Here is a 72089-nt window from a genome sequence, read left to right on the forward strand (position 1 = left end):
AAGAAGAAATAAAAAGAGGAGAAGAAGATATTAATAGAGGAGAAGATTGAAGAAAAAAATAAGAAATAAAAAGAGGAGAAGAAGAAAGGAATAGAGGAGAAGATCGAAGAAAAAAAGAAGAAGAAAAAGAGGAGAAGAAGAAAGGAATAGAGGAGAAGAAGAAAAAATAGATATTCTATTTTTTCTTCTTCTCCTCTATTCCTTTCTTCTTCTCCTCTTCTTTTTCTTCTTTTTTCCTCTTCTTTTTTATTTCTCCTCTTCTTCTCCTTTCTTCCTCTTCTTATTTTCATTTTTCCTCTCCTTCTTTTTCTTCTTCTTCCTTTCCTAGCTAGATATATAAAACTTTTCTAAAAATGTAACTTTTGCATATATAAAACTTTTCCATGGATCATCATTTCTCATATATATCCATCTATAGCCACATACATATATAAATGGAAAAAAAATGCTATGAACAAAAATACATATATACTTGGTAAATATTCTATGAACATCGTTTCTCATATATATCAATGCATACATCCATGGATCATCATTGCTCATATATCCATAGTCATATATAAAAACTTTCTGTATATGAACAAAAAGACATTTTTTGACATATTTAGCACATTCTAAATTTTCCTAACTCTTTTACAACCACAAAAATTACTCCAACTTCATGACAGTGCCCACACTCCATTTCACCAAAAACCTTCTGATCCATAGTTCAAAATTTTCAAATTTCATTCAAATGAAATTTGAACCAGATTCAAATTCCTTGCTGAAAACCTATTCTAAACCAATCCAAAAATTCTGAAATTTTGCCATCACCTTTGTCTTGCATCAGTACCTCACCACAAAAAATATCATAAATTCTAAAAATGCCCAAAGCCATCTAGCATTTGATCAAACACCCTCTATATGCACTATTCATATCTGTAAAAAATTCAGAAATTTCAGAAAATTGGACGGCGTCTTGCTGCTGCTCCACTCCTTCTCCTCTCCTCTCCTTCTCCTCTCCTTCTGCTCTTCAATGCGTCGGGGCCGGCGGCGACCATGGAGCAGGGGCAGAGAGCAAGGGGCACTCGGGCGCAAGAGCGGCGCTCGATCGGGACCATGGGAAAGGGGGGCTCACTTCGAGGGGGGCGGCGACGGCAGGAGTCCGGCGACGAGGATGGCGGGCTCGGGGCCGCATGCGATGACGGGGACGGTGGTCTCGGGACGGCAGGAGGCGACAGGGACGAGGAGGGGTGGGCTCGGGGAGCCACGCGGTGACGGGGACGACGAGGACGGCGGGCTCAGGGATGCCGGCGACGAGGACGGCGCGGGCTCAGGGAGGCGACGGCATTGGCGGCGGCGTAGACGGCGAGGTGGAGCAGCCTGACGGTGGGGGGGAGGCAACTGGCGATGAAAACTGAAACTTTTCACAAGTGTTTGTTATATAGTCCAAGCATTAGTCTCGGTTGGTGCCACCAACCGGGACCAATGCCCCCTTTAGTCCCGGTTGGTGCTACCAACCGGGACCAAAGGCCTCTTTTCAGCAGCCCAAAGGGCGGGAAGCGGCGGTCTTTGGTCCCGGTTGGTGGCACCAACCGGGACTAAAGGGGGGGCATTGGTCCCGGTTGGTGCCACGAACCGGGACCAAAGGGTGGCATTGGTCCCGGTTCGTGCCACCAACCGGGACCAATGGCCTTGCACAACGGCGTGGTGGTGGGAGTTTAGTCCCACCTCGCTAGCTGAGAGAGAGCCGCACCTGTTTATAAGGTGCGGTGCGCCTGAGCTGTCGAGCTCCTCTCTAAAGCAGGCTTACGGGCCTAACTTCTCTGTACATGCCTGTGGGCCTACTGGGCCTTCTGCGGGCCTGAATCCTGGCCCATGGATGGGTTTCTAGTCGTATTCAGGCCGTGGTGGCCCAGTAGGTGGCATAATTTTTATTTTTTGCCTGTTTTATTGTTTTCTTTTTTGCTTTATTTATTTTGTTTTGTTTCTACTTACAACAAAAAACTTATTTATTTATTTTATTTCGTTTCTAATTACTTATTTATTTTACTTTATGATAATTCTTTTTGCTATTAAAGTTTCTAACAAAAAAAGTTCTTTATGAAAATTATTTTTGCTTTCAATGATTTTGAACAGAAAATACTTCGATAATTTTAGTTGCATCAATTTTATATAATTTTAGTTTCAATAATACTAGAGGTTGCTTATAATGTTTTGAACAGAAAATACTTTGATAATTTTAGTTTCATAAATTTTATTTATGTTATTAAAGTTTATTTATTTTGTTTCTACTTATATATTTTATTAAAGTTTATATTATTTTGTTTCTAATTACTTATTTATTTTATTTGTTATTTTTCATGCACCATTTTTCATGCATTTACTGATTATTTTGAGCTATAAGACCCTAAAATTGAAAAGCATTTCAAATGAACTCTGAAAAGGTTGAAAGTTGGCATGGTATCATCATTTCATCCACATAGCATGTGCAAGAAAGTTGAGAGGGTTACGGCAAAAACTGGATGCACTTCGTGTACAAAACGGACAATCTCTTTCGAAGTATCAGGATTTCATACGGAAACTCGTCTGTTACAAAGGGATTTCATTTTTTTTAAACTTATTTGAACTCCTGACTTTTTGTGTGTTCAAAATGCACCATTCAAAGCCACATCATCAATTTTCATTATTTTTCATGCATTTACTAATTATTTTGATCTATAAGACCCTAAAATTGAAAAGCATTTCAAATGAACTCTGAAAAGGTTGAAAGTTGGCATGGTATCATCATTTCATCCACATAGCATGTGCAAGAAAGCTGAGAGGGTTACGGCAAAAACTAGATGCACTTCGTGTACAAAACGGACAATGGTATCATACTCGTCTATTACAAAGTTGGCATGGTATCATCATAATAGTTGCGGGAGAAAGTCTTCACTTTTTCTTCGCTTGTGTCATTTGCTTATTGCGCCGTAACCATGGATAATCTTCACCGTTTATCAGGATGCTTGGGTCAGACTTGACTTTCAAGGGAGGAATTTCATGAAACTTTTCATAATCTTCAGACATGTCTGTCTTGCCCTCCACTCCCACAATGTCCCTTTTTCCTGAAAGAACTATGTGGCACTTTGGCTCATCGTATGATGTATTCGCTTCCTTATCTTTTCTTTTTCTCTGTCTAGTAGACATGTCCTTTACATAGATAACCTGTGCCACATCATTGGCTAGGACAAACGGTTTGTCAGTGTACCCAAGATTGTTCAAATCCACTGTTGTCATTCCATACTGTGGGTCTACCTGTACCCCGCCTCCTGACAAATTGACCCATTTGCACTTAAACAAAGGGACCTTAAAATCATGTCCGTAGTCAAGTTCCCATATGTCCATTATGTAACCATAATATGTGTCATTTCCCCTCTCGGTTGCTGCATCAAAGCGGACACCGCTGTTTTGGTTGGTGCTCTTTTGATCTTGGGCAATCGTGTAAAATGTATTCCCATTTATCTCGTATCCTTTGTAAGTCAATACAGTCGAAGATGGTCCCTTGGACAACGAGTACAACTCATCACAAACAGTGGTGTCACCTCTGAGACGTGTTTCCAACCAACTGCTGAAAGTCCTGATGAGTTCACATGTAATCCAGTCGTCACACTGCTCCGGGTGTTTGGAGCGCAGACTGTTCTTGTGTTCATCAACATACGGGGTCACCAAGGTAGAGTTCTGTAGAACTGTGTAGTGTGCTTGAGACCAAGAATGCCCGTCCCTGCATATTATTGAGTCCGCTCCTAGCGTGCCTTTTCCAGTCAGTCTCTCCTCATACCGCAATTTAGGGAGACCTATCTTCTTAAGGCCAGGAATAAAGTCAACACAAAACCCAATGACATCCTCTGTTTTATGGCCCATGGAGATGCTTCCTTCTGGCCTAGCGCGGTTACGGACATATTTCTTTAGGACTCCTATGAACCTCTCAAAGGGGAACATATTGTGTAGAAATACGGGCCCCAGAATGACAATCTCGTCGACTAGATGAACTAGGACGTGCGTCATGATATTTAAGAAGGATGGTGGGAACACCAGCTCGAAACTGACAAGACATTGCGCCACATCACTCCTTAGCCTTGGTATGATTTCTGGATCGATCGCCTTTTGAGAGATTGCATTGAGGAATGCACATAGCTTCACAATGGCTAATCGGACGTTTTCTGGTAGAAGCCCCCTCAATGCAACCGGAAGCAGTTGCGTCATAATCACGTGGCAGTCATGAGACTTTAGGTTCTGGAACTTTTTCTCTGGCATATTTATTATTCCCTTTATATTCGACGAGAAGCCAGTCGGGACCTTCATACTGAGCAGGCATTCAAAGAAGATTTCTTTCTCTTCTTTCGTAAGAGCGTAGCTGGCAGGACTTTCATACTGCTTCGGAGGCATGTCGTCTTTTTCGTGCAAACGTTGCAGGTCCTCCCGTGCCTCAGGTGTATCTTTTGTCTTCCCATACACGCCCAAGAAGCCTAGCAGGTTCTCGCAAAGGTTCTTCGTCACGTGCATCACGTCGATTGAAGAGCGGACCTCTAGGTCTTTCCAGTAGGGTAGGTCCCAAAATATAGATTTCTTCTTCCACATGGGTGTGTGTCCCTCAGCGTCATTCGGAACAGCTAGTCCGCCGGGACCCTTTCCAAAGATTACGTGTAAATCATTGACCATAGCAAGTACGTGATCACCGGTACGCCTGGCGGGCTTCTTCCGGTGATCTGCCTTGCCTTTGAAATGCTTGCCTTTCTTTCGACATTGATGGTTGGTCGGAAGAAATCGACGATGGCCCAGGTACACATTCTTCCTGCATTCGTCCAGGTATATACTTTCAGTGTCATCTAAACAGTGCGTGCATGTGTGGTATCCCTTGTTTGTCTGTCCTGAAAGGTTACTGAGAGCGGGCCAATCGTTGATGGTTACAAACAGCAACGCGTGCAGGTTAAATTCCTCCTGTTTGTGCTCATCCCACGTACGTACACCGTTTCCATTCCACGGCTGTAAAAGTTCTTCAACTAATGGCCTTAGGTACACATCAATGTCGTTGCCGGGTTGCTTAGGGCCTTGGATGAGAACTGGCATCATAATGAACTTCCGCTTCATGCACATCCAAGGAGGAAGGTTATACATACATAGAGTCACGGGCCAGGTGCTGTGATTGCTGCTCTGCTCCCGGAAAGGATTAATGCCATCCGTGCTTAAACCAAACCATACGTTCCTTGGGTCAGCTGCAAACTCAGCCCAGTACTTTCTCTCGATTTTTCTCCACTGCGACCCGTCAGCGGGTGCTCTCAACTTCCCGTCTTTCTTAGGGTCCTCACTGTGCCATCGCATCAACTTGGCATGCTCTTCGTTTCTGAACAGACGTTTCAACCGTGGTATTATAGGAGCATACCACATCACCTTCGCAGGAACCCTCTTCCTGGGGGGCTCGTCGTCAACATCACCAGGGTCATCTCGTCTGATCTTATACCGCAATGCACCGCATACCGGGCATGCATTTAGATCCTTGTACGCACCGCGGTAGAGGATCCAGTCATTAGGGCATGCATGTATCTTCTGCACCTCCAATCCTAGAGGGCATACGACCTTCTTTGTTGCGTATGTACTGTCGGGCAATTCGTTATCCTTTGGAAGCTTCTTCTTCAATATTTTCAATAGCTTCTCAAATCCTTTGTCAGGCACAACATTCTTTGCCTTCCACCGCAGCAATTCCAGTACGGTACCGAGCTTTGTGTTGCCATCTTCGCAACTAGGGCACAACCCTTTTTTGTGATCCTCTAACATGCGATCGAACTTTAGCTTCTCCTTTTGACTTTCGCATTGCGTCCTTGCATCGACAATGACCCGGCGGAGATCATCATCATCGAGCACTGGTTCCTCTTGATCTTCAGCTGCTTCCCCCGTTGCAGCATCATTGGGCACATCGTCTGGTTCCTCTTGATCTTCAGCAGCTTCCCCATTGCAGCATCACCGTATTCAGGGGCACATAGTTGTCATCGTCCTCTTCTTCGCCGTCTTCCATCATAACCCCTATTTCTCCGTGCCTCGTCCAAACATTATAGTGTGGCATGAAACCCTTGTAAAGCAGGTGGGTGTGAAGGATTTTCCGGTCAGAGTAAGACTTCGTATTCCCACATGTAGGGCATGGACAACACATAAAACCATTCTGCTTGTTTGCCTCAGCCACTTCGAGAAAATCATGCACGCCCTTAATGTACTCGGAGGTGTGTCTGTCACCGTACATCCATTGCCGGTTCATCTACGTGCATTATATATAATTAAGTGTGTCAAACACCATTACAGAACATCATGAATAGATAATTAAGTGATCAAATTAATAGAAGTTCATCATCACATTAAAACCAAAGTACATACATAGTTCTCATCTAACAACATATAGCTCTCCAGAGCATCTAATTAATTAAACCATACATTGAAACTATGTAAAACATTTCAATGCGAAAACAAATGCGATCATAATCGCAACCAAGGTAACAATTGATCCAACGGCATAATGATACCAAGCCTCGGTATGAATGGCATATTTTCTAATCTTTCTAATCTTCAAGCGCATTGCATCCATCTTGATCTTGTGATCATCGACGACATCCGCAACATGCAACTCCAATATCATCTTCTCCTCCTCAATTTTTTTATTTTTTCCTTCAAGAAATTGTTTTCTTCTTCAACTAAATTTAACCTCTCGACAATATGGTCGGTTGGAATTTCCGGTTCACATACCTCCTAGATAAATAAAATCTATGTCACGTTGGTCGGCATAATTTTCATAAACAATTAATGAACCAATAGTTATAAAGATAATATATACCACATCCGAATCATAGACAGGACGAGGGCCGACAGGGGCGGATACCAAAACCATCGCACTATATAATAAGAAGGAATAATAAAAGTAACAAAATTAGACAAGTATCTATCTAAAGTAAGAATTTTTTTTCTTTCAGAAAGAAGATAAGAACAAGAGGCTCACCACGGTGGTGCTGGCGACGAGATCGGCGCGGGCGATCGACGGCGGTGAAGACGGGGACGGGACGTGACGGACCGCTAAACCTAGACAAATCTCGGGGAAAATGGAGCTCGGAGGTCGAGTTTCGAGAGGAGAAAGATTAGCTAGTGTGGCTCAGACATTTCATCGAACACCTCATGTGTATAGGAGGTGAGCTAGAGCACCCAAATGCCCTCCCCTCGATGGCCAGAAAAAATAGAGCACTGTGGAGTGCTCTGCTGCGGCGATGGGGTATATATAGGCAGCTCATTTGTCCCGGTTCGTGGCTAGAACCGGTACTAAATCCGGGCCTTCTGTCCCGGTTCATGCCAAGAACCGGGACCAATGGTTGTGGGCCAGGAGCGAGGCCCATTAGTCCCGGTTCGTGCCTCGAACCGGGACAAATGGTTCCATACGAACCGGGACCAATGCCCACGAGGCCCCGGCCGGCCCCCTGGGCTCACGAACCGGGACGAATGCCCCCATGGGTCCCGGTTCGTGACTGAACCGGGACTAATGGGCTTGCCATGCCCGAACGAAAGCCCTGTTTTCTACTAGTGCACACACTCGTGTGCAGTGGCACTATGATCGGTCGCTCACGATAGTACATACTCCGTACCATAGTAATGTCAGGCACCGCCGGGGCGCGCAGGTGACGGGCTCGCCGTTTGCGTTGCGCCATGAGCAGGACTTTGATTGAGAGGGCGACGTGCATGCATTAGCATGGTTTGACAGCGTGAGCGTGAGTGTTTGCATGCGTACATGCTACTTGCCTCTATGGACGGTGTGCGCTAATGTGTGCATCACATATAATATAATGATCAAAGTGAGCTATCAACACAAGTTCGATGACCGCCAATGCATTTTACTCGGTAATAAATGACCAGGATTGAAGGGGAATCCAAATTTCCTTCGTCTTCTGTCCTTGAGCTCTTGACAAACCAATGCACTATACGGTTGTCCGGCCACTCCACCCCAGAGCTCTCACCAAGCGTCGTGCATGCCACCGCGCCGCACACTAACCGGTAAGGAAGTGATGGCATCCTGCCGCGCCGAGTTCCTCGCCACCGACGACCGCACACAAAATGGTAGGGAAGCGATGGCATCCCGCTGTGTCGAGTTCATCGCCGCTCGCGACCTCACACCTACGTGGGCGGAATTTGAAGCTGCCAAGGCTGAATGGGTGGTAGAGCAAGAGGCGGCCAAAGCCTCACAGAGGGAGCAGAGAAGTCAGAAAGCACTCAAGAAAAGAGAGGCCCGCCGCCGCAAGAAAGAAGAGGACGCACGCGCTGCTGCGGAGAGGTCGGCGGAGATCCAAGCACGGTGGGGTGTCGCCGACAAAGCCAGGAAGGAGAACGATGGCGTCTGGCAAGCATGTGAGAAGTAGTAGTACTAGTAGTTAGTGTGTGTGTCTGTTTCTGAGTACGAGCATGTACCAGTACTACTATTTACTACTGTAGTTTTTTGAGCAAATTACCAGTACATTAGCCTAGACTCAATGGAAAAATTCCTATCCTATGCATCAAATGGCATCTCTTTCTCTATAGGAATTGAGATGCATGTCATCTCACTTCCTATGATTTTCATATTCCTATAAAATTCCTATCCTATGAACGAAAGGAGGCCTCTGCTGGAGTAACTACTATAGCTAGCAGTACTGCTAGTACAGTAGTTTTCTTCAAGAAGCGGAATTCAACAAAGTAATGATGGTTCCTTCGTCCGAGCAACTTCACAGTGGGAAAGGTTGGGCCTGTGATTTGATGGCTCATTAGTCATTATTACTGCGGTGCGACGACCGGGGTGACTCTCCCTTGGAGTTCTGCGTGCATGGCAAGTGGACCAGGATAGTCGACGTCCCACATGTTGGCAAACGGAAGTATTCTTTCCGATATCGAGGAGCAAGGAAACCGCGTGGTATAGTATCACTGCTGATTTATATATTTTTTTGATGAATGCTAGCATTTCAACTCTTACGACGAAGGAGTGCCAAACACGGCACGTGCTGGATGTCCCACACGTCAGCGAAAGGAGTGGGACATGAACAGCATGGTAGAGCGTCTCCACTTCTTCCACTTCTGGGTCGGAGACCACACGTAGTAGTACTAGTGGTATGAACGATACAAAGTGCGGCCCGGAGAGAAAGACACATCTAGTTGGAAGGTCTCGGGGCATACACGTAAACAATATAAAACCTAATATGTGCCTCCAATTAATATAGTAGTAGTAGAATACTTAGGCATGTACTCCATAACATCCCCGTGCATTGCACATACAACATTTAGTGGTACGTAGTAAGAGACAAATGCCTATATGACACGCATGTTCATACTATTTGTGCCTTTCTACTTCACTTACTGTGCTACATTACTCAGGTTCGTACGTCCACTCCTGGGTACATGTTCGTCTCGTAGTTCCAGTCCCACGTGTTCTTCATAGATGGAATAATCCATATCATCGCAGTTAGTGTGGCTCCCCACGATGGAGACTCATCCAAACTATGGCCAGCGTCGACGTGGAGTAGTCGCGTGCACCAGGAAGCGGCGCTCTCTCGGCCGTCGCGCTGCTTCAAAGCCGGTGCCAATGAGAGGTCGCCTCCGCTCTAGCTGGGCATTAATACGGCACTGACGCTCCAGGGCGACGCTAACCATTTCACGCGGGAAGTGCGCGCTGGCAAGGGAGTATTGGTTTTGAACCGTTTCAGGTGTAGTACTGGTAGTTTGCAAAACTACTCAATTATTGCACTCAGTTTCCTAAGAAATTGTGGTAAAAAACATTACTCCACAGCCCGCTTCCCTTCTCCTTCCTCTTCCACCGCCCGCGCACGTCCGCGGGAAGCGACCGGTCAACCCTTATATAGGAGTGCTAGCACAAAAAGATGCATGCATGACCACTAAAATTTCCAGATTAAAGCGCCGCTCCGGTGGGAGTATGGCGTATGTAGTTACCTTCGGCCGGGCCATGGCTACCGGGCGATGGCGACCAGAGAAGAGGCGGTGGGAGGGGAATGAATGCAGCTACTGTTTGGGTTCACCGTACGGCTTAAATAAATGTGCACCATCATGTGTACCCACGGGTGCACAAATTGTAACATACGTGTCTGCTTAAGTGGGCTTCACGTAACTGCTGTGTGTGAGAGATTCTGAGAGACAGAGTGCGTGTGTGCGACTCTACTCTTCGGACATGTACTCAACCTTTTGCATCGGGATATAAGTATAATGGTATTACACTTTAGCTAGTGATTTACGTGGCCATGTTAACGTGGTTGTGTAAAAAATGTCACTTCCTGCTCGTGATTTGCGTTATATAATTACAAGCAACATGCTCATGCATTGCACGGAACATCAATATGCATTTTTTTACAAAACACCTGTTGTGATTGACCCATGCAGGAGTAATCCCATGTGTAAAAACTAATGATATCTCGAGAATTTTATCGGAAAACTGGTATCTCGAGAATTTCATCGAAAAAATGAAAGATGATAGATAAGGTGAGGAGGAGTGGAGCATGGTGGCGACTGGTGGTCGGACTGGGCGGAGGCATGGGGATGGACGGCGCTGGCAGGCGGCAGCGGCCACCATGCTAGATTGTTCCAGAGACTTCCTTTTTTTAATTGCTCAGCAATGAGGTTGTGGGAGATAAGGATGTGGAGAGAGGTGCGGGTATCTTTTGTAAAATTATCATAGTTTGCTTTCTATGCGTCAGATATAGATCGGGCGGTCTATATTACAAGATGGCAGGCACACCATCATCACCAACTCGGTTTTTTATAAGAGTAGAGATGATAAGTTTGCTAACTACTAAAGTAAAGTGGAATTTTTCCATGTTATACAAGTAAATTAAGGTGATTGTTTATCATACGGGTAAGGTTGGACGAAGGGTGGTAGGACAAATGCTCCGCCTAGAGCATGTGTGTGTGAGATGGAGTCTTAGTGTGTGCGTGTGTGTCTAGGGGGGCTGCGTGCGTGCGTGTGTGTGTGTGTGATGAAGTCTTAGTGTGTGGGGGGTGGGTGGGTGGGTACATGCGTGTGTGGGGGTGGGGGTGCGTGTGTGTGTGTGTGACGCGGGGTCCTCGGTGGCGGATGTAATTTAAGTGTGTGTGGCTTCATCATAGAGAGGTGATGTGTATGGCAGAGGCCACTAACGATGGGTGCGAGAGAGAAAAGGCCCGTAGAGAGGGAAGAGAAGGTGTGTGCACGTGAGAGGAGTCGACATCGAGAGAACGTGTTTGTTCGAGAGATACCGAGGAAGACTACTATATATTGATGGTACATGTAGGCGGGAATTAAACGAAGGGATGGTCTTATTAGTTTCGGGGATATAGGAGAAGAGTGAGAGGGGGGTAGCTAGAAGGAGATTGTTAAGTGTGAGTGTGTGTTTTACCCATCCAGACGGAAGTTATGTGCGCACAAGAAGAGAACGATTCGATGTGGCGTTAGGGTTGAGGGTAATTAACTACGTATGGAGACATAGAGACCTTGAACATGCATGTGCGAGAGGTATACATGTATACGTGGATGTGTGTGTGCGCGCGCGCATGATCGAGATAAAAAAAGAAGACATAAGTCATAAGATCAACGACATGGGAGAGACAGATCGGTATGACAATATGCATGCATGTGAGAGTGCAGGGAAGAAGGCCCGACAATTGAGCATGTGTTTTTGTCTTTAAGAGATAGTGGCGTGGGCTGGAGCATGCATCTATGGCGAGCAGAGGGAGTGAGACACAACGCTTGTGCAGAAGAGATCAACCTATAAATGCATGTATGGAGAGACATATATAGTGTGGGTGATAGGAAGCAAGAGTGCGTGCGAGAAAGAAATGTTGACGGAGAAACTACAGATAGATACAGATATGGAAATGCTAGCTAGAGGGACATCGGCTAGTTTGAGTGTTGGAGATGACCACCGGGTGGTTCAGAGGGTGAAGTTATGTGTGTGGGAGAGAAAGATTAAAGGAGGGCACTTGATTGCATGTAGAGAGAAACATACATAGTGTGCGTGATAGGAAGCAAGAGTGAGGGCAAGAAAGAAGGTTGATGGAGAAACAGATAAATAGAAAGATAAAGATGCTAGCTAGTGTGCGATAGAGATAGGAGTTGAGTGGATCAGAAGGCTGAGTTATGTGTGTGGGTGTGAGAGAGATGGAGAAAGGGTGCATGTGACTCACATACAAACAAATATCAGAGAGAAATGAGATCCCGAGAGATGGAGTTTTGTGTCTGCGAGAGAGAAAGAAATTTCACAACGAGAGTGATAGCTAGAGAGACATATGAGGGAACGCAAGATATCTCTAGGGAGAGAGAGTGTGTGTGAGCGACATACAAGAGAATGGTGGAGAGATATGAGACCCTGGGAGACAGTGTTTGTGTTTGTGTGTGAGAAAGAGATATTTAGGAGGAAGAGTCGTAGCTTCTCATACCTAAGGAGCAAAAGACATCTCTGTGTGAGAGGGTGTGTGCAAGTGGCACACAGGGAAATAGTAGAGAGAAATGAGACCCCGGGAGACGAAGTTTGTGTTTGTGTGAGAGAAAGAGATTTCACATGGAGAATCATAGTTAGAGACACATAGCAGGGAGCGAGATATACTTAGAGAGAGATAGGGTGATGGAGGTCGAGGGAGAGAGTACCATCAGTGTGTTACGAAGATAAAAGATCATTGTCAACATACAGGTAGCACGAGAGATACCTGAGAGACGATGAACGCATATAGGTCTAGAGAGATACTCCTATATAAGCATGAGTGATAGCTATATGAGACAAATATCTGGATTAAAGGGGATTCAAATATTTAAACTGGAGATCACGACATCGATAATATCATAACGCAAATTGGTGTATCAAACATGCATATTCATTTGAATTTGGGGACGCGTGTAATGTTATATAGTTTATCAATATTAGTGATCCATAGATTGTTTAATTAAAGACAATGCATGGTTTATATGCAATTAATGTCTAAACGGGATTACACTATATGTTGCGTGTGTGAAACACATTATACATGTTTGATAAGTAAAAAAATAAAAAACCGCATGAAACACACATTAATTGGAGACAGTTAGCGAGGAATGCATACATTGGATTTCAACATAAAGTGGTTTCAAATATTTCAAAATCCAAATTAAGATCGATACAGCCTTATGAATCTGAGATCATGCCATTTGTAAACCATATTTATGTATAAAGGGTGTTGTGCTTTTGGAATTATATATAAAAATGATGTATATTGAATTTTATTCCAATCGAAAATGGATCCTGCCCGAACAAAAATAGAATACAAACTGGATTCGAATTGAGTTGGCACGGTAAACGTGCACTCTTGCTCTGCAAAAATTTGAATGAAGCGGGGAAAGTCGCAGTAACCGCCCTAAACCAAAATCTGTGAGATGGAAATTACTGCCTATCCCTGCCACGCAAAGCCTATCGGCTCGATTTCTATAGGTTTCGATAGGGGTAGGTTTGTAATTTCACTCAAACATGACATAACCGCCTCTCACCCGGATTCATACACGGTGGGCACGAAAACATAGTGTCTCCTCGGCCGAAATCGACTCCCTCCCCGATTCATACACGGTGGGCGCCAAAAACAAACTCTCGTCAGCAAATATTTGGTGTATGCGAGATTACCGTCCTATCCCCAACCGACTAATATTGTTGTGATGTAGAAAATTTTAAACGGGGGCTAAGTTTGTAAATTTCCTCGCATTTGAGACAAGCGTGCCCTGAAGACATGGTTCCTCCCTTCCTCTCTCCCTCCATTTCCCCATTCGTACTCCGTGGGTGCCAAAACACCCTCGCCACCCCAGCCTCCTCCGTCCGCCACCCCATCCACCGCCGTCCTCCTCCACCATGCCAGAGCTGATACCCCGACACCGTCGGCCATTACAAGAGATCGACCTCTCTCATCCACGGCTTCTGACCGGGATCCTTGCATCCCATCCTCTCGCTTCATCCCCGCCATCGTCCACCTTGCCGGCGCCTCTCCCACGACCGTCTAGTCCATCGCGCCCCGCCGCCACCGTCTACCCTCCTAGATCTGCTTCCACGCTGCCGACAGCCATCGCTACCGCAGCACCGTCAAATTCTCAGTAGATGCATACACGGCGTCGCACCAGAGGCGGTACTCTTTCGTATCTTCTCAACTTATTTATCGCAGCAAGAAAATAGATCGCCACTGCTTTACTCTGATTTCTTGTCCATCACTTACTTGTTAGTTGAAAGCAAACATTGGTTGTGAAGTTGCCTTTGTCTGGTTTGCACCTTTAGATCCGCCATGGCACGCTCAACACTATACTCGCAATGCTTATGGTTTTCCCCTTTTATATTCCACACTAGTTAAATGATAGTAGACTAAATTTCAAAATTGGGTAAGTCGATTTTTAAGAGCTCTTCGGAGTTCGTCGGTGCGAAGGAAGGGGCTCGGGTGGGGACGGTGGTTGTGGGGGCGTTGGTGGGGCCTCGCCGAACGAAGATAACTCGATGCGGGTGGGGGCAGGGGTGGGGGGTGGGGTGGCGGAGGAACACAGGCGGTGGGGGCCGCTGGTTCGGCCGGCGGCCCATGCGTTGTTCTGTATGGGAAGCACAGTATGTTCCTTGTCAGGAAGGGGAGCAGGGACATCTACAGTCGACACCTCTATTGGGCTGGTTCTGCTAAATGATTTCGCCCCCCCCCCCCAATGCTTAGTCCGAATTGGACTAGGGGGAGGGGCGGTGCCCCCTCCTTCCTTCTCTTCTCTTTTCCCTTTCCTTCTCTCCTACTCCTACTACTTGGAAGGGCTCCTAGTTCTACTAGGAAAGGGGGAATCCTACTCCCGGTGGGAGTAGGACTCCCCTAGGGCGCGCCATAGAGAGGGCTGGCCCTCCCCCTCCTCCACTCCTTTATATACGGGGAAGGGGCACCCCTTGGAGACACAACAATTGATCATTGATCTCTTAGCCATGTGTGGTGCCCCCTTCCACCATATTCCACCTCGGTAATATCGTAGCGGCGCTTAGGCAAAGCCCTGCGTCGGTAGCATCATCAGCACCGTCATCACGCCGTCGTGCTGACGGAACTCTCCCGCAAAGCTCTGCTGGATCGGAGTTCGTGGGACGTCATCGAGCTGAACGTGTGCTGAACTCGGAGGTGCCGTGCGTTCGGTACTTGGATCGGTCGGATCGTGAAGACGTACGACTACATCAACCGCGTTGTCATAACGCTTCCGCTTTTGGTCTGCGAGGGTACGTGGACAACACTCTCCGCTCTCGTTGCTATGCATCACCATGATCCTGTGTGTGTAGGAATTTTTTTGAAATTACTACGTTGCCCAACAGTGGCATCCGAGCCTGGTTTTATGCGTAGATGTTATATGCACGAGTAGAACACAAGTGAGTTGTGGGCGATACAAGTCATACTGCTTACCAGCATGTCATACTCTGGTTCGGCGGTATTGTTGGATGAAGCGGCCCGGACCGACATTACGCGTACGCTTACGCGAGATTGGTTCTACCTACGTGCTTTGCACACAAGTGGCTGGCGGGTGTTAGTTTCTCCAACTTTAGTTGAACTGAGTGTGGCTACGCCCGGTCCTTGAGAAGGTTAAAACAGCTCTAACTTGATGAACTATCGTTATGGTTTTGATGCGTAGGTAAGAACGGTTCTTGTTCAGCCCGTAGCAGCCACGTAAAACTTGCAACAACAAAGTAGAGGACGTCTAACTTGTTTTTGCAGGGCATGTTGTAATGTGATATGGTCAAGGCATGATGCTATATTTTATTGTATGAGATGATCATGTTTTGTAACCGAGTTATCGGCAACTGGCAGGAGCCATATGGTTGTCGCTTTATTGTATGCAATGCAATCGCCCTGTAATTGCTTTACTTTATCACTAAGCGGTAGCGATAGTCGTAGAAGCAATAGTTGGCGAGATGACAACGATGCTACGATGGAGATCAAGGTGTCGCGCCGGTGACGATGGTGATCATGACGGTGATTCGAAGATGGAGATCACAAGCACAAGATGATGATGGCCATATCATATCACTTATATTGATTGCATGTGATATTTATCTTTTATGCATCTTATTTTGCTTTGATTGACGGTAGCATTATAAGATGATCTCTCACTAAATTTCAAGATAAAAGTGTTCTCCCTGAGTATGCACCGTTGCCAAAGTTCGTCGTGCCCAGACACCACGTGATGGTTATGGTGTACCCCTATTATCTACACTACGATCTGCCTACTGGCTCTGCGCTCTCGTTATCATGGTTTGGCAATAAAATTTCTATACGGTATATTATGAACCTATCATCTGCCAACTATCTTACATCTGGGCCCCCAACAGAGAGCCTATTTTTTGTGTAGTTGTGCCAGATTATATTAATCTACTCACCATATTACAGCACACATGGGCTCTCTCATCAGAATCCAGTGATAGCACACAAGGGTTTACAGGGAGCCTCTATTATATTACAATATCCTCTGCATTACAAAGATAATCTCACTACTATTTGTGTTTTCATGCTTTACAGATATTGTACGTAATCACAATGAATATAAGAATGCGCACATCAGAAGAATATTGCAGAACAGTTCAATGGGTAACAAACTTGGCATCAAGGGATTGAGGTCCATTGTGGATACAATGAAACCCACATGCTCCCGACCTATAGATTCGTATTCAGAATATGATCCTAATGACTATTCATAGCTCAAGGAGCCAAAGGCAGATGGCCTATCCTGTTCACCCAATAAGGTGCATGTTCTAATTTGGCAAGGTTTTATTGGTTGCACATATCTTGCATAAGGTGTCTTGCATTTCTTTTGCTTCGTTGCACCGCCATCTGTTTAGTTTACTCATGATATATGTGAAGATTCCATGCCCATCCATTATCAACACCTATTCCATTTGTCGTCTACCATGTTTTTCCATTCAAATGCTGTTCTTGTGTTTCAGACATCCAAAAGGAAGAGGGTGATTGAAGAACCTGAAGGAGTACAAGCAAAGTCCTTGAAAAAGGTGGTGCTACCGGAGAAATCACATAGCACCCGACGTATATTGGCGATAGAACCAGTGCCGCAAAACCTAGGATATCGCAACTATGCTGGTCGTTGCTTTGCTCTTGTGAGTACCTATTGTCCTATCGATGTCCTTACATTCATACCTGGTGGATTATGTGACATCATTGTGCATTATAGCTTGCTTATCCACTGTTCGCTCCAAATTACCAGATCTATATTAATGCTTAAATTAATGTAGAATAAACCCAATGCCTACGAAGAAATTTAGTTCTGCATTGTTCTTGTAAGTATCTGTTGTCCTTATATTTGTCAGCTAGTTCTTCATGTACACTTTGCAGCTTATTTTCCATTGTCCTCCATTTTTCTACACATCAGATCTACATTTACTCTTGACAAAATATTGAATAAAACCAATGTTACTGAAGAAGTTTAGCTCCGCATTGCTCTTGTCAGTCCTTCTGCCTGTATGCTGTATTTACATTTGTACTCTGCATCTTAAGTTAAATAATCACCATTTGTTCCTATATTTTCACATCTATATTTACTCTTAACAAAATGTAGAATAAAGGCAATACTTTTGAAGAAGAGTGTGAGGTAAACTTCTTGAATTGCCCACCCCCCATCAATATGGACAAGGCCTTTATAGAACCTGTCTTCTCTACTAATGTAAATTTGTTCTCCTCGAGCCTTCAAACTTTGTTGTTTATATTTGGATAGCTATGAGTGCAAATGTTGTTTATTTTTGTTGTCTGCATCAAATTGCTTGTTCAAAGTTTATAAAGTAGAAGTACATAAACATAAGTTTGTCGTTCGCAATTTCAGTCTTTAGTTGTACAATCTAGTTCCTTATTCGTACCATGTAAATTAAACTAAACATAGCAAGTTATCTTCTTTAGCACGATGTGTATGCTTGTGTTCTTGATCTGTAATCCAGTGGTGTGGTGAGACTACCAACAACAGCACAATGTCATATCCTGCTATGTCTCAATTATGAACACCGCCATATTATATTAATGTTATTTAAATTGTGTCTCTTTATTTACCAATCTGAAATGGTATAAATTGACAGTACACTCACCATTAATACTTATACGTTGTTTAGAACTACATCTATGCTTGTGTTCTTGATCTGTAATCCAGTGGTCTGGTGAAGATGGCCGCTCCTGCACAATGCCATTTCCTGCCGTCTTAACTATTGAAGGAAATATGCCCTAGAGGCAATAATAAAGTTATTATTTATTTCCTTATTCATGATAAATGTTTATTATTCATGCTAGAATTGTATTAACCGGAAACATAATACATGTGTGAATACATAGACAAACATAGTGTCACTAGTATGCCTCTACTTGACTAGCTCGTTAATCAAAGATGGTTAAGTTTCCTAACCATAGACATGAGTTGTCATTTGATTAACGGGATCACATCATTAGGAGAATGATGTGATTGACTTGACCCATTCCGTTAGCTTAGCACTTGATCATTTAGTATGTTGCTATTGCTTTCTTCATGACTTATACATGTTCCTATGACTATGAGATTATGCAACTCCCGTTTACCGGAGGAACACTTTGTGTGCTACCAAACGTCACAACGTAACTGGGTGATTATAAATGTGCTCTACAGTTGTCGCCGAAGGTACTTGTTGAGTTGGCGTATTTCGAGATTAGGATTTGTCACTCCGATCGTCGGAGAGGTATCTCTGGGCCCACTCGGTAATACACATCACTATAAGCCTTGCAAGCATTGTAACTAATGAGTTAGTTGCAGGATAATGTATTACGGGACGAGTAAAGAGACTTGCCGGTAACGAGATTGAACTAGGTATTGAGATACCGACGATCGAATCTCGGGCAAGTAACATACAGATGACAAAGGGAACAACATATGTTGTTATGCAATTTGACCGATAAAGATCTTCGTAGAATATGTAGGAGCCAATATGATCATCCAGGTTCCGCTATTGGTTATTGACCGGAGACGTGTCTCGGTCATGTCTACATAGTTCTCGAACCCGTAGGGTCCGCACGCTTAACGTCCGGTGACGATTTGTATTATGAGTTTATGTGTTTTGATGTACCTAAGGTAGTTCGGAGTCCCGGATGAGATCAGGGACATGACGAGGAGTCTCGAAATGGTCGAGACGTAAAGATCGATGTATTGGACGACTATATTCGGACATCGGAAAGGTTCCGAGTGATTCGGGTATTTTTCGGAGTACCGGAGAGTTACGGGAATTCGCCGGGGAGTATATGGGCCTTATTGGGCTTTAGGGAAAGAGAGAGGGGAGGCTGCGCCCCCCTCCCCCCCCCAATGCTTAGTCTGAATTGGACTAGGGGGAGGGGCGGCGCCCCCTCCTTCCTTCTCTTCTCTTTTCCCATTCCTTCTCTCCTACTCCTACTACTTGGAAGCGCTCCTAGTTCTACTAGGAGAGGGGGAATCCTACTCCCGGTGGGAGTAGGACTCCCCTAGGGCGCGCCATAGAGAGTGTTGGCCCTCCCCCTCCTCCACTCCTTTATATACGGGGAGGGGGCACCCCTTGGAGACACAACAATTGATCATTGATCTCTTAGCCGTGTGCGGTGCCCCCTTCCACCATATTCCACCTCGGTAATATCGTAGCGGTGCTTAGGCAAAGCCCTGCGTTGGAGCATCATCAACACCGTCATCACGCCGTCGTGCTGACGGAACTCTCCCGCAAAGCTCTGCTGGATCGGAGTTCGTGGGACGTCATCGAGCTGAACGTGTGCTGAACTCGGAGGTGCCGTGCGTTCGGTACTTGGATCGGTCGGATCGTGAAGACGTACGACTACATCAACCGCGTTGTCATAACGCTTCCGCTTTTGGTCTGCGAGGGTACGTGGACAACACTCTCCGCTCTCGTTGCTATGCATCACCATGATCCTGTGTGTGCGTAGGAATTTTTTTGAAATTACTACGTTGCCCAACAGTGGCATCCGAGCCTGGTTTTATGCGTAGATGTTGTATGCACGAGTAGAACACAAGTGAGTTGTGGGCGATACAAGTCATACTGCTTACCAGCATGTCATACTTTGGTTCGGCGGTATTGTTGGATGAAGCGGCCCGGACCGACATTACGCGTACGCTTACGCGAGACTGGTTCTACCTACGTGCTTTGCACACAGGTGGCTGGCGGGTGTTAGTTTCTCCAACTTTAGTTGAACTGAGTGTGGCTATGCCCGGTCCTTGAGAAGGTTAAAACAGCACTAACTTGACGAACTATCATTATGGTTTTGATGCGTAGGTAAGAACGGTTCTTGCTCAGCCTGTAGCAGCCACGTAAAACTTGCAACAACAAAGTAGAGGACATCTAACTTGTTTTTGCAGGGCATGTTGTAATGTGATATGGTCAAGTCATGATGCTATATTTTATTGTATGAGATGATCATGTTTTGTAACCGAGTTATCAGCAACTGGCAGGAGCCATATGGTTGTCGCTTAATTGTATGCAATGCAATCGCCCTGTAATTGCTTTACTTTATCACTAAGTGGTAGCGATAGTCGTAGAAGCAATAGTTGCCGAGACGACAACGATGCTACGATGGAGATCAAGGTGTCGCGCCGGTGACGATGGTGATCATGACTGTGCTTCGAAGATGGAGATCACAAGCACAAGATGATGATGGCCATATCATATCACTTATATTGATTGCATGTGATGTTTATCTTTTATGCATCTTATTTTGCTTTGATTGACGGTAGCATTATAAGATGATCTCTCACTAAATTTCAAGATAAAAGTGTTCTCCCTGAGTATGGACCGTTGCCAAAGTTCGTCGTTCCCAGACACCACATGATGATCGGGTGTGATAAGCTCTAAGTCCATCTACAACGGGTGTAAGCCAGTTTTGCACACGCAGAATAGTCAGGTTAAACTTGACGAGCCTAGCATATGCAGATATGGCCTCGGAACACTAAGAGCGAAAGGTCGAGCGTGAATCATATAGTAGATATGATCAACATAGTGATGTTCACCATTGAAAACTACTCCATTTCACGTGATGATCGGTTATGGTTTAGTTGATTTGGATCACGTGATCACTTAGATGATTAGAGGGATGTCTATCTAAGTGGGAGTTCTTAAGTAATATGATTAATTGAACTTTAATTTATCATGAACTTAGTCCTGGTAGTATTAGCATATCTATGTTGTAGATCAATAGCTCGCGATGTTGCTCCCCGTTTATTTTGAAATGTTCCTAGAGAAAAATTTGTTGAAAGATGTTAGTAGCAATGATGCGGACTTGGTCCGTGATCTGAGGATTGTCCTCATGGCTGCACAGAAGAATTATGTCCTTGATGCACCGCTAGGTGACGGACCTATTGCAGGAGCATATTCAGACGTTATGAACGTTTGGCAAAGCTCGGTATGATGACTACTTGATAGTTTAGTGCACCATGCTTTACGGCTAAGAGTCGGGGCTTCAAAGACGTTTTGAACGCCATGGAGCATATAAGATGTTCCAAGAGTTGAAATTAGTATTTCAGACTCATGCCCATGTCGAAAGGTATGAGACCTTTGACAAGTACTTTGCCTACAAGATGGAGGAGAATAGCTCAGCTAGTGAGCATGTGCTCAGAATGTCTGAGTACTACAATCACTTGAATAAAGTGAGAGTTAATCTTCCAGATAAGATAGTGATTGACAGAGTTCTCTAGTCACTATCACCAAGTTGCTAGAACTTCGTGATGAACTATAATATGCAAGGGATGACGAAAATAATTCCCGAGCTCTTCGCGATGCTGAAATCAACGAAGGTAGAAATCAAGAAAGAGCATCAAGTGCTGATGGTTGACAAGACCACTAGTTTCAAGAAAAGGGGCAAAGGGAAGAAGGGGAACTTCAAGAAGAACGGCAAGCAAGTTGTTGCTTGAGTGAAGAAGCCCAAGTCTGGACCTAAGCCTGAGACTAAGTGCTTCTACTGCAAAGGGACTGGTCACTGGAAGCGGAACTACCCCAAGTAATTGGCGGATAAGAAGGATGGCAAAGTGAACATAGGTATATATGATATACATGTTATTGATGTGTACTGTACTAGTGTTTATAGCAACCCCTCGGTATTTGATACTCGTTCAGTTTCCAAAAGTAGTAACTCGAAACGGGAGTTGCAAAATGAACAGAAACTAGTTAAGGGTGAAGTGACGATGTGTGTTGGAAGTAGTTCCAAGATTGATATGATCATCATCGCACACTCCCTATACTTTCGGGATTAGTGTTGAACCGAAATAAATGTTATTTGGTGTTTGCGTTGAGCATGAATATGATTTGATCATGTTTATTGCAATACGGTTATTCATTTAAGTTAGAGAATAATTGTTATTCTGTTTACATGAATAAAACCTTCTATGGTTATACACCCAATGAAAAATGGTTTGTTGGATCTCGATCGTAGTGATACACATATTCATAATATTGAAGCCAAAAGATGCAAAGTTAATAATGATAGTGCAACTTATTTGTGGCACTGCCGTTTAGGTCATATTGGTGTAAAGCGCATGAAGAAAATCCATGCTGATGGGCTTTTAGAATCACTTTATTATGAATCAGTTGATGCTTGCGAACCATGCCTCATGGGCAAAGATGACTAAGACTCCGTTCTCCAGAACAATGGAGCGAGCAACTGACTTATTGGATATAATACATACTGATGTAAAGGTCCGATGAGTGTTGAGGCTCGCGGCGGGTATCGTTATTTTCTGACCTTCACAGATGATTTGAGCAGATATGGGTATATCTACTTGAAGAAACATAAGTCTGAAACATTTGAAAAGTTCAAAGAATTTCAGAGTGAAGTGGAAAATCATCGTAACAAGAAAAATAAAGTTTCTACGATCTGATCGCAGAGGCGAATATTTGAGTTACGAGTTTGGTCTTCAATTAAAACAATGTGGTGTGTCCAAACGTCATAACCGTACTTTATTGGATATAGTGCAATCTATGATGTCTCTTACCGATTTACCACTATCGTTTTGGGGTTATGCATTAGAGACAGCTACATTGACATTAAAAAGGGCACCATCTAAATCCGTTGAGACGACATCGTATCAACTGTGGTTTAGCAAGAAACCAAAGTTGTCGTTTCTTAAAATTTGGGGTTGCGATGCTTATGTGAAAAAGTTTCATCCTGATAAGCTCAAACCCAAATCGGAGAAATGTGTCTTCATAGGATACCCAAAGGAGACAGTTGGGTACACCTTCTATCACAGATCTGAAGGCAAGACATTCGTTGCTAAGAATGGATCCTTTCTAGAGAAAGAGTTTCTCTCGAAAGAAGTGAGTGGGAGGAAAGTAGAACTTGATGAGGTAACTGTACCTGCTCCCTTATTGGAAAGTAGTTCATCACAGAAATCTGTTCCTGTGACTCCTACACCAATTAGTGAGGAAGCTAATGATGATGATCATGTAACTTCAGATCAAGTTACTACCGAACCTCGTAGGTCTACCAGACTGAGATCCGCACCAGAGTGGTACGGTAATCCTGTTCTGGAGGTCATGTTACTTGACCATGACGAACCTACGAACTATGAGGAAGCGATGATGAGCCCAGATTCCGCGAAATGGCTTGAGGCCATGAAATCTGAGATGGGATCCATGTATGAGAACAAAGTGTGGACTTTGGTTGACTTGCCCGATGATCGGCAAGCCATAGAAAATAAATGGATCTTCAAGAGGAAGACGGACGCCGATAGTAGTGTTACTATCTACAAAGCTAGACTTGTCGAAAAAGGTTTTGACAAAGTTCAAGGTGTTGACTACGATGAGATTTTCTCACTCATAGCGATGCTTAAGTCTGTCTGAATCATGTTAGCAAATTGCCACATTTTATGAAATCTGGCAAATGGATGTCAAAACTACATTCCTTAATGGATTTCTTAAAGAATAGTTGTATATGATGCAACCAGAAGGTTTTGTCGATCCTAGAAGTGCTAACAAAATGTGCAAGCTCCAGCGATCCATCTAAGGACTGGTGCAAGCATCTCGGAGTTGGAATGTACACTTTGATGAGTTGATCAAAGCATATAGTTTTATACAGACTTGCGGTGAAGCTTGTATTTACAAGAAAGTGAGTGGGAGCACTATAGCATTTCTGATAAGTATATATGAATGACATATTGTTGATCGGAAATAATGTAGAATTTCTAGAAAGCATAAAGGAGTATTTGAAAGGAGTTTTTCAAATAAAGACCTCGGTGAAGCTTCTTACATATTGAGCATCAAGATCTATAGAGATTGATCAAGACGTTTGATAAGTTTTTTCAATGAGTACATACCTTGACAAGATTTTGAAGTAGTTCAAAATGGAACAGTCAAATAAAGAGTTCTTACCTGTGTTACAAGGTGTGAAATTGGGTAAGACTCAAAGCCCGACCACGACAGAAGATAGAAAGAGAATGAAAGTCATTCCCTATGCCTCAGCCATAGTTTCTATAAAGTATGCCATGATGTGTACCAGATCAATTGTATACTCTACACTGAATTTAGCAAGGGAGTACAATAGTGGTCTAGGAGTAGATCACTGGACAGCGGTCAAAATTATCCTTAGTGGAATAAGGATATGTTTCTCGATTATGGAGGTGACATAAGGTTCGTCGTAAAGGGTTACGTCGATGCAAATTTTGACACTGATCCAGATGACTCTAAGTCTCAATCTGGATACATATTAAAAGTGGGAGCAATTAGCTAGAGTAGCTCCGTGCAGAGCATTGTTGACATAGAAATTTGCAAAATACATACGAATCTGAATGTGGCAAACCCGTAGACTAAACTTCTCTCACAAGCAAAATATGATCACACCTTAGTACTCTTTGGGTATTAATCACATAGCGATGTGAACTAGATAATTGACTCTAGTAAAGCCTTTGGGTGTTGGTCACATGACGATGTGAACTATGGGTGTTAATCACATGGTGATGTGAACTATTGGTGTTAAATCACATGGCGATGTGAACTAGATTATTGACTCTAGTGCAAGTGGGAGACTGAAGGAAATATGCCCTAGAGGCAATAATAAAGTTATTATTTATTTCCTTATTTCATGATAAATGTTCATTATTCATGCTAGAATTGTACTAACCGGAAACATAATACATGTGTGAATACATAGACAAACATAGTGTCACTGGTATGCCTCTACTTGACTAGCTCGTTAATCAAAGATGGTTAAGTTTCCTAACCATAGACATGAGTTCTCATTTGATTAATGGGATCACATCATTAGGAGAATGATGTGATTGACTTGACCCATTCCGTTAGCTTAGCACTTGATCGTTTAGTATGTTGCTATTGCTTTCTTCATGACTTATACATGTTCCTATGACTATGAGATTATGCAACTCCCGTTTACCAGAGGAACACTTTGTGTGCTACCAAACGTCACAACGTAACTGGCTGATTATAAAGGTGCTCTACAGGTGTCTCCGAAGGTACTTGTTGAGTTGGCGTATTTCGAGATTAGGATTTGTCACTCCGGTCGTCGGAGAGGTATCTCTGGGCCCACTCGGTAATACACATCACTATAAGCCTTGCAAGCATTGTAACTAATGAGTTAGTTGCGGGATGATGTATTATGGAACGAGTAAAGAGACTTGCCGGTAACGAGATTGAACTAGGTATTGAGATACCGACGATCGAATCTCGGGCAAGTAACATACCGATGACAAATGAAACAACATATGTTGTTATGCGGTTTGACCGATAAAGATCTTCGTAGAATATGTAGGAGCCAATATGAGTATCCAGGTTCCGCTATTGGTTATTGACCGGGGACGTGTCTCGGTCATGTCTACATAGTTCTCAAACCCGTAGGGTCCGCACGCTTAACGTTCGGTGACGATTTGTATTATGAGTTTATGTGTTTTGATGTACCGAAGGTAGTTCGGAGTCCCGGATGAGATCGGCGACATGACAAGGAGTCTCAAAATGGTCGAGACGTAAAGATTGATATATTGGACGACTATATTCGGACATCGGAAAGGTTCCGAATGATTCGGGTATTTTTTGGAGTACCGGAGAGTTACGGGAATTCGCCGGGGAGTATATGGGCCTTATTGGGCTTTAGGGGAAAGAGAGAGGGGAGGCTGCGCGCCCCCCCAATGCTTAGTCCGAATTGGACTAGGGGGAGGGGCGGCGCCCCTCCTTCCTTCTCTTCTCTTTTCCCTTTCCTTCTCTCCTACTCCTACTACTTGGAAGGGCTCCTAGTTCTACTAGGAAAGGGGGAATCCTACTCCCGGTGGGAGTAGGACTCCCCTAGGGCGCGCCATGGAGAGGGTCGGCCCTCCCCCACCTCCACTCCTTTATATACGGGGAGGGGGGCACCCCTTGAAGACACAACAATTGATCATTGATCTCTTAGCCGTGTGCGGTGCCCCTTCCACCATATTCCACCTCGGTAATATTATAGCGGTGCTTAGGCAAAGCCCTGCGTCGGTAGCATCATCAACACTATCATCACGCCGTCGTGCTGACGAAACTCTCCCGCAAAGCTCTGCTGGATCGGAGTTCGTGGGACGTCATCGAGCTGAACGTGTGCTGAACTCGGAGGTGCCGTGCGTTCGGTACTTGTATCGGTCGGATCGTGAAGACGTACGACTACATCAACCGCGTTTTCATAACGCTTCCGCTTTCGGTCTACGAGGGTACGTGGACAACACTCTCCCCTCTCGTTGCTATGCATCACCATGATCCTGTGTGTGCGTAGGAATTTTTTTGAAATTACTACGTTGCCCAACTATGAACAATGCCTATTATGTTAATGCTATTTTAAACCGTGTCTCTTTATTTCTGACAAAGAAATGAGATGAATTGACAACGCTGATGCTTATACGTGCAAAACCTGTTATCTACCTACTTGTTTCTCTTTCAGGGTGACAACACTGCTGCTAGGAAGAACTGCCACAATGATAGTGAGACAAACCCATTGTTTGTCCCTCTAACGCATATTCCAGAGGAGAAGGCAAAACATATTGAGGGTAGGGATACAACCACGAAGTCACATCTTGATGTAGTGTCAAACTTACTCAGTGACACAAGCTCGATAAAGTCGCCGCCTGAACCTGTTCGACTTCTTCAGTCTGAAATTCAAGCAGAAATACATGCTTCCACTCAAATACGACTAGAACTCCAATCTCTATGCAAGATTAACCGTAAGTACAGGACGTTTATTGATGCTATGCAGCTTAAGTTGGTGGATATGAGCGCCAAAGAAGCACAGTCTCATCAGGTTGCTAAGATGCTTGCGCTGGAGCTGCTGGGCCGGGCTAACCTTTCTTGAACTGTGTTGAAGCGATGTCGGTTCTGTCTATTATTTTGTCCGCCTGTTAACTTCCACTGGTGGCGACCTACCCAGTTTATGTAATCTGCTGTCTGGTTGCCCTTTATTATCACTGGCGACGAACTTTGATGCCGAGGGGATGTAATATGCTGTAATTTCTTTATTGTATAGTCTAGGTTTATTCTTGGTCAGTATGTTGTAATTTAGGCCGGAAGGTTCAGTGGATCTCAGTGTTGTCAGTCTTCAGGGCGGCCCGTTACTCATATGGGCCAAAAGATGGGCCTATAATCATCTTGGGCCATTAGCAGGTCTAAACCTTATGGTTGTTTCCCGCCTTTAATAGGCCGAGTAAAGTTCTAGCCAGCTGGGCCAGAGAATACAATGGGCTTTTAACAGGCTAAAACCTAGATTGGGCTAGTGTTGAGCCGAAAAATTCACGGGCCAATACAGGCCGAAACTGCCTAAGGCCCATGTTTGGCCCAAATAGGACGAGCAGTTAACAGGCCAAAATATATCTCGGGCCCGTTTGGCCCAATAAAATTATGGGCTTTGAGCAGGTCGGTATCTACGCGGGCCATAGGCCTAAAAGTGTCACGGGCCATTATCAGATGGGTTGTAAGCAGGCCGTATTCAACGCGGGCTATAATTAGGCCCAACTGTTACACGGGCCATTAACAGGCCGGTAGGCCAGTTGGGCTGAAATTTATCCACGAAGACTACGGGCCGTTAAGAGGCCTAAAGTTACTTCGGCCAAGAAATAGCCCAGTGTTTGCATGGGCCGTTAAATGGCCTAAAGTTAAACCGGGCCGACAACGTCCCAGATGCACCACAGGCCGCTAACAGGCCAAAACTATTATCGGGACGAACTGGTAAACGGGCATTTAACAGGCTGAAATACAAACCTATCTTAGAATGGGCCCAAAAGAACAGTGGCCTGTTAACGGGCCTGATCCGATATGGGTCGTAATTTGGCCCAAAACACGGCAGGCTGTGAACGGGCCTGATCTGGTATGGGCCTCAATTTGGCCCAAAACATGGCTGGCTATTAACGAGCCAGCCCACTAGTGCCTAAAAAAACATGGTGGGCCTTTAGCTGGGCCAGCCTTTTCACCGGAATGGACCTCTGTTGGGCCGTGCCACGTGTTGACGTATCATAGGCGCTTCCTGTCCAATGAGTGGATGACATCTGTCCCAACGGTGAGCAAACACGTGTTTCCTCCGGCCAATGAGTATTTTACACATGGAAAATCCCCATTGGTCCGGGCTGTTAACGGGTTATCGGATCCAAAACCGGACCCGATAGCTTAACGGTGTTCCCTTACGGTGGATGACACGTGTTGGTCACCCTTGATGAAAGCACTTCTATGACGCGCGATTTATCGTCATGGAAGTGGACACTTCCGTGATGATAATTTTGGTAATTTCATGGAACACTTCTACGACAGCACAGGTATGACTATGTTGATTATGTCATAAAATTGTCATGGATGTACATGCATGACAGAAAACGTGACCTATTGTGAAAAAAAACGTATCATCACGGAAGTGTATTTTTTTTAGTGCTCACAATGGCTAGACCAACTTTCTCCTAGCCTTATGTACTTCTTTGGATGTATAAAAGGGCAACATTTTTAGTCATGCAATACTACCCTGAATTATTAGGTTATCTACTCATGTAGTGCAAGGACATCAACATTCAAACATATCGCATGTAGTGGCCTCTAGTGACCAAAAATTATCATGCATGGTTATGGACTCCAGTTCAACAAAAACACAAAGGGGTTCAGCTGCCCCTTATACTAACAGCAATAGGGGGGAATAAAATAGGGGTTTGAGCAGGAGTACCACCTTACTATACATCCATAGTTGAAACCAAAATAAATCACTTTGTATGGCAACAACTTAAACCACTAATTGAACTGTACATGACTACATGCATACATGGTTGAAACTGAAATACACAGACACTTAGGAAACATCCGGTAACCATACGAAGCAGCCACAACAACAGGACATGAGCCTGCATTTGAACTTGGATCAAGGAAAGGAGAGGAACCGGGGGCTTTACCTCTGCCGAAACCAAAGAGGAAGCTGCCATGGGAGGGGCAGGGCAGAGCGCGCCGGAGCAGGCACAACTGCTTCGCCGGGCAAACTTGTGCTAGATGAAACCATGTTACCAGAAGCAGCGTTGATCATGGGATGTTCACCGAGACCCATTCACATTCCCCATCACCTTCGCTATCATAGGGCCCACCCCACCTTGGGGTTGGCCTGCTGCTTCGCCAAGTTGCTCATCTCTGCAGCAAAACACAACAGGGTCAAGTGGCTGGAATGAGTTAATATAGGAGCGCAACAATAATGTTTGCTACAGCAACTCTACACACAACTTAAAGCTAGCAGTAAATAGGCAAACATAGTCTTGTCCTAATAATAACCTCCTTAATGTATTTACAATATTTTTAAGATCACCTATACGTTTTACCTCATGCTGGCTTCGCTATGCTAGCACTTGTGCCAACATAACAAGCCTCAGATATTTACCAAAGCCCATATTACAAATGCAACCTCTGTCTAAATTAATATTGAGCCATGCACAAAGAAAAGATGACATACCATTCAAGATCGGATGGAAACTTCCTATACCTTTTTACCCCTAGATGCAATACAAGACGCACACTGGTTAATTTGTTTCCCACTAGAAAAATGACAAACTAACCCAAGACAAATCTCACTTGCAAGCATCACGGGACAGTAGAAATAAATCTTCGAAGGTTCAACCGAAACGACAGTGCACATGTACGCGTGTAAATGGATCACTGGAAAACAAAATTCTACCAATCAAAAGACCAATAGATCAACAGTAGAGATCTAGAATGGCGTAACTACATGATATCAAGAAGAACATCTGCTGGTCTTACTGCAACCATGCCAAATGTACCAGAAAAAAGATCAACTTAGGTTGCAGAAACCATAGTGTGCATACCTAGCTAGATTTGCATGGTGATAGATGGCCGATTCAGAACCACCCATGTACCAAAATCCAAACCTAAAGCAGGCACTAAGAAAATCTCCAGGATATTACAAGTTTGCACATATGCTCAACCGACCGTGTGACACCAACGACATGCCAACCACAAGCCATGGAGACCAAAGAAGGGTACAAAGTAGTGGCATTTACTGTAGGTAGGAAACATGATCTCTCAGAGTTTACCGGATCCATCCGTAAGATGCATAGCATATGACAGGAAACACGGCCCATGAGAAAGGTTTTAATCTAGAAAAGACTTACCTATCCGGAACCAAAGATGAAGCAACCACCAGAGGGGTAGGCCGGGAGGCGTCAGTGCGCGCGCCAAAGGAGGCGGAGCTACTTTGCCGACCAAACTTGTGCCATATGTAGCCATGGTCCTGGAAGCAACGTCGATCATGGGATGTTCACCGGGACCCATTCACCTTCGCCACCATCTTCGCTATAATGGGGCCCACCACACCTTGGGGTTGGCCCGCTGCTTGGCCAAGTTGCTCATCTGCAGCAAAACACAACAGGATCAATGTGACTATATAAAGGAGCACAACAACAATGTTTGCTACATCAACATTACACACAGCTTAAAAGCAAACAACAAATAGGCCAACATGGTCATGTCCTAATAATAACCTCCTTCATGTATTTACAAGATTTAAAGCAAGCAACACTAGACCAGTTGAAAGTTTCCAACTGAAGAAAGAAGGTAATGAAATTGTTGAGGAATTAGTACAATCATTGTGAAACCTTCTCTTCCATACTCTCATTCTAGTTGATATTTGATTGGATTAATGTTACCAAGTACCACATGAATCCTAATTCTAAGAATGGTTTTGAGGAATCACATGACATGCAATAACATAGGGATAAATAATCTGATATTTCAATGGAAGGATAGTGTGTTTCCAAGTGAAAATCATACCACTGTCACAAGCAAGATCGTAATAATCACTTGATTGTGGTGACCGGAAAACCACCACCAAAGATCTGGACACTAAATCATTGGCTCAATGGCCAGCATCACAGACAGATGTCAGCCCACGGCTTGTTGAGGGCATATAAAAACAAAAGTTGATAACTTTTATTGTTTCAATACTTATTCATTAAAGAGAGCCAAGCTTTCCGGTACTATAAAAATGGTATGTGACCTTTATTCATTTCATTAACCATGGCTTGATGGTCGTGGGTACAAAGAGCATGAGGAGAGCAAAGGAGAGGAACCGGTGGCTTACCTATGCCAGAACCGAAGAGGAAGCGACCACCGGGGGGGGGGGGGGCAGGACAGGAGACATCAGAGTGCGCGCCAGAGCAGGTAGAGTTGCTCTGCCGCCAAACTTGTGCCAGACAGCGCCGCGGTCCCAGAAGCAGCGTCGATCATGGTATGTTCACCAGGACCCATTCGCCTTCGTCATCATATTCGCTATCATGGGCCCACCCCATCCTGGGACTAACCTGCTGCTTCGTCAAGTTGGTTATCTCTGCAGCAAAACACAATAGCGTCAAGTGGCTGGATGAGTATATATAGGAACACAACAAGGAGGTGTCCTGGCCCAGGTGGGCGACACAGACTAACAATATTTGCCACAGAAACACGACACACAACTTAAAGCAAGCCAATAGGCAAACATGGTCCTGTCCTAAAAATAACCTCCTTTCATGTATTTACAAGATTTAAAGCAAGCAGCATTACACTAGTTGAAAGTTTCCAACTAAAGAAAGAGGGCAACTAAATTGCTGAGAAATTAGTACGATCGTTGTGAAAACTTCTCTTCCATACTCTCATTCTAGTTGATAGGGTAGATAACAACGTACTTTATTGGATGATACTAATAATGGAAAGAACCTATAAGCTATGCCAAGATCAGTCATGCAGTTAAAAAAATGATCATCAGTTTGGACTGTTAAAAAAATAGTGAAACTTGAAAAAACGGAGCTCAATTTTCAAAATGGCCCAAATTACATAATGACATATGACAAAATATTAGAAATTGAAAGAAACATTATACGTTTTCTCAATGAGCTCGTATAGTCCTCCAAGGATTTAGGTTTGTGTACTTGAGAATGATACAACATCTAAAAATAGTGTTCAATCAGCCTACCAAATCAAAATATGAAGTTGATAATACTTTCTTGTGATCTTCATTGGTGTGCTTATTCAGTCCAGTTTTTGCAGCACACTCCACACTAGCATCTTCAGCCAAACCTTATTGCTCGTCACTTTTTGTGCGCCCATCGTCTGCATATAATGATACATTTTTAATGCACATGACACACTAGTGGTCAAACGCTATGAGCCTCCAACTTTCTATGTAATCAAACTAAATGCATGCCATTACAACGCTCGAGAATTTGGGATTCATGAGGTTGTAGCTGAGATGAGAAGGCAGAAGGGGTACCTGGTCCTGAACACCTAGCCAAAGGCTCCCCTTGAGAAGAGATAGAGGAATCCTGAGAATTAAACTGCAAATGTAAAAACAATTAACTTTAGACTTCAAGTATTACAACAAAAGATTGATGAATGCACACAAAAAAATATTACAAACTTTACAAGTTGATATGATACCTTAAAGGAAAGAGGTTGAAGTGAAAGTATCTAAAGAAGGACTTACACTCCTAAAGACAGAAACAGAACATCACCTAAGTACACTGGTAGAAAAAAGGCCTTTAGTCCCGGCTGTGCAACCGGGACTAAATATGCGCGACTAAAGACCCCCCCCCCCTCTTACGAACCGCGACTAAAGGCTTTAGTCCCGGTTCTCGTGGCTAACCGGGACTAAAGGCCTCCTCCGCAGGTTTAAACCTGGTTTTTTTGCGAATTTTTTAATTTTTTTTTATTTTCAAATTTCTGAATTATTTTAACCTCTAATCTCTAATCACCACCCCTCATCACTGCTTAATTTATCCTCTAATCTCTAATCACCCCTCATCATTCCAAATCATCTAACTTTCCGGACGGTCACCCATCCTCTCACTACTCCAGCCTGAGCACGCTTAACTTCCGGGTTCTATTCTCCCTCGTTTCCAAGTCTGCAGTTGTTGTTTTCCTGACAATAGTAGGATGTCAATTCTATTAACCCTCAGGAATTTAGCTTGAGCATGAAGTGACACATTTCACTGTTTGAGTTTGAAACTATTGTTTTAAAAAACAATAATTATTTAGTAACACTAATATTTCTGGAATAATTACTTTGACCACAGTTTGACCAGATTTGACCAAAATTTTAAAAAAAACTGAAATAATTATTTAGTAACACTAATATTCTAGAATAATTAGTTTGACCATTGTTTGACCACAGTTTGACCATAATTTGAATTTTTTTTGAATTTTTTTGCCTCTCCAGATCTTAAAAGCCCCGTATCTTTTTTTCTGTTAGGTTTTTGAGGATTTTGAAAATGTTTGACGGGGTTCCCCCGATTAAATTCGGCTGTAACTTTTCGAGTAGATGATTTTTCATATAAAAAACTTTTTCATCCGAGTTCGTATGCAAAAGTTATGCCCATTTTAAGAAATTCCAGAGAGATTTTGCAAATAAAGTCGAAATTCATATTTGTTAATTTTTCCAACAACTAGACCACATATAACATGAGAAACTTATTTTATTTTTATTTTTTTGACATTTCCATCATTTTCTTTTGGTTTTTCTAAAACTGAAAAGGCGGTCCAGGGGGGGAGTTTGATGGGCCCTTTAGTACCGGTTGGTCTGGCCAACCGCGACTAAAGGACTAACCTTTAGTCCCGGTTGGTCTGGCCAACCGCGACTAAAGGCCTTCGGGCCAGCCTGAGGACCTTTAGTCCCGGTTGGCCAGGCCAACCGGGACTAAAGCCCCTCCCGTCCGCCAGCTGTCGACCGAGCGCGCTGGGCTCAGATAGTTGGTCGCGGGTCTCCTCCCGAACCGCGACTAAAGACCCATTTGGTCGCGGTTCGATTATTTTGGGGACTAATGGGGGCGTATGGAAGCCTCTTTTTCTACTAGTGGTAACACGCGGACAACCAAATTTGATATATTCAACTAATTTGTGCATCGGTCATCGTGGGCACATAGAGCATTAGCTCTTTACACATCAAAACCGACGCCTAAATAGGCACAAAAACTGTCGACAATACAAGTCAACTTTGCCATCTCCAGAGGCCTTGTGTTGCCAACTGCCCCTAAACTCCAGGAGAATACACGATCTCCATGTTTCCTGAATATGTATCATTCCGATTTCGAGTGCCAGATAAATGATCATATCATATACAAATGAGTACTACAACATCCATGACCTGGACGACCAGTTGAATACTCAAGTCAGTGGCCTCCTGTCAGTGAAAATGACACACATACAAACTGACAATTGTCGCAAAGGAAGACAGATCTAAGTAACTACATTGGCATTCGACTACTAAAAAGGTCAGAGGAAGTCCCCAGTCGGTGGGGTAACTGCGAAGCCATGACCCATACGCAAAAGACAAATGTAAAGTGTGCACCCATTCTCATAAGTAACTTCCAAAAAACACTAGCAAGATATCAGTAAACAATACTAGTAAGAACTAAAATTAATTTAACAGATAGGCAAGGACATGCATTTAGGACCTATGCTAATACTCCCTCTGTTCGGAAATACTTGACGCTGATTTAGTACAACTTTATACTAAATCAGAGTCTGCTATTTACGAACGGAGGTACTAATATATGCCAGGAGCCCAGGACAGGGCAAAGCTAGCATGATCTTAGAAAGCAAAATAAAATAAAATAAAATTGGAAGGGCATCGCAATTCCAAGGCTTAATTCTAAAGTTGGGCACGTGAAAGAACCATAGCAGTGATGCAGCTATGGAATCAAACAATCATGTAAACGGAATCAAACAACCATTTGAATTAGAGCTCTTTTACGGTACCCTGGTACTCCCAAACGACACCCAGGAGTACCATGCAGATCTGGCCGTCCGCACGGGGGGCAAGGAAGTCATTTCCCAAAGTGCAGTCCGCTTGGCAGTTTTGACTTTTGCACGCACAGTCAGTCGAAAGCCCAGCACGGTCGATATGTGAAGGAAAAAAAACACTCGATCTAAATCCATTTCAGTCGCGATAAGGCCGCGCAGCGCCGAGGTGCCGTCGTCGGACACCCCCGCTCGGGGCCGACGTGCGCCGGTCCACACCCCGAGCGCCGCCGTCCGACATCACCGCGCGCCACCGCCGTTCGCCGTCCGGAGATTGCGGCCGTCCGACATCCCCGAGCGCCGCCGTCCGACACCACCGCGCGCCACCGCCGTTCGCCGTCCAGCCGTCGGACCCCGAGCGCCGCCGTCCGACACCACCGCGCGCCACCGCCGTTCGCCGTCCAGATCGACGTTCTTCGACCCCGCCATCCGAGTCCTGCCTCGACGTTCTTCGACCCCGCTTCCCGAGTCCTGCCCTCACCATCCCTCCAGCGGTTCATGCTGCCGCCACCTACCGACGCGCCCGCACGCCGACAATCGCCCGCCGGATAATTAGAGAACAGGTTCGTCGCCCGTTTTTCTCCAGCCATATCTTGCAATCTGTATGGATACATGACCAATAAATTGATCTTTATCAGAGTATACAGTTATACAGTCACTCGTACTAGTTGAAATCGTGGATCACCTTCGATTTGCGTCAGATCAACTAGAATGTCATAAAGGGTGACACTGGTACAGCACAACCTATCCTTCAGATTTTGTATATAATGAATGTTGCAATGTATATAGAAGACAGGTTATAATTCCTCTAGAATTTGTGTTAGTTTTCTGTTTATCTGAAGAATCACCTAAATTCAGACAGTTTGTATGACATTGATAGAATAAATGCGCTAAGTATGATGCTTTAATAATGGCAGGTTTGGAGGATGGATGGTCATAGTGCTAGCTTGGAGGAGATAGAAGAATATCACATGATGGTTAGTCAGATGTTTGCAAGCGAGAACCAAGGTTACGAGCACTACAACAGATATGCAAGAGCAAAAGGTTTTAGTGTCAGATTGGATGACAAGGAGTACGTGAAGGGCACCAGAGAGGTGAAAGCAAGACGTTTCTGCTGCTCTAAAGAAGGGCACCGATTGGAGAAGTACTTTCAAGCGACTGACCAAAAAAGGGAGCCACGGGCGCTGACCCGTTGTGGTTGCAAAGCTATGCTTGAGATCCAACATGATGCAGGCAGGGGTCAGTGGTTTGTTAAGAAGTTTGTTGATGTCCATAACCACCCGCTAGCTGACCCGGACCAATCTGCTTTTCTACGGTCTCACCGTCGGATGAACGATGCTCACAAGGCTGATGCAGTGGAATACGGACTTGGTGGTCTCCGTACGTTCCAAATCATGAATGTGGCTGAGAAACAGCATGGTGGCTATCCTCATGTTGGGTATATTTCCCGAGACCTGTACAATTTCTTCGCCAGGTACAAGAAAAAAAGAATCTTAGGCAGGGATGCTGACTTTGTGCTGAACCATATGAGAGTACAGGAAGAACGAGATGGTGAGTTTTTCTTCAAATACACCACGGATGATGAAGGACATCTTCGAAATTTATTCTGGGCAGATTCACAGTCTCAGATTGATTATGAAGCATTCAGAGATGTAGTTGTGTTTGACAGCACTTATCGGGTCAACCGCTACAATCTCGCTTTTGTTGCATTTGTTGGACTGAACCATCATCGTAGTACTGTTGTTTTCGGGATTGGTGTTGTTTCAGATGAGACCCACAAGTCATACGAGTGGCTACTTCAGACCTTTGTAGAGGCGATGGGTAATAAGGAGCCCATATCTGTTATCACAGATGGAGACTCGGCAATGAGAAAAGCAATTAGGAAGATTTTGCCAAGGACAGACCATCGGCTATGCAGTTGGCACATTGAGCAGAACATGATACGCCACCTGCGTAATCGAATGCTTGATGACTTCAGAAAACTCATATACTGTCGAATGGGAGTTTACCAGTTTGAGAAATCATGGGCTGAGTTCAAGGCGAACTATTAGATCGAAGAGGAGAACGAATGGATGTCCAGAATGTACAAACTTAGGAAAAAGTGGGCCGCAGCTTATACCAAGGGAAGATATTTCTTGGGTATGCAGAGCAACCAGCGTAGTGAGAGTCTGAACTCTAGGCTCCACAATCATCTGGACCGGAAAATGTCGTTGGTTGATGTGGTGGAGCACACTGAGCACTGCATATCACGTATGCGGAGGAACGAGGCCGAGTTGGATGCAATATGTTCGCAGTCAGTTCCTTTCACTAGAATAGATGCTTGCCTGTTGGAGATAAATGCTGCTCGTATTTATACACCAAAATTTTTCAAGATGGTAAGAGATTGTATCCGGAGATCATGTGCATGGGTGATTCAAGAGCAAACAACAGTAAATGACTTGGTCAGGTATGAAGTTGTGTTAAAAGATGGAGCGGAAGGAGGGAGCAGACGTTTGTTCTCTGTAGAGTGTTCTTTTGATGGCTCGTTGATGAATGGTGCCTTCTGTCCTTGCCGTAAGATGGAGTGCGAAGCCATCCCTTGCGCGCACATTTTCGCTGTTCTGGTTTTCGTACGGGCAGCGACCATTCCTCCATGTTGTGTTAGCAAAAGGTGGACAATGGAAGCCAAGGCTGCATTCGTGTCAGTGAGAAATGCAAATACACATGTGTGGTCAAAAGAGATGAGTCGTTACCGTGAACTGAGAAACATAGCTAGTATTGCTCTATTCAAAGTATCAAAAAGCGGGGAGCGTTCGCAGGAGGTGAAAGATTATCTCCAAAGTATCATCGATGGGCCCATCGAGAATGATGATAACACCGAGGAGACAACATTTGGTCCTATACCCTCTCACTACTCTGCCGCAAGCCATGCTTCAGCGGATAGAGTCCTTGATCCAAAAATAGTCGACACAAAAGGTGCTCCATGCAAGAAGAGAATAAAGCCATTTCACGAGACGTTGAGGGAAACGAACGGGCGGAAGAAGAGAACTAGAAGATGCGGCCAATGTAAAAGTTCCGAACATGACAGGCGCAGATGTCCAGATTTAGGGAAATAAAATTGATAGAAGCACAGTACCAAATGTAAGTTGATGTTCATGGCCTATTTATGGATTTGGGTTTGAAGTATGTTTTTTTCTTTTTTATATATCATACAATATCATATTTTAACTTATATGCAGATGGTATACACGCCTGCACCGAAGTTATTTCAGCTGGCACAAGTGTTGTCACAGCAACCAACTGAGCCCCAAGAAGATCGAGAACTATGTTGCCAGTAGACATTTTTATGGACCTGTTAAATCTGTTGGCGTGACAGAGTTTATGAACGTTGTTTTTGTTTGCTTGCAGACTCTTATCACTTTGGTCGTGATACTTGACGACTATTGATTTTTTTTTTCATATTTGCTCGGTTTGTTTTGCTATGTATTGGCTCCAGCTTATTTAATGAATTGTAAGCACAAATTTGTGTTCAGTCTAAAAATCAGCTTTGTAGATCCGATTACGAGATATCCGACGATCTGTTTCGTAGATCTGATTTTTACGAGGAGGCGGCCATGTTGGTGGTCCTCGTATGTTTATACCTGAGATTTATTTGGGAGAGAATATAGAACAAATTTTATTTTGGCAGCGGGTGGGCATGCATGTCGTAGGCCCCGCTGCAAGATATGAAAGAATTTTGACTCCAAACGCACGTTGCGTCACGACCGGTCAGTATTTTTGGGGGTTTTCGCCGAAGAAATCCTAGAAAATGCATAGAATGTCAGATATCACCGAAACTTGGCATGCGTGCTTGCCATGATGACTCCAGTGTCTGGGAAAAATTTGGGTCAGGTTGATGGAGGCGGGCAAAAGTGCTTCTAGAATTGTCGTAGCTGCCCACCCGAACGGTCCCGGTTGAACATGGTGTACTTGTTGGCATGCACGAAACGAAACGTAATTTTGGCAGCGAGTGGGCATGCACGTCGTAGGCCCCGCTGCAAGATATGAACGAATTCTGACACCAAACGCACGTTGCGTCACGACCGGTCAGTATTTTTGGGGGTTTTCACCGGAGAAATCCTAGAAAATGCATAGATTGTCAGATATCACCGAAACTTGGCATGCGTGCTTGCCATGATGACTCCAGTGTGGGAAAAATTTGGGTCAGGTTGATGGATGTGGGAAAAAGTGCTTCTAGAATTGCCGTAGTTGCCCACCCGAACGGTCCCGGTTGAACATGGTGTACTTGTTGGCATGCACGAAACGAAACGTAATTTTGGCAGCGGGTGGGCATGCACGTCGTAGGCCCCGCTGCAAGATATGAACGAATTCTGACTCCAAACGCACGTTGCGTCACGACCGGTCAGTATTTTTGGGGGTTTTCACCGGAGAAATTCTAGAAAATGCATAGATTGTCAGATATCACCGAAACTTGGCATGCGTGCTTGCCATGATGACTCCAGTGTCTGGGAAAAATTTGGGTCAGGTTGATGGATGTGGGCAAAAGTGCTTCTAGAATTGCCGTAGCTGCCCACCCGAACGGTCCCGGTTGAACATGGTGTACTTGTTGGCATGCACGAAACGAAACGTAATTTTGGCAGCGGGTGGGCATGCACGTCGTAGGCCCCGCTGCAAGATATGAACGAATTCTGACACCAAACGCACGTTGCGTCATGACCGGTCAGTATTTTTGGGGGTTTTCACCGGAGAAATCCTAGAAAATGCATAGATTGTCAGATATCACCGAAACTTGGCATGCGTGCTTGCCATGATGACTCCAGTGTCTGGGAAAAATTTGGGTCAGGTTGATGGATGTGGGAAAAAGTGCTTCTAGAATTGCCGTAGCTGCCCACCCGAACGGTCCCGGTTGAACATGGTGTACTTGTTGGCATGCACGAAACGAAACGTAATTTTGGCAGCAGGTGGGCATGCACATCGTAGGCCCCGCTGCAAGATATGAACGAATTCTGACTCCAAACGCACGTTGCGTCACGACCGGTCAGTATTTTTGGGGGTTTTCACCGGAGAAATCCTAGAAAATGCATAGATTGTCAGATATCACCGAAACTTGGCATGCGTGCTTGCCATGATGACTCCAGTGTCTGGGAAAATTTGGGTCAGGTTGATGGATGTGGGCAAAAGTGCTTCTAGAATTGCCGTAGCTGCCCACCCAAACGGTCCCGGTTGAACATGGTGTACTTGTTGGCATGCACGAAACGAAACGTAATTTTGGCAGCGGGTGGGCATGCACGTCGTAGGCCCCGCTGCAAAATATGAACGAATTCTGACACCAAACGCACGTTGTGTCACGACCGGTCAGTATTTTTGGGGTTTTCACCGGAGAAATCCCATTTTTATTAATTCTGTGTTCTTCATATTGTCATGCCATGCTGAAACCATCCAAAGTTCGTCACGATAAACGGTGTCAATTTTAATAGAATTATAGCGAGTTTCCTTTAGAAATATTAGTTTTTTTTACCATGGTTGCAGATTGCGTTCTTCAAAAAAAACATTCATAACAACAAGAAGATATATATGGTTGCAGATTGCGTTCTTAAAAAAAAACATCATTCGTAACAACAAGAAGATATATATGGTTGCAGATTGCATTTTGCAAAAAAAAAAAACATCATTCGTAACAAGTAAGATATATATGGTTGCAGATTGAGTTCTTCAAAAAAAAAAACATCTATATATACACACGCCCATAGCGAACCCTTGCGCTCGTATTCATCCGCCGCCGCCGTCGTTTTACTTCGCTTTGATGGCAGAAGAACCATGCTATTTCCCTGCGGCAAGAAAAGCTTCGATGGCATCGGCACAACCTAAAGCATCGCCAGCTTCGCCATATCCTGATGGAAGAAGCAAGGTTCAGGTTAGGCAAACATCATCACACAAACTTTTTCATAGGACGTGTGCACAAGGGTACATTACGGACCTAGATTCATTTTTTTTTCAGATAATTGTTTACAAAGCTCTACTTAATTTATGCTAGCTTAAAGAGATGAGTATCCCTAGTTATCTGTTACCAAGTTTCAATCTCTTAGATATATTTCTCAAGTTAGATTATTTCCTACTGTTTGTTAGTTTGGCTTAGGCCCCAAGTTTGGTAGATCTATCATGTATAGAGAAGAATCTGGCTTCTTTTTGCCTCCAATAATCGCCATCAACCAAAACTTTGTTAGGCCTAGTAGGGTGGAATACAAACATAGATTTGACTCTTTTTTAAATTTTTCCCATATGAATGACATGTACCTATGTTGTTGTGCCTTTTATCAGCAAGCATCACCTGCCACAAATTCTTCCAGTAAGAAAAGTGGGATTACCGATTCACAGACTCCTACCACACCCAAGCTGCAGAAAGCACAGGTATGTACTAATATATGCCGAAAAATAAAATGTTGTATGATATGGAATTTCTAATTTCGTCATCTTCTAATGTTAGGATGCATCACCCGCCATGGCTTCTGTAAATAAAGCTTCTGTAAACAAAGCGACAACGACTAGAGAGAAGAAGGTATGTATTTTTTTTTTAAATGGAACAACACACATAATAATAACTTGACAGTACAAAGCCTCTCTTGATCTTTCATCAGTTTATCTAATTAGTACGATATTTACGTACAGGATACAATGTCCTGCTGTCAAGGTGCTATTTATGACCTTCTTTGGATTGTTTGCGATGATAATCAGAGGAAAAAGGTTGCAGAATCTAGTCTACATGGCTTACTACATCTACGTGATATTCAAATTCGTCGCCAAACAGTAAAAAAACTAGCTGATACTTTCGATCCGGAAGTTGAGGCATTCATTGTGAACAACAAACAGTTAAAGATACATCTGGAAGATGTAGTTAATATCATCCCCTCTGCCTTCGGCAGGGGGGATCCCTGATATTAAACTTAGGTATGCAGACAAGAAGCTTGAGTCCGAAAGAAAACAGAAACAAGCCCAACTGTTCAGATTATACGTAGACCCAAAAGAGCAAGCAATCACCTACAAGGGTCTGGTGCAACAAATAAGAGAAAGCAAAGGATCTACGGACGAACACTTCTTGAGGAGAATTGCTTTGTGTGCAATTTGTCGACTGCTATGTCCAAGTACAAAGTCACAAGTCAGTTCAGAATATTTGAACCTTATGTTGGATGATGGTGATGTAAATAAGATAAATTGGGCAACCCTGACACTTGATCACCTCATTGCGAGCTTGAAGCAGTACAAGAACAATAAGCAAACAAATCTTGCTGGCAACCTCGCTCTCTTACAGGTAATACGTAATGACTATTTATTTCCGCGTAACAATGTACTTGAGCTACGGTTTTGCGACTCATTATTTTGACTATGTTGCAATGCAAGTGTGGTACTGGGAGAAATTTTATGTGAACAAAGTTAAGCACAATATAGATATAGATTACTCTCCTCGACAGAAGCCTTTGATACAATCGTGGGACAAGGAGAAGGTGGCAAAGAGGGAACATGCCAGCTTCGCCGAGGGAGATGTAAGTAAAGGATTGTGTACATGATCGTGCCACATAATTGAGTTTTACTTTCTTTACTATCATGTACTAACTATTCATCTTATATTATTCAAAATAGATTATTGAGCACCTCATGAGTGACGTGGAGTACGTTCTACACAGACCTGTCTATGCTAGCAATGAAGTACGCGCAATCAGAACCATATTTACTGCATTTTCATACTACAAAACGTATTCTAACTATATTCATCCTTGTATATGCAGGGCCGTACGTTGCAACAAATTCATAGAACTGTGCAAGTAATAGAGAATAAAGTCATTGAGAAAGAATACACGGACGAATACAAGTACTTCAAGCCACTTGTTGACGGTCTAACTGACGTTGAACACAATACAAGCCTGACCAACAGAACCCTGCTTCGTGTTGTCAAGTGTTTGGAGGTAAAGTCTTATTTACTAATGCACAAATTTATGTTGCAAAAATGATGTGTGATAGCAAGCACCACTTATTTCCCATGCAGGCTAATAAGTTCGTTCTCCCCGATATATCAGATGAAGAAATTGAGGTAATTTAAAAGATAGTTTACGTATCTATTTGTGTGTCTTATTGCGTGTTAAACTCTCATTCTCCTTTATGTACAAGCCTTTTTGTAAGAAGGGCAACAAGTGCACATGGCACAAGGGACAACACAAAAGACATGAGGAAGGAGAATCTGAACATGATGAAGACGAAGGAGAATCTGAACATGATGAAGAGCAAAGAGAATCTCGTGAACATGACAGCGAGACACCTGCCAAGCGGCAGCAAGGGCTTTCAGGCACTAATCTAGGTGATGAGGATGATACAAACAGTAAAGCCAACGGGACGGTGCGTCGGTCAAACAGGAAATCAAAGACCAATAAAGAAGACGAGTATTCATACTATGACCACAAAAAGAGGCAACTTCGTGGTATGTCGCAGAAATCGTTGCCTGTCATGTAGTTGTATACCATTGTGCTTTCTTTATAACATAGATAAATCCACCTACTAATTGCAGGTCTGAAAGAAACACTACAATGGGTAAACAGACAAGATGATAAAACGCCTTTGGCCCAAATTGCTGAAATAACACTAAAGAAATCATCCCTGCATTCCCTAACAGCCAATAAGTTGCCGGACAACGATGCCAGATATGTGGATTCCTTGGTAAGTATTTCATGCTTCACTTATTACATCTGCACTGAAATATGCACTAATTAGTGCTCACTTGCAATACTAGGCCATTGATGCTGGCATATATATCAATCGCCCACCAGAGGGAGAGTTTGACATAAGAGATGGCAAAAAAATCTTTGTTGAGAGCACAATTAATGTGCAAAAGCTCGTTGCAGATATAGAAAATCACTGTATAGCAAGGAGTTCAAGAATTGACAAGGCTCATTCGATCGAAAGGATCATTGCGTATCTTGATCATGACATGGTACAACACAATAACTACCTGCTGAATTTTATTTACTAATTGTTTGGTCCTTGCTCTAACATATATGTTTATGCAGATTTTTTACCCTTGAACTCTGGACTACACTGGTATCTGGCAGCCCTAGATGCGGCAGAAAGAGAAGTTCAGATTCTCAATTCAGCCCCTGGTGTTGGTCCAACAGATGAACTGGATCATGCGGTGAGAATATCCTTTTGTCCTCCTAGTACTAGTGCAACTTGTAGGTTTATATGCATTACTGAATACCAACAAACACTCTTCAGTTGGAAGCGATAACGGCGTGGTTCCAGAAGGCTGAAGAAAGAATTAAACAACTTCCAAACCCAACAAACTGGCCAGACTTCAACGTGGCCTCATGGAACAAGACGACAATCAAAGGGCTGCCAACCCAGAAAGACGGGTACACACGTTCATCACTATGTTCTTAATTTGTAAACTCGACCAAGGCAATTCAATCCTCATTCATACTTGCAGGAGCTCTTGTGGACTCTACCTTCTCAAGTACATAATGCTTTGGACGGGATCCAAACTATCGAAAACATTTTCAAAGGTGCGCATATTTAGACTATTTCATGGGTGCACTGTACATTACTTCCTTGGTTAAGGAAGTACTTTACATACAGATGGCGTACATTCCAGGATTATTTAACTGTTCACCATTTGTATGCAGAAAGATATAGATATGTACAGGAGACAACTTGCACATGACATACTCAACAGTGACAGAAATTCACTCCGGAAAAAACAGCAGCCAGACCAGACAAAGGCAATTCCTGAAGATGGAGTTTCTACAAAAAAAAAGAAAGAGGTCCAGGACGAGCACCAGGAATATATCTACACAGTAGATATGGCTTTCGCATAGACATTCGTCTTAAATCAGACGTTCTCCCATTTGCTCAATAATTTGGTTTGTAAGCAACAATTTGATGTTATTTATCCGGCACTTGGTGTGCGACAATTTGCTCAATAATTCAGTTTGTAAGCAACAATTTGATGTTATTTATCCGGCACTTGGTGTGCGACTTCATTATTTGTATTCATGAGTCTCTTTAAGTTAACACGGTATCTTGTATTACTACTCATGTTTGGACACTGACCAAATATGCTACCAACATATCCAATACGTCAAGAAATGAAGGATTGTTTTCTGGCCTTGCAGTGAGCTACAAAATAATGGAGAAAACATATTTTCTAACATTGCAAGTTCTTATTTGTTAGAGACATTGAGCTACAAAAAAAATGGACAAAACATGGTGTCTATCATGTACTCAACATCATAATCTATTATCTGATTTCATCCATGCTAAAGCAATTACCAAAGATAATGAGAAGGGCTGGGTGATCTTACGAAAAAGCCATCATCTTGACAGAAAAATCCCCTTTCTACACGCTCCGGCGCCCCTAGATGGAGCAGCTGCTGGATGAGCAGAGGTTGAGGGGTGGAGCCAACTCCGGCGCACCTCGATGGAGCAGCTGCACGACGAGCGGAGGTTGAGGGGTGGAGGGCAGCCGGTCGGCGCAGCCACGTGGTTGAGGGAGAGGACAGCGCCTGAGGTGGAGAAGGAGGAGGCGTGCGCCTCGCCAAATACGGCCGCGGTGGCTGCCCATCCGCCGCCGGAGAGGCTCTCGCCGGAGCCGTACGCCGGAGATGGATAAGGCGGAGGCGCCTCGCCAAATACGTCCGCCGTGGCTCTCGCCGGATTTGGAGAAGGCGCCTCCGCCGGAGTTGGAGAAGACGGAGGCGTCCGCCGCCCTCCGCCGGAGATGGAGAAGGGGTGGAGACGAGGGGCCGCCGGAGATGGAGAAGGGGTAGAGACGAGGGGAGATGGAGAACCTCGCCAAATACGTCCGCCGTGGCTCTCGCCGGATTTGGAGAAGGCGCCTCCGCCGGAGTTGGAGAAGACGGAGGCGTCCGCCGCCCTCCGCCGGAGATGGAGAAGGGGTGGAGACGAGGGGCCGCCGGAGATGGAGAAGGGGTGGAGACGAGGGGAGATGGAGAAGGGGTGGAGACGAGGGGCGAGCGGGGTGGAGACGAGGGGCGAGCGTACGAATGGATTAGGGCGAAAGTTTAGGTTCGGTCCTATAAAAAAAAGATAATTATAATAGGTGGTGATTACCCTTTTACCCCTGTCACAGAGGTACTCCATCTGTTTCCCGGTTAGTACTCCATGGGACTGCTGCTGGAGTACCAGATCGCACAGTCCGTTGGATTAAGTAAAATGAACGGTGCCTAATCATTTCGGGGTACAGTAAAGGAGCTCTTGAATTACATCTTGGAAATAACAGTGCTGCAGCTATGGAAGTGCATTTCAATGGACAGTCCATGTGCGTCAACATTAACGTTTGACTTAACAAAGTAAGTAGCAGTGCTGCAAGTTTCGACACAGACCCATTTATTTGATACCTTTTTGTACAATTTTGACAGCCTGCATGAATATATAACATCACTATGCTAGGTGAGTCATGGAATTGATGTCAATCCACATAAGGGTTATATATCACCGTAAAGTGGTCATTAATAAAGCATGGAGCTAAAGTAGATCAAGTGAGCCACCTTAACGCCTTCTGATTCCAATGGATCATGTATCCATTTTGAGACCATCAAGAAATGAATCATAGTCCTATAATTATAGAGCACAGTCGAACATCAAAAGTGTTTAGACCCAAGAATTTAGTAAGTGCCAAATCATGATTCTTTATCACTGCAAGTACCTTCTAGCCAGCAAGCATGTGAGCAGCCAAATCGTGAATCTTTATCACCTGTACTTGCAAAATCTGTGAAACATGGATGTTTTCAGATAGTTGAAGCTAGATATGGCATGCATCTTGGACGACTAACACATGTACCATGCGGCAGAGTATGAGTTAGAAGGCTCCCACGTCGCTCTCCCAGGAGCGGCTCGGGCGGACCTACACGCCGCCGCGGCCGGCTCCCTCCCGCCTCCTCCTCCTCCCCCACCTCACTGCCACCATAGGGCGCTGCGGGCAAAGCCCGCACGGCGTTGGCGGCGGCGGAGCTGTCTTCTCTCGTGCGCCTCGACGGATCTCGAGCGGCGGCAGCTGATGCGTGTACGTTGGCGGTGCGGGCCTAGGAGCAGGGCGCGATCCTGTGCCTTACCTCGCGTGCCGGGGTCGCCTTCAACGCTGCTGGAGGCTGGCAGCTGCGGTTTGGGGGGGGGGGGGGCGGCCGGTTCTCGCAGCGACTGGATGCCGGGGTGGCGGCCCTGGAGCTTGGCGGTGTTCCTGCTCGGCACTCGGCGAGCAGTGGCGGGGCGTGGGGCGCGCGGCGGCGGGCCTCGGCAGGTGGTGGCGGGCGCTGGGCTCGTGGCGGCGCTTCGGCGTGTGCAGGCGGCGGCGGACCCTGTGCACGGTCGGCGGCTCCCTCTCCGACCCGGACGGCGCGGGGGGTGTCGGCGGCCCGGCGTGGCCGGCGATCTGGATGCGGTTGGGCCGACGGCTCGCTGGTCTGCCGGAGATCCAGGGGCATCATCGTCTCCAGCTCGATCTGCTTCGGTTCGTGCTAGATCCGGTACAGGGAGATAGTCGTCATCTCCCGGTGCTGGCTACATGGATCTGGAGGCGACGGCTGGACCCTTGGTCTAGTCTTCGACAGAGAAGGCGGCGGTCCGAGCACAAGAAGCGGATGGAGTTCTTCGAACAGATCTGGGTGAAAATCTGCTCTTGGCTAGATGCCAAAGCCGGCGATGGCGGCGCTCTACGGTGTCGTTCCTTTCTTGAAGGCATCGCCGTGGAGAAGTTCTAGACTACGATCTGCTACCTCCGGGGGAAACCCTAGATCGATAGATCAGAAGACGGCGGCGCGTTTGTGTCGTTTCCCCCTTGGGGGCGTCTTTCTTGGAGGTGTACGCGGGCTCGAGGGACCAGTGGATGACGTGTTTGGTGGAGCGGTGCTTCATCATGCACATTGATGGTGACAGATCCCGATGGCTTGGCGCTCTGGAGATTAGGCGTCTGATGTGCGATGATGGACTCGCGCAGGAGGGTGACGTTGTCTAGCGTCGTGGTGGCATCGACGGCAGCTAGACCGGACAAGGTAGATGTAGCAGTACAACACTGAAGATGGATTGGTGGCAGGTGTCTACGGCGGCCTCATACCCGGTAGGCGTCCTGGTTGAGGAGTGCGCCGGACTGGTGGGTGCCCCATACCCGGCAGGCGTCCTGGTTGGGACCTCAGGTCTTAGATGTTAGATTTGGCTGTGAGGTTTGTTTGGTATTAGGCCCAGACTATCAGCATCCCTTCATCGGCATCCCTTCATCAACTGGATAGGAGTAGCGACAGATGTTGCCTAGATGGTGGCTTTAGTCTTACTGTTGTATGACTTTGTAAGATCTTATGTGAATAATTAATAAAGTTGTTGCATGCATCATCCAGATGCAGAGGCCAGGGGTCCTCCTCCATTTCTAAAAAAAATGAGTTAGAATGAAACAGATGATCAACTTGGTCCGATTTGTTGGAAATCCTTTGAACAGCAATCGTAGAAGCTAAATAATGAGTTAAATATTCTTCAAAAAATAGGCTGTGTTTGATAGTAAAGTATTAAGAAAACCAAAGTATTGAAAACTACAACATTTTAGCATGTAGGTGTAAGATACCACAGTTTTGACATACCACAGTATTTTGAAGTATCGGGAATACTTTGAGCTGTTTGGTAGTGTTGTATATATTGACGCGCCTAATAACTAGCTAGCCGTTTTCTACTTGCTTACCCTGTTACCCAAACCCAACGGCCATGCAAAAGGCCACCCATATGCACAAAGTCCACAGCCAAACTGTCAACGACCATGCCCAAAGCTCGTCCTGCAGCTTACAAAGATGAGAAAAACCATGCAGTGCGCTAGTCATCAACTCCTTCCTCTCAGTTACGGCCATGACTCTGACGTGCCGTCGGCTGGCCGGCACCGTAGCAGACACACGAAGAGAAGTAGGAGGCGCGGTGATGCAATCTTCATGAGGCAGCGGGAGGATTCTTCCTCAGAAAGCAAGGCCTGCCAGCTTCATGCCACGGGCCTCCTTGAGAAGGAAACAGATGATTAAGCGTACTAGCCGTTTTTCCATGGTCGTCTCTTTATCTATCCACGGCAACCTAAGGGAGAGACGATCTCCAGCGACGAGCGAGCGGCGGTGGCCTGGGAACGAGCGAGGACGAAGAAACGTGTTCGTTTTTTCGTCTGCTCTGTTTTCAAAAAAGAGGTCTAGGGTTCTTTTTATTGGACAGAGAAAATACTGCATTTTGAGAAATATTGTAGTATTAATACTACAGTTTTTTGTGGAGACCAAACAGCTCAAAGTAATTAAAACCATAGTATTTAAAAAAACTGTAATATTCACAAAATACTTAGAAAATGCAGAGCTATCAAACGGGGCCTAAGGATTTAAATCTTTCTTCATTTAATTTTCCCTCCTATAAATTGAAGGTCATAAGTGTGCGAATATCGCATTGGTATGATATAAAATACTACCAAACTATTGCCTGCGCATTCATGGAAGCCCATTAATGTCCCTGCACTATATAGTGGAGTCCTCTCTAGTCAATACCCTGCACTCGTCGCTCCTTGCACATTTTGCTGGTCGAGAAGGTTCGCCATGGCTGCTGCGACGTTCCTCTTGGCGCTCGCGGTCGTTGCCCTCGGCTCCGGCCATGTCGACGCGTTCGACCCTAACCCTCTCCAGGACTTCTGCGTCACCGACCCCACGTCCAAAGGTACGGAAAAATAAACGCCGTGCTTGTGGCAGCTCCTCAGTTTCCATGTGATCATCATCCATGGTGATATGCGCGTACCTGCAGTGCACGAGAACGGGTTGGCCTGCAAGGACCCGGCGGCGGTGGTGGCGGAGGACTTCCACTTCGGCGGCCTGGACAAGCCGGGCGGCACGACGAGCAAGCGCTTCGGGTTCACGGCGAACCAGGTGCAGATCCCGGGCCTGAACACGCTGGGCGAGTCGCACGTCCGCCTCGACGTCGCGCCGGGGGGCGTCTTCCCGGTGCACTACCACCCGAGGGCGGCGGAGACGGCGCTGGTGCTGGAGGGCTCCGTCTACTTCGGCTTCGTCTCCTCCTACCCGGACAACAAGCTCTACGCCAAGGTGCTCCGCAAGGGCGACGTGTTCGCCGTGCCGCAGGGGCTCGTGCACTTCCTCCACAACAACGGCACCACGCCGGCCACGCTCTACGCCTCCCTCAGCAGCCAGAACCCCGGACTGGTGCTCCTCGGCAACTCGCTCTTCGCCGGGGCGCTCCCCGACGATCTCGTCGCCAAGACGCTGCTCACGGACCAGCACACCGTGCAGACCATCAAGGCAAACTTCCGGCGGTCTTGATGCATGGCCACGCCGTGCTTTTCCCGATCTGCATTCTTTGTATTTTCTGCGGGCGGGCACGGTAATTTGCATGGCAACTGTTGCTTTGCAATAAACATGAAATATTTGGAGCAATATCAATTTGATCGTGCTCGATCGCGTATACAAGGCGTTACGATTTGATTTGATTTTTGAACACCGTTATGATTTGACTCGAACAAAATTATCACATTCATTTTGATTCTAAAAAGGAAAGTAACATATATTCACTAAAACAGAAGTATATGTATGCTCGATATGAAAATCTTTAGAAATTATATACTCCCTCCGTCCGGAATTACTTGTCATTAAAATGGATGTATCTAGAACTAAAAAATACCTAGATACACCCAGTTCAATGACAAGTATTTCCGGACGGAGGGAGTACTCATGAAAAAAAAACTTTGTGTTTATTTCTAAAAGATTATTTAAAACCCATTAAGGAGTACTTAACAATCCATTTTCATTGTCTTTTTGCGGTAAAATCTATTTTCATTTCTTGTTCCGGTGAAGTCCATTTTCATTCTCTCTCTTTTTTTTGCTGTGAAATCCATTACCATTCTATTATACTAATTATATTTTATAACTATATAATATAGCATATGTATGTTCACTAAGTATTCTCATATTCAAGTTCATATAACTCCCGGTCAACCCACCTCACTGGCATTGAGGAGTGACTTGGACGCTCCCCTCTCTCCCGTCACTGTAGCGAGAGGCGATTTTCTGAGAACTCCGGTCAACCCACCTCACTCGCCGGCGATCTACGGTTTCCTCCGCCTCCGGCGGTCGCTCCAGCGGCGGTAGGTTGGGGAAACCGTGGCTCTAGGCTTGTACATAGCGTAGGGCTTGGTAGGGCCACGGCCGGCGTCGCCATGGAGGTGGAGATGGCGTCAGTGCGGTGTTTGTCGTCGGCTCGCTTCCCCTCTCGCGACGACGCTCCCTGGAGTTCCATCGCGCGGCGGCTGACTTCCCCGAGCCCGCTGATCTACGGATCTGGCGCGCTTGTCGTGCCCCGGCCGGATCCTGGGTGGTGGAGGATCCGGAGGTTGAAGACGAAGGTGAAGATGACGTTGGCATCCATCGCGACGAAGACGGCGTTCCTGCGAGTAGGATCTGTGGATCTGGCGATCGGCGACTTCCCGGCTGCCACGGGGCTGGCTCCAATCCAAGGCCTGAGGCGGAGCAGCGGCAGCGGCGCGCCACTGACGGCTCCAGTTCGTCGGCCTAGTCGGGATCTAGAAGAAGGGCTTCTGTGTAATTTTCTTTTACTTCTGGGTCTTTCTGTAAGAATGATGGATTAATACTATCTTCACTTTCCGCAAAAAGAAAGTTCATATAACTAAATCTAGTCGAATATATATTGTAACTAATTCATGCAACAAAGTGTCGGGTATCATCAAGATTTAAAAAGGAGAAAGATTATTATGTGGTGGCAGAATAAATTATTGTGCATATAATGGTTTGACTGATTTAAAAAATTGCATTGCTCGTGTGTGACCGCATGAACCAACATGATGGATACATCATCGTAGTCAAGTATAACAAAGACTAGGGGGGGTTGGTGCGCCCTTTGCCGCACCGCCTGAGCCGTTCTTGTATGTTGCCATCTAGGCAAACGTCCGTTCCATTGTCTTTTCTTATGATGGTTGTGACATTCATTTTTTAAGACAGTAAACTGAACCACTTTGAGGCCTCTCACGTAATTAGTTATCTCAGCCGTTAGATCTTGATGTTCGGACTTTTTCGGCCGTTTGATCGATTGCATCTCGCGAATTGGGCCACCTATCGTAAAGGGTTGCTTCTCTGGAAGAAAAATCCGAAGCGTGTGGTCAATTGGGTCTATGCCCCTTCGATCTCCGGCCCAACGCCTCCCTGTTCACGATGTGTGGGGAACAACCATGGTTTTAAATAGCGCAATATAGCTGGACGTGGATTTTTGGCTCCTCGGTGCTCCACCCCTTTATATGAACATTAAATTCAAAAAATATTTAGAAAAAACAAAAAAAATCTTGGATTTTGGGAGATCAAACTGGGTGCCCAATCTACTCCCGTGCGAAGTTCCGTGAAAAATTGACATTTGAGGTACCCTCGGTAAAAAGATAAAAGAATTCCTATGTACAAAAAAATGTTGGCAGCTGAACCATAATTACTCTTGGTCACTGAAGACTTGACACCTAAGTGTCTAGAGAGTTGGTAGCTCTCAAGAGTAATAGGCGGACTGTACTTGACTTAGATTCCAGTGATGCTAAATCACTATATATTTTTTTCGGCTCTGAAGCTTTTCTCTCGCTGGATTTTAAACTACAATCTCTCGTGAGAGGGGTGCTCACACAATCTTCTTGAAATCACATGGAGCAGCCAACGAATCACATTGGAAGGGGGTGGCTATTTATAGCCGTGGTCTTCCTGGGGGGACACCATTTTTGGACACAACAGCTAGCCAATGCCCAACTGACGCATATCCAACGGTCGGATTTTGAGCACAACAGTGACATTACTTGAGGAACAAGTAATGCTAACTCCTCGGTCCGAAGAAGAACTATGTCTCTTGCTGACAAGTATTTATTCGGAACACAAAGAAATTTCTCTCATTTCTCATAGGTTTTAGTTTAGCATCAGTTTCGAACAATATACCCCTCTTAATAGTGCGGTGGTCCTATGACTTAAGAAAAGAGAAGAAGAAGACGAACGAAAAAATACTACGCCTTCTCTCCGTCTTCAAACTTCTCAGCAACAGTCAAATTTATCGGATGTGCACCGAACCAATTGCTTTGCGTCAACAATTTTTGGGGCTTATTTCCGTCACACATAATCTTCAGTGATAATCTTCGCTGCCTTGTAGTAGATTATCTTCGGAGTCTGTTCAAAACTCCACCTGACTCCAGGGACTTTATCACTCTGTGTGCACTAACAAACACATTAGTCTCACACTGTTTATGAAAATAATATCCAAAACACAAGGAGCCAAATTATTGCACCAACAAGTTCCCCCTAGAGCTGCAGCGACATACGGATCCATGCAGGAGGGGTGCGACAACAATGCACCAATGTCTCCAAGAAGGTCAACGATGCCCACAACCGTCGCCATCACTAGTCACAGGCCCGAAGCCGAGATAGGCTTTTCACCCGAGCTCCCAACACAGCTTCAACTGCATGTCAACATGCATAGGTGGGAACTAGCCCACCAACTAGTACCACCATCTAAGCAGTCTGTTTCCGAAGAAGCACGGATAGTCACCGCAGCCAACCGCACCTCGCAGGGACCACCGACGGCCAAACTTCATGACGAGCCGCCTGATCCATCAATGGACAGGCCGTCGTACCTTGTCGAGGATCATGCTAGCAAGGAGCAGGCGACCGCTGCCCGAGACCAAGAACCGCCATGGTTCTGGGTCACGGCCATGCACCAGACGCGCCGACGCGCTCCACGTGCGCCACCGCACACCCGTTGGGTACCACATTCGCAACACTCGCACCATCAAGCCGCCCTTCCGCACCATCTTGAGCCATCGAGCCGCATTGCCCAAGCAACAGCGCCACCGTGCGAACTCCAGGCAGCATACCACGCCGCCCGACCCCTTCCGCGCCCTTCCGCGCAGTTGCATGCCAACGCGTGACTATTACATGGCATAACCGCGCCGCCCACCCCCCTGCATGCCCGTGCGCCTCCAAGCGCCGCCCTGAGCCAACACACACGCCCGCTCGAGCACCGATTCCAAGCCCCTACCGAAGATAATGGCCCACATCGCTCAAGCCCACGAGAAGGAAAGGGCCGTGATGTCGCCGCACCATACAAGCTTTGCCCGGCAACGCCGTCCAACGGCGGCAAGGGAAGGAGAGGATGGTGAGCTGCAGTGCTGGCGACGGCTAGGGTTCACTCCTTTGCCATCATTAAGCACCGCAAAAGAGACAGGGCAGCCGTCAACGGGCGGCAAGGGAAGGAGAGGATGGTGAGGTGCAACGCTAGCGGCGGCTAGGATTCGCTCCTTTGCCGCCATTAAACGCCAGCAAAAGAGACAAGCCCGCAACAGCTTATGATCATACTCCCTCCGTCTATATTTATTGGAGAAATGGATGTATGTAAACATATTTTAGTTTTAGATACATACATTTTTATCCATTTCTTCGACAAGTATTTTCTGATATATGGACCATGTGCCCACAATGATATTAAATTTATTTTTTATGGGGGTGGGCCTACCACAGTAGCTTGCTACTGGGTCCATGCGCGTCGCTTGGGTGTTGCACTATTGCCCTGGCTTGTGCACCCCAACCAAATCAAAGTTTAAATTTTTATTGTCTTCAGATGATTTAAAACTAGGTTTGGTTGTCAGGCGATCCTATGGGTTTGGAAAGAAATGTTTTTATCTGCAACTCTCTTCATGTATGTTGTGCAAATAGGATTCATTGGCATTGGCATGGTCTGCACTACTAAGCTTTGTGGTAGCCTATGCATTTCTTCTACTGCTACTGTGCCACCGTAGGGCGTAGTTGCTGCGGCCAAAGCCCATCTGTCGGTCGCCAACAACAGAAAAGGAATTGGATGCTATCTAAATTCTCTGTATTGGCACAAACTTGCAACTTTTTTCTTCATCTTGTGCGTATCTTCATGTGATTTGACTCTGAACTTGTTTCAGAGCTCGAAACATAACTCAGAGACTGACAGCGCTTCAGGATAAGCAGAGTGGAGTAAGGAGTGGTGGCTACGTTTTCATCATCACAAAATTACACGAAGGATCGTTCACTTAGGGACTGTGAACGAGTTGAGAGGGTTCGATCCGCAGAACGCACACCAAGGGAGAAATCCAGATGAGAGGAAATTCGGACAATGCGTGCATAAAGAGAGGAAGCGAAGCGAGTGGGCACCGACCGGCAACAGTGGTTGGTCTGTCGGCCGACGGTGCCCGGCCACTGCAGCTCCAGCACGTAGTGGTCGAACACGGCCTGCCGTTGCTTCCTCCCCGTCGCCGGCAATGCCAGCAGCGTGCCGGGGAGCAGCACGACGAGGCAGAGGAAGCAGAGCGACACGAGCAACGACCTCCCGCTATTCCTGTCCTTTGCTATTAGAGTCTTCTTGGCTCGATTGGGTCCGGATTTATCTGTGTGTCTACTAATCTACGTGCTACCCACACCATTACCTTAGCTAACACTCCCATGTGATCCACTGCCTCTGCTGCAATGTACTCTTGAAGTGGCTCGGGGTACATGCCAGGCTATGTGTGAATTGTGATTGCTCAACTTTTGATTAGCTTAGCGTCGGTTTAAGTAGTCCGCTCCCATCGTGTTTGGGTTTTCTTCCATCTGTACGTATGCTTGCGTCCATGGAGGGTACAAGTCAACCTGCGATAGTTTGAAATTTATGTCCTTCCAGTTTGCCGATTCAAAAAAAACCACTATTTTGCCAAAAAAAAAACGAATCCATAAAATAATGTTTGCAAAATTAAAAAATGTTCATGATATCAAAATAATGTTTGCGAAGTTGTGAAAATGTTATTTAAAAAGAGTTCATGATTTCTAAATAAAGTCCGCAAATTCAAAAAATATTCAAGAAAAAAGAAAAAAGAAAAACTAAAATAAAAAGGGAAAGGAAAAAGAGAAAAAAAATCAAAAAGAAGAACCAGAAGAAGAAACCAAGAAAGAAAACGCCAAATATGAGCTGTGATGTTTTTTGTAGAAACACATATCAATACTCACAATCATTATAGGTATATTGCTTGGGATCCATGATCACAAAAAATTACTAACTCCCACAACTAAGAATTACAAAAAAAATCTTAGACATATCTTCTTTGTAGCATTAATCTTTGTAAGACGAAAAATTGTCAAGACTTCAGACTGCAGCTGGGCTCGAGCACCGATATTGTCATTCATTCATTTGCACGAACTTGATTAGCAATAAAGGTTTTTGAAATCCCCTTGAGTCGTCCATCCAAAATGACGGGAAGCCATCAGCAATGAATGTACTTGGGTCGAGGACGAACTCCTAGAAGTGCAGGTCGTCGAACCATAAAATCTTAACCATAACATAGAAACAATTCCAACTCCACAAATAATCAAACTAACAAAAGTAACATGACACATAAACTCGTGGGGTTACACCTACCTCTATGGCTCCATGGAATTGCCACAAAAACCGGAATAACTATCTTCAAGAACACGTTCCTGTGTTGCGTCCTAGGTGTTGAGTGCGAGCACTTTCATGTCGGTGGCACATTCGTGTCCTTGCAAGCACCAAATGTATTGCGGGACGACGGATGAGCAAATGAGTTCACCGCCGTCCGCCAGACTCACCATGCATGCCCTCTGGAGAGGTTGGATGTCGTTGATGTAGTTGGCCAACTGTTGGTTGATGAAGGAAGTTGAGCCGCCGGAATCAACTAGCATCAATACCTCCAGGCCTTGAATCCAGACACGTGGCTGGAAATCCTTGGACGAGACTCCCTCAGAGATAGCCGAGCAGGATATCATCATGACTGCGTCAACCGTATATGGTTGCCTAGTGTCGCCGGCGTGTCGAAGACCATGTCGCGGTGAACAACTCAAAATCTCCTCCATGACGTGCAGCTCAACTGACTTAGGGCAAACATGGTCGTGCCCCCATCATTCGCCATACTTGAAGCATAGCCACGGGCGCGCTGGTAGTGCCACAACATCTTGAGTTTGGTTGATTCGCCTCGCGCGCCCTCGGTACCACGCCAATCTGCCGTAAACGATGGTGCGGCAAGGCATGTCGGCGGTGTAGGCAATGGTAGAGATGCACCCGCCCAGGCTGGGTTCTCACACGGCCGTGGTAAGTGTTGTCGGGGAAGCTCACTGTAGGCGCCATCGTCCACCTCCTTCGGAAGCAATGCCAGTGCGCATGTCGTGTCGAGATCAGAAGGACGTTGAAGGAGTTTGGCTGCCCCTATGTCCGCCTGCAATCCTTCCACGAAATGAGTAAGAAAGTAGTGTGGATGAATTGTTTCTGAATATGAGCTCAAATGGTTTATGATACGTTCAAACTTATCGAAATAATCAACCAGAGCGAAACTTTGCTGCACAATATAGAATTGTCGAATGAACAGTCGTACACATAAACAATGTGAACGATTCACAATTGAATTTTCCCAGTTTCTTTTGGATCAGTTGCAGCCAAATTGACGAAGATCTAGGGTTTTCCCAGAGCTGAAGTGGCATTAGATTCATGCGGGAGGGGTGCAACAACAATGCAGCGATGCCTCCAAAAAGGTTAATGATGCCCACAGTCACCACATCACTGGTCACATGCCTGAAGCCGAAACAGGGTTTTCACCCAAGCTCCCATTACACCATCAACCATAGGTCAATATGCACCAGCGCTGACAAGCCCACCAGACTACCACCACTTCACCAACCTATCAACTGCAAATCACAGATAGTCGTCACAGCTAACCAAACAGGTCCACTGGACGCAGCACGAGCCGACATACCTTGCCGACAAGGAATAGTGAAGCGTTGTGCGAGACCAAGAACCGTCGTGACACTCTTCTGTGCCATCTCAGGCCATCGAGTCGTGCCGTTTGAGCAACAGTGCCACCACGCGACCTCCTGGCGGCACGCCCTCCTACGTAGCCGCGTGCTAACGTGTGACCCTGACGCGGCAGAACCACGTCGCCCTGCTCCTTATGCACCCGTGCCACACCCAGCGCACCCACGCCCTCATGTGCATCCGCGCTTCTCGTTTCCTGCGCGCCTCCATGCACCGCCACCTTGCACCGCCTCGCCGCGCCGCCCCGAGCCAGTGCACACACCGTCGCCCCCACCGAAAAGATCGGCCCTCGCCGCTCAACCCCGAGCACTAGGAGGAAAGGCCCCCGTCACCACGCCGCGCGAGCTTTGCCCGGCGACGCCGTCCGACGGCGGCAAAGGAAGGAGAGGATGGTGAGGTGCAGCGCTGGTGGCGGCTAGGATTCGTTCCCGTGTTTTTCGGAATATCCTTTGCCATCATTAGGATTCGTTCCCGTGTTTTTCGGAATATCCTTTGCCATCATTAAACACCAGAGGAAGAGACAAGTTAGCAACCGCGTATAATCAGAACGTAGGGTAAGGAACATAGGCTTTGGATGTGCTTGATCTCGCGTATATATATATACTAGCACTACCATATTCATTCTTCACATCTACGTGGCTACGCTGATAGACATCACGCACAAGATTGCGAGTTTGCGACGTCAAGTTGTTCGGAGTGGAGCAACATACATCCTGCAAGCCAACGAGGAGAAGAATTAGTTACAGAAGCTGCCTACCTCTGCCTCTGGCTGGGAGTTTCCCCATCGATCGAGGCCTCGGCCATGCATATGCATGCATCGTCAAGCTTCACAACCCACTTGGATGGATACATAACTCCGCCCGTGCGCACCTGGCTCTTTCTCTGTCCGCAGGCTGCCCCTCCGTTCCGTGGCGTTCGCCAACTCTCTGATCAAGAGACGCGAGCAACTCGTTTTGCCAGGCGCGCGCGAATAAGGCCGGTAATGCAGGCCTCGCCAAGAAGGCCTCTCCATGTTTGAGGCCCACACAAGAGGCTGGCATTGCACCGTCCGCACTTCGCACCGCAGGTCGTTAGTTTAGTACCACCTCGCTTAGCGAGGAGAGGACGGGAGGGCGAGGAGGATACAAATAGAGGGGCAGGGCAGCGTTGCAAATCATACCTTTCTCGGCCTTTTGGCTAAGATCAAGTGTAGTATCTGTTCTTATCAGTTTAATATCTGATATGTGGGTCATGTGCCCATAATGATATTAAATTTATTTTTTGTGGGGGAGGGCCCACCACAATGGCTTGCCATTGGGTCCCTTAGGTGTCGCCCAGTGTGTTGCACTATTGCCTGGGCAGGCGCACCTCAACCAAAACAATTTAAAATTTAAATATCTTGGGATGAAGATGCTTGAAATTTAATCTGTGTTTCAGCCTTTGAGGTTTAACCAGTTTGTAGAGGCGCACCCCAACCAAAACAATTTGAAATTTTAAATATCTTGGGATGAAGATGCTTTGAAATTTAATCTGTGTTTCAGCCTTTGAGGTTTAACCAGTTTGTAGGACCTGACGATGACCACAACACATCGTCAGCCCCTCATCTTCTGCTATTAGATTCAGAGAGCACATGACCCACCGTACGTAGCTGTAGTGCGAACAAAGCCCACCTGTGGCTCCCCAGCAAAGAAAATGGAATTGGATACTGTCTGAATTCTCGGCATCTGACTGGCAGAAATGTCTGACTGTTTTTTGTGTGCATATCATCATGTGATTTGGTTCTGAACTTGTTTCAGAAATCGAAACATAACTCAGAGGTCTAAAATGAAATTGAAACATTACTCAGAGATCTGAAATGAAAATGGTATGATCAACATTGTTAGATACGGTTGATGAGCATAAAAGAATAAGCAAACTGATTCAGATTCCTCTAAAAAAAAGCAAAGTGATTCAGATAAGTCGACCTCGTAGAAGACTTATATAATTTTTAAGGAGTGCGTCAAATTTTGATTGATAATCTGGCCTGCATGGAAGATAAACATTTCAGTTCTTTAAAGCACATCAATTAAGTACTTATTGGTCGAAAAAAATTAAGTACTTCTTTGCATTGTGAACATTAACATCAATAAATATTGATAGGTGTATAATAATATTACAGGATTTTCTAATGCACAAAAAATAACTGGTAGTGAACGATTTTCTAATGCACAAAAAGATATTCCTTCAGAACACAGAACCGAGAAGGGACCCCTAAAGAAGAACAGAGAAAGGAAGTTGAAAACACACAAAATTAGATCCTTCCATTAGTTTAGCAAGATCACCGTATCTGCCCGGTTCTATAGGTGTGTAGCACTGCAATTTTTTGTTCTAATGGTTTAGCTAAAAAAAAACAGAATAATTTAAACAATCATGACAAGAAATTCAGAGACAGATGTAAACTTACACCAATTGCTTCGTGCGTATCAGGTTTACCCTTGGTAACATTTTCTCCCACTCTCTGATATCCTCTGACGAAGTGACAATTGACCATAAGAAAGTTCATTTACATATGTAGAGGTTTTCCAAGGACCAAACAACAAGCTACAAGAAAAGCTAAGTTTTTATTTAGATATCACACCTATAAGGCTATAACCACTCTGAGGAGTCGTTCTGATCTTCAGTTTTTCCTCGTGAGGGAGCTGAAAGAACTTCAGTGTGACGTTCCTTACTTCCATCATTAGCAAGTCCAAAATCCCATGGCCATTCTGTAGATAATACACAGACATCATTTGCCATGGTTAATTAGGACTCAACAGATGAGTTTAGCAGCATCCAGAACTAGTTTTGCTCATAAAGCGGAAGGGAAAAGACCAGCTACACAGAACAACTGAACATGACACTGACACACACACACACAACACACAGCATTTTACACTACTATTGATGACAGCACAACATTTTGCTTGTAAACTGTTGATGCTGTTTATTTCCATGTTCAGTTGAGATACCACAACATAAAAATGAGTATAAACAGGCCTGTTCCAGTTTATATAGTCTGCTTAGAGGTCCAAATTACTTGGAATCATAAAGTTGAACGAGCGGTTACCACATAGAAGAATCCGGCCTCCCTGCAAGCGTCGTCCAGCATTCGGACGAGGTCGAGCAAACTCTCATCGTCGGCCATGTCAGGGTTGTCGATCTTGTCAACGAGCGGGCTGATATCTGATCATGCAAAGTGGAAAAGAGAGCTCACTTTTCATATAAACAAACAATGCATCTGCTGTATCACCTGCCTAGAGCGAGAAATCTTTGTGACACGATTGGTACGGAAAATAGAAATCTCCATGGATAAGCATGTATCGATCAGAGCCGGATGTGCTCAAGGAGAACAACTTCTTCCGTCACACTCCAACATCCAGTCTGCAGCAACCTATGTTCTGAATAACTCATGAAAGCACTGCAGAATTTCTCTATCAGAAAGGATGGGGAATTCAGCCTGGATTCCTCCCGTGACTGTCAGCAGTCCGACAGTGTTCGCCAACTCTGATCGCAAAACAGCAATCCAGGCGCACAAATCAGGCCGGTTATACAGGCCTCGGCCGAAAGGCCTTCTTTGTTTAGGCCCACGCAAGAGGCTGGTTTGGTGGCATTGCAACGTCCACGCTCCGCACCGCAGGTCGTTAGTTTAGTACCACCTCGCTTAGCGAGGAGAGGACGGGAGGGTGAGGAGGGTACAAATAGAGGGGCAGGGCAATGTCACAAATCATACCTTTCTCGGCCTTTTGGCTAAGATCAAGTGTAGTATCTGTTCTTATCAGTTTAATATCTGATATGTGGGCCATGTGCCCACAACGATATTAAATTTATTTTTTATGGGGGAGGGGCCACCACAATGGCTTGCCATTGGGACCCTCAGGTGTCGCCCAGTGCGTTGCACTACTGCCTGGGCAGGCGCACCCCAACCAAAACAATTTGAATTTTTTTTTTCTTGAGATGAGATGCTTGTAATTCTATCAGTGTCTCTGGTGAAGCATCCTGTTGCCAAGAAGATGTCACAATTTGTTCCTACCAAACTGTTTGTAGGTCAGGAGCAGCGCAACTGTATTTGATTTATTTAGAGAGCACATACATGCCCCAGTGACGAAGATGGAAGGTAGACAGGCAGTCCATCGAAAGAAACATCATATCAGCAACCCAAATAAAACACAGGAAGATGCATTAACCGAAGCGCATCAACTTAATCTACTTGAATCCCTGGAGAAATGTACCTTGTTCATGTTGAATGTGGTAGTTGGTATGCAGCATGACGGCCACCCACCGTAGTCCGGTACTGTACCGCGGCCAAAGCACATCTGTCGGTCCCCAACAAACAATATGGAATTGAATGTTGTCTGAATTCTCGGTATCTCACTAGCACAAATGTGCAACTTTTTTTTTCTTGTGCATGTCGTCATGTGATTTGGTTCTGAACTTTGTTTCTGAACTCAAAACATAATTCAGAGATTGAAAGCGTTTCAGGATGAGCAGAGTGGAGTAATAACAAGACATATTGGTGGTTGCATTTTCATTGTCGTCACAAAATTACACGAAGGATTGTGTGCTTATGGATTTGTGAACCAGTTGTGCGGGTTCGATCCGCAGAACGCGAGCAAAGGGAGAAAGCCAGATGAGAGGAAATCATCATGCGCTGCCTTGCCTGGTCACGATACACCAGGACAGTTACTTTGTCCGACCAGAAAAGGAGGCTGATTTGTCGAAGGGTTTTATTTTTTGAGGGCTTCGAAGGGTTTTATTGATGGATCATTTTCAGTACAGCTACAGAAATTTGTTCCCCAAACTGTTACATGACGAAGTTGGTGAGGACTTTCTGCACTAGGTGCTCCCCATACACCACCTTCTCATACTTGGCAACGCCGCCCGTCTTCTCCCGGCAGAACTCTACAGGTTCCACCGCAGCGTCGAAGTTCGACTGTATATACGTGCAAATTGTTTCAGGAAAAAGGGAAAATAAGTATAAGCAACTCAGTCGAAGTTCGGCTGCATATACCTCGTAGAAGAAGGCGACAGATACACGGTAGCGAGGGGAGTTATTGACGACTCTGTGGAGCGTGGGCTGGTATATCCCATTCGACCAAACCTGAAAGCAAATAAGATGATTTATAATTAATAAGGTTGCGAAAAGAAAATAATCAATGCCAAAATAGATAAAATGTTAGTGTAGTTGCAAATATAGAAACCTTCAGCATGTCCCCGATGTTGCAAACGAAGGTTCCCGGGACCGGCTTGGCGTATATCCACTCACCGGACTGGTTTCTGACCTGATACCCAATTGCCAAAGAGTTTCAGCAGATCAATTCCTTTGCTTCATTATAGAGGAAGGAGAGGGCATAAATGGATAATACAAGATATGTGTGCTAGTGAAGGAACATGTACCTCAAGAGCACAGATTTCATCATCCTGATTCACCAATGTCAGAAGACCTGCAGTTTAACAGAATGAGGAAAAAAAATATTTGCAGGATTTTTCTATAATTTTCCTAAGAATACTATAGATGGTTTTTCTAAGAAGCAAGCAGATTATACTGGTATTGAATTTTCTTAAACACAAGACAATGATGTAAAACCAAGAGAGGTGTACTCACCATAATCTGTATGAGCTCCACTGGAAAAGCGAAGAAAAACAGAGTGAGATGTATCCACATATGCCACAAGATAACTTCCTTTTTAGGGTGTATGTGTGCTTACCATCCAATATCAGTGCGTTCCTCTTGTGGGATGTCATCTGAGACTGGATAGCCAATTAACCTGAGAACCCAAAAAGCATCTCCCGCCACTCCGCCTTCGAAAGCATCCAACGGCGCACCCAGTGCCAAGGCTATGCCTCTCATGATCTTCCTTGAAAGATCTGAAATGAAAAATGGCATGATAAACACTGTTATGGACGATTGACGAGCATAAAAGAAAGCAAAGTGATTCAGATAAGTGGACCTCGTAGAAGGCTTATATAGTTTTCCAGCAGCGCGTTAAAATTCGATGGATAATCTGGCCTGCATGGAAGATAAAGAATTCAGTTCTTAAAAGCATAGGACGTACTAAAGGAGCATTCTTTACATTACTAAAGGTGATGTTACCGGAGCAGTTAAGCAATAATACATGCATACTGCTAGTGCTTCCTATCATATCTTTCTCAATTTCTGATGCAAAAAAAAGAGGACGTACTGAACCCATTTCTCAGGTATTCTCAGATAAACCTTGAGAATAAAAACAGAGAAGGAAAGTTGAAAACACACCACAAATTAGATCCTTCCATTGGTTTAGCTAGATCACCATATCTCCCCGGTTCGATAGGCGTGTAGCACTGCAATTTTTGTTTCTAATGGTTTAGCTTAAAAAACAGAACAATTTAAACAAGCATGACAAGAAATTCAGGGACAGAGGTGAACTCACGTCAATTGCTTCATGCATATCAGGTTTACCCTTGGTAACATTTTCTCCCACTCTCTGATATCCTCTGAAAATAAGCCATAAGAAGTTCATTTCTGTATGCAGAAGACTTACAAGGACCAAACAATGAGCTATAAATAAAAGAAACAAGAGAAGGTGAAATTTTGTATGCAGTCACACCTATATCCACTCTGAGGTGTCATTTTGATCTTCAGTTTTTCCTCGCGAGGGAGCTGAAAGAACTTGCGTGTGACATCCCTGACTTCCGTCATTAGCGGCTCTGAAATCCCATGGCCTTTCTGTTAATAATACACAGACATCATTTTCAGCATGGCTAATTAGCACTCAACCAATGGGTTGAGCAGCATCCAGAACCAGTATTGTTCATAAAACAGAAGGGGAAAGACCAGCTACAGAAAATAACTGAACATGACACACACATTTTTATTGATGACAGCACACCATTTTAGCTACCACTTAATGAAACTATTTATTTCCATATTCAGTTGAGGTACCACAACAACACAACAACAGAGTATAAGCAATCACTTTCCAGTTTATATAGTCTCCTTAGAGGCCCAAATCAATTGCCATCACAAAGTTGAACGAATGATTATTACCACATAGAAGAATCCGGCCTCCCTGCAAGCGTCGTCCAGCATCCGGACGACGTCGAGCAGACCCTCGTCGCCGGCCATGGCAGGGTCGTCGATCTTTTCGACGAGCGGGCTGATGTCTGATCATGCAAAGAGGAGAACGCAACCTTTCATCATCTGATTTAGAAGTGAGATATTTCTGTTTCTCCGCTCCAGACAGGATGCAGAGTTCTGAATGACCAACGATCACTCGGCTGTTGCTACGGCCGGGACTGCGTGCCGGCAGGATTCATTCTGAATTCCGGCCCATGCCAGAATTTCCATTTCCGAAGGGATGGGGAATGGAGCCCGGATTCTCAGAATCCGAATCTTGCATGGAGCAACAACTTTCCACAAATAAAAGAATTTATTTAACAGATGACATACCGATCAGAGGGATGGCCTTGAAGTCGGAGCCCATGATGTTCGGCGAGGCGAGAGGTAGACCCGAGACCGGAGAGGGATTTGGGGTTCGGGATAAGGAGGGCGATGGCAGGTGAGATGAGGTGAGTGGCGTGACGGCAGGATCAGCAATCATGCATCCATATCATGGCGCTATTGCGATGCGGTGCAGGTCACCTTTTTCGGGTTTGATTCGGTTTTGGTGTGTCGTGTAGGGGGGCGATTGTGCTGTTGGCCGCTGTAGTGAGAGCGACACGATCGTCCCACGCACCTGCCTGCCGCATCGATGGCGACGCGAGGCACGAGAAGGTGTTTTAGGGCGTTGTGATGGCGGCGACGGAATCACCCGAGCTCAGCGGTGGAAATCGTCCCCGGCTCGTACTCGCAAACGCCAGTTTTCCTCCCTAGCTTTAGAAACTGTCGTCAACATTTTTTTTAAAATCACCAACAACTTTCAAATGCATGGCCATTTTTTACAAATTCGTGAAAATCCTCCGTGGTTCCACCCTAGTTTTAGAAACCGTTCTCGAACATTTTTTTCAAATCATTTTACAAATGCACAAACATTTTTTTTGGAACTCATGATTTTTTTTAATCGACAAATATTTTTTGAATTTCGGAAACAATTTTTGAAACAATGAATTTTTAAAAAAAATCGTGAACATTTTTTCAATTCGCAAACATTTGTTCAAATTCATGAACTTATTTTGAATACACGAGCATCTTTTTTCCAAAATCATGAACTTTTTTTATTTCCCAAACATTTTTTAAACCATGAATATTTGTTATCAAAATCATGAACATTTTTGTATCTGCAAACATTTTATGATTTCCTGAATATTTTTTGAATTCACAAACATTTTATGGTTTCCTGAATATTTTTTGAATTCACAAACATTTTATAGTTTCCTGAATATTTTTTGAATTCACGAACATTGACAGATATGTGTGCCTTTTTTTCGTCTGAAAACAATGCTCCTTGAAGAGTACCCATTTATACTTTTGGAGGGGGGGGGGGGGGGGGGGGGGGAATGATACTTTAGTATACTCTATATCACCTTTGCAAGTTTTGTTTGGTGGTGCTTTTATATTGTCTATTTGATAAACTGCTCATATATGATATTTTTCTTCTTCTTCTAGAATACACACAAGCATGTCTATCTTATATTCATAGAAGAAAACGGGGAAAAACCCCATCCACCATGTTACAAAGTTGGCCTCAGGCCGAGTACAACATAACTACTTGTGGTGGCTCCGCCTAAAACAACCTAAGAAAGAACAAGGTCATGTCACTCCTAAACGACCCGACTTTCTGCCAAGCCTTGCCCTCCTTGTAGATCCAGTTCATCACCACATTCATGACCGACAAAGCATTGTCAAAGACAATAACGTTGCAATGTTTCAAAACCTCCCAGCAAACCAACAACATTAGAGTATGGAGATCCTTCCTCTCGAAACAGGCTATCGCCCCCCTTTATAAATAAAGGCACAAACCGAACAAGGTACACGGCCGAACGATACATGGTGATGAGGTGACCCTCTTACAAAGCAGATCCTAGGATACCCGGATCGCAAAGCAGACAAGCAACTACGCTACCGAAGGAGAACACAGGGAGAATGGAGCACAATCATGAAACACCCTAGGACACCTAAGCTCCTAGACAACGCCCCCAAGAGAGAGAGAACGGCGCATAGCGTTATCGCTGCCTAGCCCCATCGGGCAAGGGTCTTCACCCGGAACTCTGACACGACGAGGAGATCCATGCCGACATCTTCAAGAAGAGAACGATGCACGCAACCTTCGCCATCACCAACGCAAAAGCGCGGAGCTTTCGCTCGGCACCCCACCCTAAGTCACGAGGCCCTAGGGCAAACGCGGTGTGCCCAGACCCTAGATCCAGATCTCGGAGGACGTGCCCGAGCCACCAACCGCTACCCCTCTCGTCGCCCGCACAACCAAGAAGTGATCCACCACTGCTGACATGGTGCCCGCCGGAGAGCCAACCATGCGACCCACCATCCGGAGCCGCCGCTCCGGCATCCAAGTCCAAGACGTCACCACCGCCCACACCACAGAGTACCAACCACGGTAGGAAGAGCGAAAGTCCACATCTTTCACTCATAGCCCGGCATGAGCCACCGAGGCTGGGCCGATGCCACCACAGTAGGGGCCCCAGCTCTGCATCCCCAGCTAATTCCGGTGGACTGGGGGAGACACACCTCCGTGATTCCCGACGGCCGCCGCCGAGTACACTCAGGGCTGGGGCGGCGTGCTGCTCCGCTGTTGGCCACTATAGTGAGAGCGACACGATCATCCTACGCACCTGCCGCATCGATGGCGACACGAGGGAGAAGAAGGTGGGTGTCTGGGCTGGCGGCGACATAATCACTCGAGCAAAGCGGTAGAAATCGTCCCGGTTACTGCTCGCAAACGTAAGTTTTCCTCCTAGTTTTAGAAAGCATTGTGAACATTTTTTGAAATCATGAACATTTTTTTACAAATTCCTGAAAATTCTCCGCGGTTCCAGCTGGCAAACGTCAGTTCCTAGTTTTAGAAACTGCTGTGAGCAGGTTTGAAATCATGAGCATTTTTCAAATGCACAAACAGTTTTTGGGACTCGTGTTTTTTTAATCAATGAACATTTTTTAAATGTCGGAAACAATTTTTGAAACAATGTTTAAAAAAATCATGAACACTTTTTCAATTCGCAAACATTTTTTCAAATTCTTGAACTTATTTTGAATACACAAGCACTTTTTTCCAAAATCATGAACATTTTTTAAACCTTGAATATTTATTATCAAAATCACGAACATTTTTGTATCTGCAAACATTTTATGATTTCCTGAATGAAAGCAGTTAATCTGAGCTCAAGCTCATATGAGCTCTAATGAACAGTAATTATCTGATATTTTCTGCAGTAATGTTTTGCTTGCTTGCAAAATTTCATCCTGAAAAAAAAATCAAATAGCATTTTTCGGGATCGATTTTTATGATTTTGTAAGCAATCAAAATATTTGTCAATGTTTGTTGGAAAAAGTATCAGTTTATAATGGAATTTACACGTTCCTAAATGTGGAACACTGAAGAAAGACCACACACGGACACACCCTAGGCCAAAAAATGGATCCCGTGCGGCGTGCGGCGTGACTTCAGCGGTTCAGCCCACCAGACCGCCGTGCCGCCCCACCCCAAGGGCCATGGGCACCTCCCCCGCGGCCTCCTCCGGCCCTCTTTCCCCCCCGCGGCGGCCTTCACTCCGGAACCCCCTCCAGCCCCGCCCCTCCGTCGCCCCTGCCTCCAGCCCTGCTCCGCCGCCAAGTTTCCTCACCTCCGCCGCCCCCTCCAGCCACCAACTCCGCCACCGCTCATGCCCATCTCCGCAACGGTGCTCGTGGTATGTGCACCTGCTCGGAGCCTGGTCTTTGCATTGTCAGCTATTCGCTTTCTTTGTCTCGTAGGAGGTATTCTTGTGACCATGTGTGCACCTAATTAACACAGCCAAGCTTTGGATCTGCGTGATTAGTCAAGCTTGGATCTGCGTGGTATGCACGTTGTGCCATGTGCATTTGGCATGGCTAATCGCGCAGATGTCTCCAGGCACATCCGAGCTAACAATTCAGGTACCCATTTGGCCATTTCTGCCTGCTTTGCCGGCGTGGGGTGGCCGGGCGGAAAGATGATTCTCCACGGGTCACAGCGAGCAAATATATGAGAACTGACCAATTCTCCAAAAATAAACCCTCTTTTTTACTAGCGCAGGCTTGGATCTGCGTGATATGAACGTTAGGCCATATGCATTGGGCACGGTTAACCTGGCGATTAGTTCAAGCTTGGATCTATGTGATATGAACGTTTGGCCATGCGCATTGGGCGCGGTTAACCTGGTGATTAGTTTTGTACAGTCTATTGGCTAGCTAGCCGTAGTACAGTAAGTAAAGGTGGCCTAAGTACTTTTGAGTGTACTTAGGAACTACACTCGTACTGTTATACACAAACGATAGGAACTACACCAACAAGAGAGAAAAACGAAAGCCACACTTCGAGCCATGGACCTTGCGATGGCGGCCATGCGCTCCCTCCTCCCCAAGCTGGTCGAGCTCTCCTCCACGGAGAATACAAGCTGCAAAAGGGTGTGAAGAAAGACGTGGAATTTCTCGAGAGGGAGATGAGGAGCATGGATGCTGCTCTCCGCAAAGTGGCCATGGTGCCGCGTGACAAGCTTGATGACAACTCCAAGATCTGGGCCAATCAAGTCAGGGAGCTGTCATACGAGATGGAGGATCTTGTTGAAAGCTTCCTGGTGGGCGTCCAGGGCTTTGAGCCTGCCGCTAACCCAGACAGCTTCAAAGGGTTCGTGAAGAAGGTGTCCAACTTGTTCACGAAAGGCAAGAAGCGCCACCAGATCGCCGATGCGATCAAGAGCATCAAGGACCAGGTCCAGGATGTGGCGGACCGACGTGACCGCTATAAGATTGATGATCTTGCTGCAAGTTTGGCTGCTGCAACCATCGTTGACCCTCGGTTGATGGCTCAGTTCAAAGATCAGAGAGAGCTTGTTGGCATCGAGGAGCCAAGAGACGACCTAATCAAGAGGTTGGCAGATGGAGATGATTGTGTGTCCAAGCAGCAGCTCAAGATCCTCTCGATCTTCGGATTTGGAGGACTTGGCAAGACAACTCTTGCCAAAGCAGTTTATGACAAGATACAAGCAGAATTCGTATGCAAGGCCTTTGTTTCGGTTGGTCAGAATCCTAATCTGAAGAATGTTCTCATAGGTATTCTCCTCCGAATTGATGAAGACTCTTGTGCCAATGCTACACTGTTAGATGAGGTGATGCTCATTGAGAAGCTCTGAGAACTGCTTACGAACAAGAGGTACCACTATCTCCTAATTTCCATGCTATGAGAAACTTACCTCATTTCAAATGCATGTTTACTACTCCCTCTGTTCCTAAATATAAGTCTTTGTAGAGATTTCACTATGGACCACATACGGATGTATGTAGATGCATTTAGAATATAGGTTCACTCATTTTACTCCGTATGTGGTCCATAATGAAATCTCTCCAAAGACTTATATTTAGGAATGGAGGAAGTATATAGTTTAATTTTTTGCGGTCATAATAAAAAGTGAGGCAGAAATGGGCGCTTCACTTTCTTGCAGATTTTTTTTTCTTCCATATTATCAAATGTTCATTCCAATTATTTACACCTAATTTGAAAATGCATGTTTAGTATAGTGTCCTTTAAGCGTCCGTGATAAAGAGTGAGGCAGAAATGGGTACTTCATTTTCCTGCAGATGTTTTACATGAATTAGATTTAGATTGCATCTGCATTTTCTTACATGTTTTAAGCAAAATTTACCAGATTTACCTACGGTCAAATGTGGCAATTATCTGTACCTAATAGGAAAATATTACTTCAGAATAAAAAAATTATATTTGATTGTGGAGTTAACTTTACAAAACTCGAATAGAATGGATTTAATCAAACCCTCGCATGTATTTTGATAGTGTCTTCCATTCATCATTAATCAGTTACTTATGTCTCAGTTGTCTTAAAGCACCATGTCGTGAATGGAATAATACCATTTTGGATTGTTGGTTGAGATGCTTCCCATATTTGTTCTATTTCTAGGACGACACTTTAGTTTTACTAATGTATGGCTCCCGCTTTCCCTTGTCAATAGTTACCTCATCATCATTGATGATATATGGGATACAAGCTCATGGGACATAATCAAATGTGCTTTCATTGATAGTGGATGTGGCAGTAGAGTAATCACAACTACTCGTATTTTTGAAGTGGCAAAACTGGCAAGTGACATTTACAAGCAAGAACCCCTTTCTCCTGGTAAATCGAATGAATTGTTTTGTATGAGATTATCTATTAGCAAAAGCAATAACCCTTATGACCAATCAGTTAAGAAATCTGAAAAGATATTACAGAGATGTGGTGGCATACCGCTAGCTATCACTACAATAGCTAGCTTATTGGCCAGCAAACCTGTAAATGATTGGTCTGGGGTGTATGATTCTATTGGTTTTGGGAATGAAGATAACAAAGAAGTGGATAACACAAGGAAGATATTGTTATATAGCTACTATGATCTTCCGTATTATCCACGGCTTTGTTTATTGCACCTAAGCATATACCCTGAAGATTTTGAGATAGAAAAGCACACTTTGATATGGAAGTGGGTGGCTGAAGGTTATGTCCTGGAGGAAGCAGGAAAAGGGTTATTTGAGATTGGAGAGAGATACTTCAACGTGCTCATAGATAGAAGCATGATCCAGGCAGTGGAGGTGCTATATCACAGCATCATATATGCTTGTCGTGTGCATGATTTGGTGCTTGATATGATTCATTTTCTATCAGAAGACGGAAGTTTTGTTACTGCATCGAACAGTAACAGGACATCTCCACGTATTACTGCTCGTAGGTTAGCCATAAATCATGAAGTCATAGAGCAGGATGGATCTGTGGCTAACTCAAGCGTGCAGCAAGTGAGGTCATATAATGCCACCATGTGTCAATTTAGTATGTTGC

At 45.1% G+C, this 72089-nt stretch overlaps 4 protein-coding genes, 2 non-coding genes and 1 pseudogene across 6 annotated transcripts in view; 6 read left to right on the forward strand and 1 right to left on the reverse strand.

Annotated features, from left to right (window-relative positions):
• The first annotated feature begins 35608 nt into the window (after positions 1 to 35608).
• On the forward strand, positions 35609 to 39076 carry LOC109756346 (protein FAR1-RELATED SEQUENCE 5). Its single transcript, XM_020315199.4, has 3 exons — positions 35609 to 35818; positions 36173 to 38375; positions 38474 to 39076. The coding sequence occupies exon 2, from the start codon at positions 36182 to 36184 to the stop codon at positions 37304 to 37306; it is 1125 nt and encodes a 374-aa protein (XP_020170788.1). The 5' UTR covers positions 35609 to 35818; positions 36173 to 36181; the 3' UTR covers positions 37307 to 38375; positions 38474 to 39076.
• A 10690-nt stretch (positions 39077 to 49766) lies between these two features.
• Positions 49767 to 50736, forward strand: LOC109756348 (germin-like protein 5-1). Its single transcript, XM_020315202.4, has 2 exons — positions 49767 to 49952; positions 50037 to 50736. Exons 1-2 carry the CDS (start codon positions 49835 to 49837, stop codon positions 50567 to 50569), a joined length of 651 nt encoding a protein of 216 aa, XP_020170791.1. The 5' UTR covers positions 49767 to 49834; the 3' UTR covers positions 50570 to 50736.
• Positions 50737 to 54709: 3973 nt separating this feature from the next.
• LOC120970046 (U2 spliceosomal RNA) lies at positions 54710 to 54863 on the forward strand (annotated as a pseudogene).
• A 4389-nt stretch (positions 54864 to 59252) lies between these two features.
• Positions 59253 to 59449, forward strand: LOC120970026 (U2 spliceosomal RNA). The gene has a single exon (XR_005764797.1). It is a non-coding gene; the product is annotated as a U2 spliceosomal RNA (small nuclear RNA).
• A 2371-nt stretch (positions 59450 to 61820) lies between these two features.
• Positions 61821 to 62017, forward strand: LOC120970023 (U2 spliceosomal RNA). The gene has a single exon (XR_005764794.1). It is a non-coding gene; the product is annotated as a U2 spliceosomal RNA (small nuclear RNA).
• Positions 62018 to 62816: 799 nt separating this feature from the next.
• On the reverse strand, positions 62817 to 65801 carry LOC109756343 (homoarginine-6-hydroxylase 2-ODD-233). Its single transcript, XM_020315196.4, has 12 exons — positions 65521 to 65801; positions 65119 to 65234; positions 64679 to 64797; positions 64502 to 64565; positions 64345 to 64412; positions 64043 to 64101; positions 63800 to 63959; positions 63697 to 63716; positions 63489 to 63535; positions 63293 to 63373; positions 63103 to 63192; positions 62817 to 63024 (listed from the first exon to the last, which is right to left on the reverse strand). Exons 1-12 carry the CDS (start codon positions 65669 to 65671, stop codon positions 62896 to 62898), a joined length of 1104 nt encoding a protein of 367 aa, XP_020170785.1. The 5' UTR covers positions 65672 to 65801; the 3' UTR covers positions 62817 to 62895.
• Positions 65802 to 69249: 3448 nt separating this feature from the next.
• The window catches only part of LOC109756345 (disease resistance protein RGA5), a 5179-nt gene continuing 2339 nt past the window's right edge, over positions 69250 to 72089 (forward strand). Inside the window, 3 exon segments of the mRNA XM_040394691.3 lie at positions 69250 to 69636; positions 69639 to 70414; positions 71230 to 72089. The exon segment at positions 71230 to 72089 is cut by the window's right edge and continues 1043 nt beyond it. Of these exon segments, the coding sequence (XP_040250625.2) occupies positions 69586 to 69636; positions 69639 to 70414; positions 71230 to 72089 (1687 nt within the window). The 5' untranslated portion in view covers positions 69250 to 69585.

This window comes from Aegilops tauschii, chromosome 7 (assembly GCF_002575655.3).
Source record: "Aegilops tauschii subsp. strangulata cultivar AL8/78 chromosome 7, Aet v6.0, whole genome shotgun sequence".
NCBI lineage: Eukaryota > Viridiplantae > Streptophyta > Magnoliopsida > Poales > Poaceae > Aegilops > Aegilops tauschii.

Coding starts and splice junctions, on each gene's coding strand:
- LOC109756348 (XM_020315202.4), top strand. CDS start 49,835: ATGGCTGCTGCGACGTTCCTCTTGGCGCTCGCGGTCGTTGCCCTCGGC. Junction 49,953..50,036: donor CACCGACCCCACGTCCAAAG/GTACGGAAAAAT, acceptor GCGTACCTGCAG/TGCACGAGAACGGGTTGGCC.
- LOC109756343 (XM_020315196.4), bottom strand. CDS start 65,671: ATGATTGCTGATCCTGCCGTCACGCCACTCACCTCATCTCACCTGCCA. Junction 64,566..64,678: donor ACACCTCAGAGTGGATATAG/GTGTGACTGCAT, acceptor GCTTATTTTCAG/AGGATATCAGAGAGTGGGAG. Junction 63,717..63,799: donor GAACGCACTGATATTGGATG/GTAAGCACACAT, acceptor TCGCTTTTCCAG/TGGAGCTCATACAGATTATG.
- LOC109756346 (XM_020315199.4), top strand. CDS start 36,182: ATGGATGGTCATAGTGCTAGCTTGGAGGAGATAGAAGAATATCACATG.